At 37.2% G+C, this 72089-nt stretch overlaps 2 protein-coding genes and 1 long non-coding RNA gene across 3 annotated transcripts; 1 reads left to right on the top strand and 2 right to left on the bottom strand.

Annotated features, from left to right (window-relative positions):
- Window positions 1-8362: 8362 nt before the first annotated feature.
- On the bottom strand, window positions 8363-10502 carry hoxc6b (homeobox C6b). The gene is made up of 2 exons (XM_019107061.2): window positions 9716-10502; window positions 8363-9347 (listed from the first exon to the last, which is right to left on the bottom strand). Exons 1-2 carry the CDS (start codon window positions 10107-10109, stop codon window positions 9046-9048), a joined length of 696 nt encoding a protein of 231 aa, XP_018962606.1. The 5' UTR covers window positions 10110-10502; the 3' UTR covers window positions 8363-9045.
- A 35340-nt stretch (window positions 10503-45842) lies between these two features.
- Window positions 45843-46709, top strand: LOC109111322. The gene is made up of 3 exons (XR_006155808.1): window positions 45843-45985; window positions 46250-46343; window positions 46456-46709. It is a non-coding gene; the product is annotated as an uncharacterized LOC109111322 (long non-coding RNA).
- A 1363-nt stretch (window positions 46710-48072) lies between these two features.
- hoxc13b (homeobox C13b) lies at window positions 48073-51915 on the bottom strand. Its single transcript, XM_019091808.2, has 2 exons — window positions 51259-51915; window positions 48073-49264 (listed from the first exon to the last, which is right to left on the bottom strand). The coding sequence occupies exons 1-2, from the start codon at window positions 51818-51820 to the stop codon at window positions 49029-49031; spliced, it is 798 nt and encodes a 265-aa protein (XP_018947353.2). The 5' UTR covers window positions 51821-51915; the 3' UTR covers window positions 48073-49028.
- Between the last annotated feature and the right edge of the window lie 20174 nt (window positions 51916-72089).

Below are 72089 nucleotides of genomic sequence, written 5' to 3'. Positions count from 1 at the left end.
TTGCATATGGTATCATTGTAATCCTTGACCATAAAAACATGGGAGTAGATGTCACCTTTTCTGTGTTATTGTGTTTGGTTCAGGAGTTATGACACAAAATACATAATTTGGTTATGGCGGAAAGCAAAATGGTCGCCATGGCAGCCATGAGATGTTTTTGCAATGGTTTCATTTCTGAAAATCTTCAGAAATTCTGAAAAAGTGAACATATCATCTCATATTTTGCACATATCACCTGGACTATAAGGTCAGTGGCATAGGGAGTCAGCCCCGGGTTCATATGCAAATGTTATGGGCTCCAACTCGGTTAACTTAACTTAGGAGGCCCTATTGTTGATTTTTCTGAAGTAAATACCGTTACGTGAATCATGACTATTCACAAGCTGTTTTATGGTATAGGCTATAGGAAATTATGTTTAAAGTTTTCAAATCCATTCATTATTTGTAGCACGCAAGCCACTCAATAATCGCAGCTTTGTGCTTTGTTACAACAAAGTCTCAGTCTTCTGTCATTTTTATGATAAAATACAAACAATAAATGTCTTTTTACTATCTTTAATTTGTAGTGAAATAATTCGCCTCAGTTCAAGCTGCAAATTAATCAATGATATTTTTCTCTTTAATATTTTCAGCACAAAATAAACATGAATATTTGAATACATGGTGGAAAAAAGTCAGAACAATTTAATACAACTGAGTGTCTCATAAATTGAACAATAAATAAAAAAAGTCAAAAGAATGACTGATGCCAGACATTTTTTTTTTTTTTTTTTTGGAGTAGTAGGCCTGCAGATGGAATTTTCACATTAACTTCACACAGTATGACATAATCTTATTATAGTAATTTTGACTTTAGTTATTTTTCAACGTGGCACAAAAATGCTGCCATATAGGCTACTAAACGCAAACAGAATTTTGGCACAGCAGCCCAAAAAAAATAAATAAATAAAATAAATAAAATAAATAAATAAATAAATAAAACAGTGAGGGGATATTTTAATTATTTGTTAATAAAATAATGTTTCTGAGTCAATGTTGCAAAAATGAATTTGATGAATCTGACTCGCCATCTCCTCATTGGACGTGCCTTTAGAGAGAAATGCATCTTTATGGATTACATAATGCAAGAGTTTTTTTCAATTTAAATGATTTCATTTTAAAATAGTAATTTAAAGCAATCTATACTGGTGAAGTGCTCCTGCTCAAGACCAAGATGACAGAAAGTGCATCCTGTTTGTTTTCCTTATTTTACAAAAGCACAAGGTTTTGCTGATATTGTGAGTGCACACAAATACAAGTAGCACCTTGGCAGTTAATAATTAATAATACTACCACCATTATCAAAAAAGACAGCATATTTTTTAATTAATGCAAGTGATTGCGCAGGTGCCTCCATGTCCTGCAAAGCGTGCTTTAGCTTCCATTCTCCGCACAAACCATTGGATATGCACCTAACAGCACTCATTTATCTAGGTTAAATGTTTTAATTAATACTGTGAAATGCATGAAATGTTTTATGTCTGTTTATTTTAGGCAAGTTGTGTTGGTTTGAGAAGGCTAAATGGATCAAACATAATGCTCAACTCACTGTCTGCTGCTGCTGCTGCTTGGTTGTTCCTTTAAAAAACAAAAACTTGAATTTCTAAATGAACTTAATAAAGAAACAAAAAGAAATATGACCACTTTGCCATTAAAAAACAAAACTATTTTGAACTATTTTAATAGCTGTGTAATGGGGAAGAGAGAGAGAAAAAAAGACACGGGATGCAGTTGGACTCGGGCCAAGAATTCTCATAAGCTGTTGGACAAGGCCCGGGCCCATGCAGGGCTCTATTCGTTCCCTCGTTTCAATTAAAAGTTTCCCCCAGCTCGGCAGGCCCCCAAACTGCCCGGGCCCATATGCACCTGCATACCCTGCATAGACGCTATGCCACTGCATAAGGTACAATCTTTTCGACATCTTTTCGAAATTCATCACTTACCGTTATCTACTTCAGTTTTTTTCTCATTTCTCCTCTTCTCGTACCAGCGTCGCCTTTTCATTTTCAAGCATTATCTCACACAACTGACACAAACAAAGCTATTATTGCTGTCTGAATCCCTGGCATCTGGATATATACTGCCCGTCCAAAAAAAAAGTCACCACCTGGATTTAACTATGCAAATAGTTAAGATCCTCCCATTGGATAATTACTGCATGGATGATTATGTTATGTGCCCAAAGAATGAGGTCAGCTGATTACCTGAATATCCTGAATGACTGGGTTATTCCATCAATTAATCTTTTCTTCCCTAATGGCATGGCATATTCCAAGATGACAATGCCAGGATTCATCGGGCTCAAATTGTGAAAGAGTGGTTCAGTGAGCATGCAACATCATTTTCACACATGGATTGGCCACCACAGAGTCTTTGGGATGTGGTGGAGAAGACTTTGCCCAGCGGTCTGACTCTCCCATCATCAATACAAGATCCTGGCGAAAAAATAATGCAACTCTGGACGGGAATAAATGTTGTGACATTGCAGAAGCTTATCGAAATGATGCCATGGCGAATGCGTGACATAATCAAAGCTAAAGGCAGTCCAACGAAATATTGATTGTGTGACTTTTTTTTTAGACGGGCAGTGTATATAGGGGTTTGAATTGGGCACAACACCAGCACTGACTGTGCATTGTTCTTCATTTATCGACACATAAACAAACACAAAACTCCAAAGAGGATTTTGAATCTAACAGGTGGCTGTGACCTTGTGACCAGTTTCACCCCTGTGCAGGTGACCTGTGTGATGGATTGTATAGCATGAAAAAGCATTACCTGAAATCAATTATATTACCTGGTCTGGAGTGATTTCCGGTTCGCAAACAAATCATTCTTTTGAACCGGTTCTATTTTGGTGATCTATCTGAAGCAGGTCATCTGAAACTGGGTCGTCTGAAACAGTTCGCGGATTAAGCAGCATAGAAGTTACTTAATCCAAACTCCATTTACGACATCTGACAGTCACTTTGACTCAAAATAACAAAGTACCCCTTGCAAATAATTTGTCCTTTAAACAGAATGAGAGTGTCAGGTGTAAACATATTAGGAATTAATATTTTTGATTTTGATTTTTGATTTTCACTTCAAAGTGTTATCAGCTGAGCTGAAGGGATCTGCCCTTATGTTGTCGAAGTTTGGTTATTTAGTAAATTCATAATAAATATTAAAACTGCAAGATTACCTGTCTAAATTTGTCAGTTTTATGGTTTATTTAAACTGCAAAGGTAAGAGGGAATTAACGGTTAAAGGTAAATTAAAATGATTACATGGAGTAGAACAAGACCTTCTTATATTCAAACAAACTGTGAAGCTGTTATCCGTGGGATTGAAATGGTTTGAGAAAGCTTTATAAAAAAAAAAAAACACTTTCTCAAACGAGCATAAAATGTAAATATTAATTGGGGTCACTTGGATTGTAAATGGACAGATACATGTATCTATTTAAAGAAACAAGATTAGAAACTGTGGGGGAGCCATTTGCCAAATAGTTTGTTAAGCATTTAGAGCAACATATTGAATGCTAGGGGCTGGGAAATTGCCAGCTGTTAATTCTGAAAGGGAAATGTATTGAGGGTTATTGGTTAACTTGTCCTACTTGTTTTACGGAATTATTATTATTTTTTTTGTGTACTTTACAATGTCAATTGCGTCACGTGTTTCACAAGACCCACAGGGTTAGAGTCTGTTGAGCATAAGAAATTTCAGTAAAGCACACGTTAACATACATTACATAACATACATTAGCCTACATTTACATGAGCAATGAACATAAAAAGTCGCACAAGAATGATGTGGAATGATTGGTCCATGTTTTGTCAAAATCCTTTTAGGGAACCGATTGGAAGGCTTTGCCTGGGTGTTAATGCAGTTTGTTTCTTAAGTAAATGTCCCTTGTCTGTATCAATTTAACTCAACGGGAAGCAACTATAGTAACTGTAGATGTGAAAGGAAAGGAAATCCATAAAAATTTATGATGTTTTACAATTCTGTACTGTAAATGACTGAAACAGAAGTGGAGCCATGCAGACAATGAGCTCACATTACAGTGGATCTCTCCTTTTGAAAACACCTTTGTATTCTTGTAACGTAAACACTTGTACAAATTGCTCCCAAAAGGTAACTCGATGAATCCATGAGATGTATTTATGAGGACATGTATTCAAGACTCTTTACTGATTCCTAGTTTCAGGATTTTTTATTTATTTATTTCTAATTTAGTATTATAGGTTAACAGTGCTGCATAGATTATACTTAGAAATGGTAGTCTGTTACTGATTCCAAATAACATGGCACAAAATAGTAAAGTAATGTTACATTTCACATTTTAGGTAATATACTCAGACTACATTTAGATTACTTTTGACCTAACTGGTTTATCACATTGATTTAAATAGGATAATCATGTGCTCTATTGATATAAAAATATAAGGAGAAAGAAAATGCATTGTATTTGTTGTTATCAACAATTTGAAGAGCATTAAATATTGCTTTTCCAAACTGGGGTTCTTGAAGGAACTGCAGGGACTAGGGAGTTTAATGAAAAGCTAATAATTATTTAAATTCTAGAAATGTAACTTTAAAATAAACTATTTTAAAATAACAATAATCAAAATAAAGCTCTTTAAAGGTGAAAAAGTGAAATATTTTATTTGTTTATCTGAATGTGATGTGACCATTAATCAACTTCTGAGAACCTTGAACATGCCAATTTGCTATTTAATTATTAACTTATTAAAATCTACTAAATATATTAGTATATATATTAGGTTAAAAAAATCTGGGAATCTCTGCGTAGATAAGAAATAACATAACTTTGTGCATTGTAATGTGTTTGAAAGACATATAGTAATGGTAATAACCCACTGAGTCATAATTCAAACGAAAATTAATGTCAGTAGTTCAGTAGATCAGTAGTTGTTGCACTGCTGAAATGTTGAGAAAACACTTAAAATCTAGTGGTCAAATGCTGCGTGGCTTCTTAATTTTCTGTGCATTTATAGCCACCTTTGTGTGAATGTCCACAAAACACTTTCTGGATGTATATAAGCGGTAGGGTGTTTTAGAAAGGAAAACTTAAAAGACGGAAAAGAAAAATTATGGAGAATCAAACATTTTTAATAGTAATATGAAATCAATGTAAGGTAACGTAATGTAAAGTAACTCTGATTACGAGAGATTTAAAATGAGATATAGTGTAATTTCAAGTAGCCTACTTAATTTTTGGATTACGTTAACCTAATTAAATGGAATTACTTAATACCCAGCGGGTTTAATATATGAGTTTACGTGCGAGGTTAGGATCGTTCCTTACGTTATTTTAATGTTTAAATCCATACACCCACTCACCTGTAACACACACACACACACACACAATATATATATATATATATATATATATATATATATATATATATATATATATATATATATATATATATATATATATATATATATATAAGGCTAATGTATAAATCATTTAAATCAGCTTAAATGATCTTTAATTTCTTTGCAGAGTCAAGACTTGTCGTGATAACGTTCGTCTTATCAATAGGCGAAATTTACTCAAATAATCAGTGCAAGAGTTATGGTCTAACAAAACAAAGCATTCATTAGTGATTTATAACTACCAAGTAGAGTGAAATCACTCGTTGTAGCTAAAAGAACCTGTAGCTTGTTTGTTTCTGTTGCAAGCTGGAGTGGCCGCCTGTATTTGAGTTGTTGGCGGGCGTATGGTAGTTTTCATGACTAATCATAAATGAAGGTTATTATCCACGATTCTGCAATCGCTATTAATTACATTCGATTAGAATAAATTCATTGCATGCTGTATGCTACATCCTAAATTTAATTTGTTTTATGCATCAGTTAATGAAGACAGTGTTCGACCATCTTAACATTGCTCTCTTTCTGTTCAATTATTCATATTGGGATAAAACTATAGCAGGAAACATATGTAGATCAAATAGTTTTGTATGATAATGTAAACAGATTTTGGGGCATGATCTGGGAGAAAATGTCGAAAATTTAACTCGTAAAGGGCCATTTTTACACGTTCCTTGACAAAAGTCACGAAGAAAGTGTGTATACTGAATTAATATGAAGGAATTATTTTTTTACTTATTTTTATTTTTTAAACAGGTGTTTTACCCAACTTTGCACTGCACTGAGTTGTGTTTCAGATTTGACGGAAATTTGCGTAAAATTAATGGAGTATGAAAAGTGTGAACTAGATTATCTGCAGAAATATAACAAAACAAAATACAGTGACTGTGGACACTAAGTCTGTATTGCGAAATAAACAAGATTTTTTTTTTTTTTGACAGTGACAGTGGTGTTAAACGTCACAAGTACAAGTCACTGTTAATAGGCCTATTTCTTCCTGCTGTTTAACAAACAAAATCTATAGCCTTCAGATTTTAAAGGTCAATGAAGTAATAAATTCTTAAAATTTAGTCACTTTTAATAATGTTGGAGAAAGTGTTTAAAGTCTGGCAGTAATGAATATATATTATCATCTTAATAGCCTATTAAATATAAATATTATATAACAACGAATTGTGTCTTTGTTCCCTAACAGGTAAGTCAATCATCGCATGATGTTTTGAAAAGGTTGATTATTTAATTACACTGTCATAAATTTAGTCTTGACAGTGTTAACGGCTTTATGAGCAACTGATGGTTGTTATAAAATTTATTGCTACTAGTTTTAATATTTTCGAATAAGGTCTATAAAACACAAAACAATGAATGAACTAAAGAAGGTGGGAAGACAAAACGACAACGACATGTAGCAGAGAAAAGTGAAAAAGCAACACCTCGGTTAAACTGTAGATAACCTTAGATAAGGTTTACCGTGGCTCTTTTGTGAAGTTGTACATACACTGACATAATTGCTGCTTGTTTCAGTTGTTTTGGCCCACAACTCTGTCCCACGGGCTGGACAGGAATCGGAGTTCTAAATTTGTTTTCTGTATTGCTGGAATCATCATAATCCTCTTACATAGCTACGTCTATAAAAGTTATAATGAAATTATATGGCTATAGGGGGGTTTAACTGGAGGCTTCATTCCTATCGAGGGATAATCAGTGTTGACTTTCTTGCAGTTGCTGTTCACAGAAGAGCGCGACTGATCATCAAGCAAACTGAGGCAGTAATCCGATGTGAGCCTGAGCATACAGACGAGGCCCCCAGAAGATTGCAGTTGGACAACGAATGGACCACTCATGAATTTACAAACAAACTGAAATAGCCTACGGAGTTAATTTTCCGTAGACCGCATAAACATGTGCACCATTACGTAGCCTATTGTTGTTATTATTGTTATTATTATTAGCCTGTTATTATTTTCGTTTTCTTTGAGGTTTTTAATCCTGAATGATCTGAATATATTCGTGTCTATTAATTACGTGCAATTATAATCATAAAATCTTAATAATGGAAATTCGGTATTTAGTAAGATCGTGTTGGGAGTGAAGGGTGCGGTGAGGTTAAAGCGGCCGACAGCTTCATCAGCTGTTAAATATAATCATGGACAGGCAATAAATCGGCATAGCAACTCGAAACTGACCATGAGATGTTTTTTCCTTCATTTACAGACACTTTATGAGAGGAAATGAAAGAAAAAGAGAGTTATTTAAACAGCATTGGATAGCAAAGCAACTGCAGACCAAATCCACACAAAGACAGTATCAAATATTGCGTCTTACAGTAATTTCACAATTATTTCGTGGTACTTTAAGCATTATTTCGTTAAATACAGTGATGTCGTTTGTATAAGATAGCAAAAAAAAAAAAAAAAAAAAAAAAAAGTTTAATGTTTAAGGCAAAATGTAGGCCTAGTAGGTAAAATGAATTTGTTCTGTTTTATGTGTGTTTCTTTCTTTCTGACTTCTTTTTTTTTCTTTTTTTTTTTTTTTTTACTTTGCATGCTGTAACCTAAATAAAGTTTATTATTGTGTACATGTAACCTATTTTATTGAGACACAAAATGAAAATCTCTCCGTTCCGATTTAACGTTCTAAATTGTTCTTTTTTTGATGTTATTAATCAGCATCAGTTTTGTGATGAGTTATGAGTGGACAGAGTGTTACATCATCATCATCATCATTATTCATATTATTATTACAAGATTAAAAACAATGATATTCTCAGTACAATCTCATTGTGCAAAATGTTCTGAAGGTAGAGCAGTTGTCCATCTATATCGATTCCAACCTCACCTTGTAATTTTGAGGGGTTTCTGGTGTTGTCGTTTTTAAAGTTTCCTTAAAGAAATTATGCGACGTGATTCAAAAATTAACAGGAAATGAAGTACTGTTGTTATTTTCATCACAACTTTATTGACGATTTATTTGCGTTATTTTCAAACATTATGTATTCATTACGTTTGTTAGCTAATATTCCAAAATTTGAAAAATTATCTGAGAATACGTTTTTTGCACCGTGTGGTTTCTACAGAACGTATATAGCACAAAATAAAATAAATGCATAAAACAGTATTTTTTTTTTTCTTTTTCGCAAAGCTACACAAATGTTCATCAAAAGTATTTGGATGTCAGATATATTTACAAACATTTACAATGTACTCAATGTATCAACAGTTTATGATAATACACAATAAATTATTGTAGCGCAATATTTGAAATTTCCCGTTTCTTATTTGGTCAAATGCATCCACAGCCTCTTATATGCACTCCTCAGTATCCAGGATATCCGAATAAATAAGATGCTTTTTAGAATATCCCAAGAGCAAATCAAAATACACTGAAGAAAAAGATGTTGTAGCCGTCTGTTTTAACAGTCTGTATGTAACAATGTAATTTCTGGAAATAAACATGTTTCCACAATTTTGGGAAAAGGAGAGGCACGCATCGCATCTAATTGAAAGATAACAGTTTGTGGTGTTAATAAACTTGCAAATTATGAAAGTTCGATAGATAGCCTAGTTGTCATGTAGTAGAACATTATTTCAGAGTGAATGCTGACCCACGGTGTTAAGGCCGTCAGTTATGCTCTTTTTTTCTTCCAGTTTCCCCTTCTTCTTCTTTGTCCGTGTCCTGGCCAGCTCCTACCGAGCTACAGTCATTGAGGGTGGATGTGAGATTGCTCTCCTTCTTCCACTTCATGCGGCGGTTCTGAAACCAAATTTTAATCTGGCGTTCCGACAGACACAACGCATTGGCAATCTCTATTCGTCTGCGTCTTGTCAAATAACGATTGTAATGGAATTCCTTCTCTAGTTCTAAAGTTTGGTATCGCGAATAGATTTGGCGACCTCGCCGTCTGTCAGACCCATAGCCAACTCCTGTTAGGAAAGAGATGGTTTGGTTAAAATCAGGAAAAAGGCTCCAAAAATATTGTTCAGTTCAGGTTGTCTAATACAATTTTAAAGACAGATGACATAATCCCACATTGTATTCATCATGCTAAACGTTAGTTCTCTCGTCCCTTCCACTAAGTAGATATAAACTTCTCGGAGAATGATCTTCTACGTTTATGTATGCTCTATTGAATGGATTTGTTTGGCAAATGGGTTTTCTCTATCCACAAAGCGCTTTTAGAGCAGGTCAACAAGGCATTTCGTCAGTGCTTTATGGGGTGATAAAACGTGGGTTTCCCAGTCGTAAAAACAAAGTCCACCCCTTCCTAAAGACATTTTTTTTCTATACTCACCACTGTGCGAGTTCATCCGCTGCATCCACGGATATATTTGAATACTTCCTTTTGGTTCCTGAGACAGAGTCTTGCCTTGGTCTGAAGCGTAATCCTGGGTCAGTGAACCCTGTGTTTGCCCAAGGCTTTGTCTGCAACTTGGAAGCACATCCTTGTCCTGGTAGAACACATTTGATCCATACTCGTATGGTCCTCGGCTGGACCCGAACATAACGTTTTCTTGTGTTGAATAGAATGGATTGGAGTATATCCGGTTTGAGGCCACGGCAGCGCCATATGGCGAGAAGTGTCGCACCGGGTCATAGTTTGTCGAGCTGAGTGTAACATTGGGCAGAACCTCTTGACCGCCGTTTAAATGACACGACAGCGACGGGTTCGTAAAATAGGAATTCATACCTGCTTTCCTTAAAACACACACACATAGGCTATACACACCTTTTCTCTCACTCCTTCCCTTGATCTCTCCACGCACGCTTTCTTTTTTCTCACTTATACTTGTTCGTGTCTTTAATAATAAGTATTGTATAAACAGGCCTACTTTTTAATTTATTTCACGACAACCAGCAGAGAATATGTACGCAGCCTAATGTTTCCAAATCCTCGTTAAAAGATGGGAGAGATGACAATGTCAGTTGACCAGTTATCTTCCATTAAAAAAAAAATCAGGAAGCATCAATAAAATTGCGGAAATAAGAGTGTATTTTCTGTGCCCCGTTACAGCAACGTGAAGAACATAACGCATGCACACCCCCTTATATTGAGATATTAGATTATTGATTCTCTCTCTCTCTTCACACACAAACACACTCTCTCTCTCTCTCTTGCTCTCTCTCTCTCTCTCTCTCACACACACACACACACACACACACACACAAACACAGTTCGCTTAGAGTAAAAGTCGAGCGATATTTTATATATATATATATATATATATATATATATATATATATATATACATACATATATATATATATATATATATATATATATATATATATATATATATATATATATATATACACACACACATTTTATATATATACACACAAACATTAATAAATACACACACACACACACACACACACACACACACATATATATATATATCGCTCGACTGTTACTCTCGCTATATAAAGTAAAGCTAGGATATTTGATGGTTACTATAAGTAAAAATCACTGGTAGACAATTTATCTTTTTTTTCTGGCTTTTTTGGCTCGTCAGAGTAATGTCATGTAATACAGAATTATGTCCACAAGCCCCAGCCCCTATAGCATAAACGAGATTAAGGTTTACTAATACAATTACGTAATTAGTGAATAGCCCTAGCTTGGCTAGGTTAAAGAATCGATTCGCCTAACAAAGACGTCGTCTAATTAAGTAAGGAGTGCAAGCTTTGGTTGTTATACATTTTATTTGGTTTGTATTTAAACATAAAATGTCAAATAATGAAGGTAACCTAATAATAATGAACAGAGATAAAAAAAAAAGCCTCTTCACACGCTGCATGTGTAATATTGTTTTGGACCATATAGTGTTAATTTTGGCCAACTACTGTTGAGAAAGTGTTTTTAAAACTCTCAAAATTGGAGTGATCCGTTGGGACAATTAATAAACGACTGTATTTCTATTTCACGACTGTATTTCACAACCATACCAAGTAATAGGATGGATTATTAAATCGATTAAACTTAAAAAAAGCCTATATGAACAAACAAAAGTTTTATCGGTTTCTCAAGCCGTCTTGCATTTTGGCTAAATAACCAGTGTACATAGAAAATAAACGCGTTTCATTGATTAAAATGTATATTAAATTTGCATTTTTGTTATTTTAGCCAGTTTACTGACAACCAGTTTTTATCTGACAACTGTACATACACCAAAATGGTAAATCTTATAAATCAGTTAATCCACTAGGCTATATCAGGTGAAAACAAATGTAGGCTACATTTTAATTTTTCTACATTAAATTTTCGATTTGTAGGTTCGCTTAAATGAATGCTTCTTTCACCCTTTGCTTAGAAGGATGCTTACAGGGGGTGGTTTATGGTTTTACTGCAAAGAAATTCCTATGCGAACTGAAAGCCGTAAAAACAGACAAATGACAGCTTTTGTTGGACTGACTTTAGCAGCTGCAGGCCTATGTAACCTTAACACAAAATTGTTCTTTTTAGAACCACTTGGAAGTCTTGAATAAGTCATTGGAAGTCTTGTCCGAAGGGAAAGTCCTGTTTTTATACTGTGTAAAAAAAAACAAAAAAAAAAACCCTTCCTACGTTCAGCTACTTTGATGACAAAAAAATGGCACAGAATATATTGCTTTTTAAGTTGTTTATTTGTTTCAGCCTGCAGCCATTCTGCCGTTTCCACATCGCAGCAGTTACAATCGAATAGCTGTTCGATTAGCTGTTTTTCCAGAATAATTCTTATGACATGTTAAATGAACGTGAATTTCATAAAAGCCGTTGTTGAATGTTTATTGCAACATTTTCTCTTTGAGCTATAATCAAAGCTGTCTTCGATGATTTCGAGTGTACGATGCTTTTTGTAAAGGGGTTAATTTTGTTAAGCCTATCTGTGATCAAAACGGAATGTTGTTTTACACGACAACATGTAAACCAAGCAGCAATATTTCACAAAATTTGCCATTGGCTCTCAAACTGTAAAGTAAATTGGAATTAATGAAATAAAAACACGTGGAGTGCATTTGTGCAGAGAAGTGTTTTATTGCAGTTCTTTTCTGTGGCCTGTGAGTCTGGCCTTTACCACATTCCACTGACGGCAAATAACTGTCGTTATTAACACAGATTGCTTCGAATATACTATAAAGAACATTAATTCCAAAAATATTTGGTAAAAAAGTAGGTAAAGTGTATATAACACACACAATACACACACACACACACACACACACACATTATATATGTATATATATATATATATATATATATATATATATATATATATATATATATATATATATATATATATATATATATATATATATATATATATATATGTGTGTGTGTGTGTGTGTGTGTGTGTGTGTGTGTGTGTGTGTGTGTGTGTGTAACATGACACAAATTAGGTAAAAACAACAACAACAACAACAATAAGAATAAGAATTAGCTAAGAAAAAGAAGAATGGTTGATTTTAGTATAGTGGTTTGTACATTTCCATTATTTTTAAAAGGACAGGAAAATAAATGTTACATTATGCTTAAAATTATAACTAAGAATTACTAAAATAATAGCCTACGTGATCTTATTAAATTAATTTATAATAACCAATTATTACTTATTATACAAAGTAAAATAAAAAAGTAAAAAAAGCCAGGAAACATATTTTTTATTTATTATTATTATTATTATTATTAATATATTTATTTATTTATTGAGGTACCAATGACATTCCAAAAAGTGCATCTTCCGTCCTACTTCCTTCAGGTGACCCTCTGACTTTATTTCAGGCGCCTGCGCATTTATATATTGTTGTTTTCGTTCAACATGTGTACAGGTGTTGTCATTCACAGATGTTACTACAGATTACAGCAATCAATATATTTCTAATTCAAAATGTATTTGAGAAAATGAATCACTCTGCATACAAAGAATAAATTCTGATGTGGAAATGTGTGGAATTTTATGCATTTATTTATATGCAAGATTTCTGCATTTCCAAGCATGGCTGCAATAAAAAATATTGGAATTTGACGCCCAGAATGTCGTTTTTCCGATTTTATTTGCAGGATATGAACACTTCAGCTTTATTAAATTGCCCGATTTGTTTCGCCCCATTTTAAAACCACAGCATACCATGTAGAGTACGTAAGGACATGAATATAAGCCTCGTAAATGAATGTAGATAAACGCTAAAGACAGAGCATCCATTAATGAACACTAGATGGCAGTGTTGCCCTCCATAATGTCTGCAAAGAGTCTTTTCAATTTAGGTCCTACTTCTCATCCTCAAGTATTTTGGTATAGCCGGCTGAACTTTGATTTTGTATAAACTACATGTAGCTATGACTCAAATATACGTTTTCTCCTCAAATATTCTTTTCTTCATGTCGAACTAATGCAGTGAAAATGTGGTAATTTCTCTTACAAGTGTGTTTGCGAGTGTATTAAGTACACACTGACTGAAATCCAAACGTAAACAAATGAGAAGTGCGGAAGAACAAACTTACCCACGCTAAACACGCGCTCTCCTTGTGACGCACTATGACAGTCCCGGCTGCAAGGCTTCTAATGAGGGTGGGGATGATCGCAAGCATTTCATAATAAACACACAGTTTTTTTTTTTTTTTTTTTTTTAAATTAAGTAATCCACATTTGGAGATCGTCCATTCCCGTGCCCTTTAGTAAAAAGACAACGCACTCGACTAGTGTTGTCTGCTTTCAATGTCTTGAAGACCAAATGCAGTGAGCGCTCTAATTAAAGGAATTGATTGGTAGAAACTACTGTCAAGTGTAGTTGTTGCAGTTGCTAAAAACTGAATGTTCCGCGTTCAGCCCAATAGTAAACTCATATGAATGGGGTAGAACTACTATATAAAGTTCATGGACACGAAAATGACACCATGTGACATAGCACAGCCAATCCAGTCCTTGGCTTAGTCGTAAACTTTTATTACATAGCTGTATATTTCCACCAAACAACCAAGAATGTTGCGCCCTCTGTGTTGGACCACCACTTTTCTTACTAATCGACTTTTTCTTCTTATATGGATGCAATTAAATTATCCTACTTAGACTAGGATTCTTTAACATATGGTATTATGTAGGCTACCCATTAATTTATATGATATTTGATTCAGAGAACAGTTAAAATATAGCCTAGTAGCCTAAATCACTTTCAGCAAATGTAGCCTTACAAAATGACAGTAAACTGTGCAATTATTCACTAGTTTTAAATTCGACTTTGGTAGGCTATAGGTAAGGTGTGGCATAAATTTAAAATACTAACAGTTTCCTGTAACAAAATAAAAGGACACACACTGTTACATTTTGCAAAAGCTTCAACCATTTATTTAAGCTATTATTTTGGTTTGTTGACGAATACAGCATTTGTTGTTTGTTATACAATTGAATTATATGAAATCCAAAAATACTGGAATCAAATAGTAGGCCTAGTAGTAGTAGTAATAATATGAAATAAACAAAATGAAACAAAATGAATGAATGAATTAAATAAATAAATAGGCATACCTTTATTGTAATATATATATATATATATATATATATATATATATATATATATATATATATATATATATATATATATATATATATATATATATATATATATATATAAGTACACTTACATCATGTCTTATGTTAAAACGTATATTATATGTAAAGCTACTTAGGCCTAAATAACCATTCTATAGTTGTTTTAGTGTTTATGGTCTTGCGTTGTAAGTTGTCAAATTATCTTTACACAGAAAATATTAGTAGCGATTTTCCCCCACACCAGTAATGTTAAATAACCAATTGGGGAATAATTCCCAAACCCCTAATAACTGATACTTTTTCAAAATTTATATAGTAATTCATCAAAATTGCTTGCTTACAGTGGTGTGAAAAAGTGTTGGCCCCCTTCCTGATTTCTTATTTTTTTGCATGTTTGTCACACTTTAATGTTTCAGATCATCAAACAAATTTAAATATTAGTAAAAGAAAACACAAGTAAACAACATGCAGTTTTTAAATGAAGATTTTTATTATTAAGGGAAAACAGTAGTCTCGCTTGGACTACTGCAACTCTCTTTATCTGGGCATTTCTAAGTCTTCCATCGCTCGTCTCCATTTAGTACAAAACGCCGTTGCTAAATTCTTCAAAGGATAACGTAAATGTGATCACGTTACTCCAATTTTGAAATCGTTGCATTGGTTACCTGTGCATCTTAGAACTGAGTTCAACATTCTTCTCTATGTCTATGCAATCCTACATGAAATCTGAGGTCTGGTGATCAAAGACTTCTCTTTGTCCCCAGATCATGGTTAAAGCATAGAGGGGATAGAGCCTTTGGGGTTGCTGGCCCTAAGCTGTGGAACAGCCTTTCAGCCTATATCAGATCAGCACAGTCTTTAAATGTTTTTAAATCGTCTCTTAATACCTATTTTTTTTTTCTTTGGCTTTTAATGTATTGTGAGTTTATGGTATGAATCTGTGGGTTGTCATGTGTTCTAGTTCTTTGTTTCTGCAACACTTTGGTCAGCTGTGCTTTTTTTTTTTTTTTTTTTTAAATGTGCTATATAAATAAAACAAACTTGAAACTGGAAGGGAAAACAAAATCCAAAACTACATGGCCCTGTGTGAAAAACTGTTTGCCCCTAAACCTAATAACTGGTTGGGCCACCATTAGCAGCAACAACTGCAATCAAGTGTTTGCGATAACTTGCAATGAGTCTGTTACAGCGCTGTGGAGGAATTTTGGTCCACTCATCTATGCAGAATTGTTGTAATTCAGCCACATTGGAGGGTTTTCGAGCATAAACCCCCTTTTTTAAGGTCACGCCACAGCATCTCAATAGGATTCAGGTCAGGACTTTGACTAGGCCACTCCAAAGTCTTCATTTTGTTTTTCTTCAGCCATTCAGAGGTGGAGTTGCTGGTGTGTTTGGATCATTGTCCTGCTGCAGAACCCAAGTTCGCTTCAGCTTGAGGTCACGAACAGATGGCCAGACATTCTCCTTCAGGATTTTTTTGGTAAACAGCAGAATTCATGGTTCCATTTATCATAGCAAGTCTTCCAGGTCCTGAAGCAGCAAAACAGCCCCAGATCATCACACTACCACCACCATATTTTACTGTTGGTATAATGCTCTTTTTCTGTAATGCGGTGTTACTTTTACGTCAGACGTAATGGGACACACACCTTCCAAAATGTTCAACTTTTGACTCATCAGTCCACAGAGTATTTCCCCAAAAGTCTTGGCAAAACTGAGATGAGCCTTTATGTTCTTTTTGCTCAGCAGTGGTTTTCGTCTTGGAACTCTGCCATGCAGACCATTTTGGCCCAGTCTCTTTCTTATGGTGGAGTCATGAACACTGACCTTAACTGAGGCAAGTGTGGCCTGCAGTTCTTTGGATGTTGTTGTGCGGTCTTTTGTGACCTCTTGGATGAGTCTTCGCTGTGCTCTTTGGGTAATTTTGGTCGGCCGGCCACTCCTGGGAAGGTTCTTCACTGTTTCATGTTTTTGCCATTTGTGAATAATGGCTCTCACTGTGGTTCGCTGGAGTCCCAAAACTTTAGAAATGGCTTTATAACCTTTTCCAGACTGATAGATCTCAATTACTTTATTCTCATTTGTTTCTGAATTTCTTTGGATCTCGGCATGATGTCTAGATTTTGAGGATCTTTTGGTTTACTTCACTTTGTCAGGAAGGTCCCATTTAAGAGATTTCTTGATTGTGAACAGGTGTGGCAGTAATCAGGCCTGGGTGTGGATAGAGAAATTGAACAGAGGTGTGATAAACCACAGTTTTAACAGGGGGGCAAATACTTCTTCACACAGGGCCATGTAGTTTTGTATTTTGTTTTCCCTTAATAATAAAAACCTTCATTTAAAAACTGCATGTTGTGTTTACTTGTGTTATCTTTGACTAATATTTAAATTTGTTTAATAATCTGAAACATTAAAGGGACAAACATGCAAAAAAAAAAAAAAAAAAAAGAAAGAAATCAGCAAGAGGGCCAACACTTTTTCACACCACTGTATGCCCAATTACAAGAGTGTACAGGTACATCTAAAAAAATTAGAATATCATGGAAAAGTTCTATATTTTTTGTAATTTAATTAAAAAAATAAAACTTTCTTATAGTCTAGATTCATTGCACACAAACTGAAATATTTCAAGAGTTTTTGTTTTAATTCAGTTCAATTCAAGTTTATTTGTATAGCGCTTTTTACGATAAAAATAATTGCAAAGCAACTTCACAGAAAATTAAGTTTCTACAATATTTAGTAGTAGCTTATCAGTGATGACATGTCAGTTTATGTGCATACAGCAGAAATTTTCTGAAAAATCAATTAAAGACGTAAACAAAAAGACGATTAACACTATTAACAGCAATTATGCAATCAAACTTATAACAAAATGTGGTAGTTCTGTATGTTGCTCCAGCCAAGGAAAATTAATTAGTTTAACCCAAGCTAAAGAATAATAATGTGCATTTGATCAGATATAAGTGAAGTCCAAAATTATGAGATGCATTATTTGAATGCTTGGCCAAAGAGATGTGTTTTTAAACTAGATTTAAACAGAGAGAGTGTGTCTGAACCCCGAACATTATCAGGAAGGCTATTCCAGAGTTTGGGAGCCAAATGCGAAAAAGCTCTACCACCTTTAGTGGACTTTGCTATCCTAGGCACTACCAAAAGTCCAGCATTTTGTGACCTTAGGGAGCATGATGGATTGTAGCGTGATAGAAGACTAGTTAGGTACGCAGGAGCCAAACCATTAAGGGCCTTATAAGTAATAATATTTTGTAACTGATACGGAACTTAATAGGTAGCCAGTGCAAAGACTGTAGTATTGGGATAATATGATATATGATCATATTTTCTTGACCTGGTAAGGACTCAAGCCGCTGCATTTTGGACTATCTGTAGCTTGTTTATTGAAGATGCAGGACAACCACCTAGCAGTGCATTACAATAGTCCAGTCTAGAGGTCATGAATGCATGAACTAGCTTTTCTGGATAAGAAACAGGTAACGTGTTTCGTAGCTTGGCAATGTTTCTAAGATGAAAGAATGCTGTTTTTGTAACATGGGAAATATGATTTTCAAAAGACAAGTTGCTGTCTAATATAACACTCAGATTTTTGACTGTAGAGGAAGTAACAGTACATCCGTCTAGTTGCAAATTGTAATCTGCGAGATTCTGTGTAATGTTTTTTGGTCCAATAAGTAATATTGCTGTCTTATCTGAATTTAATTGGAAAAAAATTATTGGTCATCCAGTCTTTTACATTTTTAACACACTCTGTTAGCTTAGATAATTTAGAAGTTTCATCTGGTCTTGTTGAGATATATAGTTGAGTATCATCAGCATAACAGTGGAAACTTATCCCATATTTTCTAATAATATTACCAAGGGGCAACATGTATATTGAAAATAGCAGAGGACCTGAGACAGATCCTTGTGGCACTCCATGTTTTACTGGTGATAAATGAGATGACTCCCCATTTAAATAAAGTGGTAGCGATCGGACAGGTAGGATCTAAACCATCTTAAAGCCTGCCCTTGAATACCTGTATAGTTTTGTAATCGATCTATGAGTATGTCATGATCTATGGTGTCAAACGCAGCACTAAGATCAAGTTAAACTAGCAATGAGATGAAGCCTTGGTCTGACGCAAGAAGCAAGTCATTTGTAATTTTAACAAGTGCAGTTTCTGTGCTATGATGGGACCTGAAACCTGACTGAAATTCTTCATAGAGATCTTTTTTTTTTTTTTTTTTTGCAGGAGGGAGCACAATTGAGCAGACACAACTTTGTAAAAATTTTTAGACATAAATGGAAGATTTGAAATGGGTCTGTAATTTGCCAGTTCACTAGGATCTAGTTGTGGTTTCTTATTAAGAGGCTTAATAACCGCCAGCTTGAATGGTTTTGGGACGTGACCTAAAGATAATGATGAGTTAATAATATTGAGAAGCGGTTCTTCTGCTATAGGTAACCACTCTTTCAATAATTTAGTGGGTACAGGATCTAATAAACATGTTGTTGGATTAGATGCAGTGAGAAGTTTATTTAGCTCTTCTTGTCCTATTGTTGTAAAGCACTGCAGTTTACCTTTGGGTGCGATGGATAATACTAAAGTATTAGATGCTGTAGAATCTATATTTGTTATTGTATTTCTGATGTTATCTATTTTACCAGTGAAGAAATTCATAAAGTCATTACTATTTAACTGTGAGGGAATATTTAGATCGGGTGGCGTCTGGTTATTTGTTAATCTAGCCACTGTGCTAAATAAAAACCTTGGATACTGTTTTTCCATGCAATTCTAAAAACTTCCAAGTTTTTCTCCATTTGCGCTCAAGACTACGAGTTTCTTTCTTGAGAGAATGGGTATTACTGTTGTACCATGGCACAGCGTTTTTCTCTAACCTTTTTCAATTTGATGGGGGCAACAGCTTCTAATGTATTGGAGAAGATAGTGCCCATCTTGCCAGTCATTTTGTCTAGTTCATGTGTATTTATGGGTACACAAAGCAGTTGAGATAAATCAGGCAGGTTATTTGCAAATCTGTCTTTGGTGGCTGGAACAACAGTTCTGCCCAGGTGATAACGCGAAGTCATATAGTTAATATCATTAATACGCAGAATGCACGATACAAGGAAATGGTCAGTAACATCATCACTTTGAGGTACGATATCTATATCAGTAAGATCGATTCCATGCGATATAATTAAATCTAGCGTATGATTAAAACGATGAGTGTGCCTGGTGACGTTTTGCTTGACTCCAAAACAGTTTATTAAGTCAGTAAACGCAAGTCCTAATGCATCATTTGTATTATCAACGTTAATGTTAAAATCTCCGAAAATTTGCACTTTATCAACGGTAACCAACAGGTCTGAGAGGAAATCTCCAAATTATTTTAGGAATTCTGTATACGGCCCTGGTGGTCTATACACAGTAGCCAAAGCAAGAGATACGATAGATTTCTTTTGCATATCTGACAGTGTAACATTAAGCAGAAGTATTTTGAATGGTTTAAACCTGTATTCTGTTTTCTGGGTATCATTGAGAATATCACTATATATTGTTGCAACACCTCCCCCACGACCAGTCTGATGGGGCTCATGCTTATAACAGTAGTTTGGTCGAGTAGACTCATTTGGACCAATATAATAATCTGGTTTTAGCCAGGTTGCAGTCAAGAAATGTACATCAAAACTATTATCTATGATCATTTCATTTACAATAACTGCTTTGGGTGTGAGTGATCTAATGTTTATGAGCCCAAATTTTAAAAATAGTTTTTGTTAATTTACTTTACATTTTTCTGGTTTAATCACAATAAGATTTTTTCTAGATCCTACATTAAATTTATATTTTGACCTTACTATTCGTGGAACAGACACAGTCTTGTTAGATTGGACAGCGCAAGTACTTCTATCATTTAAGCGGGTAGAACAAAAGCCATCGTAGCAGTTATTTGAGAATTGGCTTATTAGTCATATGGAGTGTAGAGTCCAGGAAATGTTGTCCGAGAGGAGTTCTGCTCTGACTCTGCTGGAAAAAGCTTAGGACGCTCACAGAAAAGATTCAAATTATTAACAAAGAGCAATTTCTGTTCTTTACACCAGTGGTCCCCAACCCCCGGTCCGTGCATCATTTGGTACCGGGCCGCACAAGAAAGAACAAATAACTTACATTAAAGCAGCAGTCGGTAACTTTTGGCGCTCGCGTCTGGTGGAAGAACATTGTAGCCGGAGCAACTTCTCTCTGTTTACATCTATGGCGAGTCACGCAGGTACTGTGCTACTCTGCAGCGTTGCCGACCCCAACCAGACTAAAATAGTCCGAATATAAACACTTATTATAGGTGTACCCTAGTGATTCAGGATAAGACAAAAACACGGCTTGGAAAATGGATTCATGATGTACTCACTCATTAAATATATATTTTTATATACAAAAAAGCGTTATGGTTGGGGACAGAGAGAATGTTATTCATGTTATGTTGTTGCCGCGCGATGTTACGAGGACGCTGCTAATAAAGTTGCATACGAATACACAGTGGATTCATGTTTATTATTATAGTTACAATATACCACAGTTTTTATGCCAGTTGTATCATTTTATTTTGTTGTATTTATCCGTCACACCTTAAAGCCCGGTCCGTGAAAATATTGTCTGACATTAAACCGGTCCTTGGCGCTAAAAAGGTTGTGGACCGCTGCTTTACACCATGACAATAACCATCGTCGATACTTGGGGAGTGGTTCTGTCATGATGATTGTCGCCGTGGGCGTTGTGCTGTACACTGTCTCGATCAGGCTCCTGAAGTCCCTCTTCAGTGTCCCCGTCTGCCGCTGCGTAGTGTTGTTAGCCCCGGGCGTGAAGCACGACCGCACCGGGGCTCTCATCGGCCTTCAGGATTGCGGGTATCTGCGCAGAAACATCGAGAACACGAGCACCAGGGAAACAGTGAGTGTGCACTTTACCCTTCGGCTAACGCAGCACGGACGTGTCAGAAGATGGAGTCACCGACGATCACAGCGTCGCGTTCCGGGCCTGTGCAGAGAAACACACAGAGTAAAGGTGGTGGGACTGTTAGCAGCGCGCTGTATAAGGTAGACATACATCTGCCATTAAAGCAAGTAACAGTGAGTAAAGCAATGGTAATGTGTGTGAAAAGAGTATTAGCAATGCAGGCAGGTTCTGATGGTTCTGATGGTTACGACTTACAGCTTAGGAAAATTAAAAATGTAATATCTCAATTTGAATATTCTATTTTGAACTTGATTAGTTTGATTAATTTTGAGTATAAATACTGGGTACCTCCTGGGTTAGTTTAGAACATGCAACCACAATTATGAGAAAGACTACTGACAGTTGTCCAGAAGACGATCATCGACACCCTTCACAAGGAGGGTAAGCCACAGAATGTCATTGCTGAAAGGGCTGGCTGTTCACAGACTGCTGTATCAAAATATATTCATAGAAAGTTGACTGGAAGGAAAAAGTGTGGTAGGAAAAGGTGCAAAAGCAACAGAGATGACCACAGCCTTGGGAAAATTGTCAGGAAAAGCCGATTCACGAACTTGGGAGAGCTTCACAAGGAGTGGACTGAAGCCAGAGTCAACGCATCAAGAGTTACCACGCTCAGACGTCTTCAGGAAATGGGCTATAGCTGTCACATTCCTAGAACCAAGTCACTCCTGAACCAGAAAATAATTAAAAAGCATCTTACATGGGGTAAGCAGAAAAAGAACTGGACTGTTGCTCAGTGGTCCACAGTCCTCTTTTCAGATGAAAGTAAATTTTGCATTTCATTTGGAAATCAAGGTCTGGAGTCTGGAGGAAGACTGGAGAGGCACACAATCCAAAGTCCAGTGTGAAGTTTCCGAAGTCAGTGATGATTTGGGGTGCTGTGACGTCTGCTGGTGTTGGTCCATTGTGTTTTATCAAGTCCAAAGCCAATGATTTTGGAGCACTTTATGCTTCCATCTGCTGACAAGCTTTATGGAGATGCTGATTTCATTATGCACCAGGACTTTAGCACCTGCCAACAGACCAAAACCACTTCCAAGTGGTTTGCTGACCATGATATTACTGTGATTGATTGGCCAGCCAACTCACCTGACCTGAACCTCACAGAGAATCTATGGGGTATTGTGAAGAGGAAGATAAACAACATCTGAAAAACAATACAGAGGAGCTGAAGGCCACTATCAAAGCAACCTGGGCTTCAGTAACTCCTCAGCAGTGCCACAGGCCTATCACCTTCATGCCACGCCGCACTGAATCAGTAATTCATGCAAAAGAAGCCCCAACCAAGTATTGAGTGCATAATAAAAACCTACTTTGGAGATCTTGAACATTTCTGTTTTGTTAATCTTTTTTTGATTGATCTTTGAGAAAATTAAATTTTGAGATACTGAATTTTTAATTTTAAGCTGTAAGTCGTAACCATCAGAATTATGTAAGGACGCTGAGGCGGCGTTAGAATCCATGTGCAGCGTTTTAATGAAATCCACAGCAAACAAATCCAAAACAGCAGACAGTGAATCAGAAACTTAAGGCAGGCAGGGGTACATACACAGATAGGCAGTCCAATCCAGGCAACAAAACAGTGGGCAATCCAGAAGGCAGAAAACAGGGTAACCAGCCAAAGATCATACACAAGAAGGCAAACAATGGCAATGGGAATAACGCTCGGTAAGGCAGACAGGCTAGCAATACTTCGAAGTAACCGTGGCTAAGGCTGTGGCTCCCGGTTCCTGATGTTGGGGTCAGCCTCTGGGTGGAACAGTTTCAGGAGGGAAACATGGAAGGAGGGAGAGATACGATAGTTAACGGGAAGCTCAAGTTCATAAGTGACCACATTAATCTGTCTTAAGATCTTGAATGGGCCTACGTACCGTGGGCTGAGCTTCCTGCTAGGCAGCCGTAACTTGAGGTCCCGTGTGGAAAGCCAGACCCTTTGTCCAGGTTGGTAGGGAGGATGTGGGTGACGTCGTCGATTAGCTTGTATCTCCTGATTCCTGACAGCTCTTTGCAGACATACATGAGCGCTGTCCCACACCCTCTCGCTACGGCGAATCCAGTCGTTGACTGCAGGTACTAGTGACGGTTCTCCAGACCAGTGGATGAATGCCTCAATGAGTTTTGCGCGTACTCTGCCCATGGAAGGAACTCTGACCACCGATGCGGTTCACGTCCACAGTATGACCTGAGGTATCTGCCAATCTCCTGATTCAGCCTCTCCACTTGCCCATTCGATTGCGGGTGGTAACCTGAAGTTAAACTGACATTAATGTCCAATTGTTTATAGAATGCTTTCCATACCTGGGACGTGAACTGGGTTCCTCGGTCTGAAACAATGTCTTTGGGGATACCGTAAATCCTGAAGATGTTGTGGAACATCGCTTGAGCAGTATCCATAGCTGTGGGAAGACCTTTCAGAGGTATGAGTCTACAAGCCTTGGAGAAGCGGTCAATAATTACTAGAATTGTGGTAAATCCGTCAGATGGGGGTAGATCGGTGACAAAGTCTACTGATAGGTGTGACCAAGGTCTCTGAGGTATGGGCAATGATTGTAACAGACCAGATGGAAGTTCTTTGGGGGTTTTTGACTGTGCACACACAAAACATGACGTAATTTGTTACATCTTTAACCATAGCTGGCCACCAGAAGGAATTTTGCGTGAGATGTAGTGTGCAAGAGATACCTGGATGCCCGGAACAAATTGACGTATGGACCCACTGCATGACACGTAGTCGAAGCCTGGAAGGAACATATTGTTTATTAGCGGGACAACCCTGATGTGCAGGTTTGTTGCGTTGTTCGCTCTGAATTTCATCCATCAAGTCCCAAGTGACTGGCGCTATGATGATAGACGGTGCCAGGATAGATTCAGGTTGGTGATCTGTCAGTGGATGGTCATGTCTCCTGGAAAGAGCGTCTGCCTTGCTATATTTACTGCCAGGACGTAGGTCACGGTGAATTGGAACCTGGTTAAAAAACAAGGACCAGCAAGCCTGGCGAGGATTTAGTCTTAGCACTCTTGATGTATTCAAGGTTCTTATGATCAGTGATTACCTGGAAGGGGTGAGTGGAACCCTCCAACCAGTGCCTCCATTCTTCAATGGCCACCTTCATAGCCAGTAGCTCCTTGTTTCCGACATCATAATTATGCTCAGCATCCGTGAGTTTTCTTGAAAAGTAAGCACAGGGAAAAGCTTGCCTGGTTGTCCGTGGTTTTGGGAGAGCACTGCACCTATTCCGCAGTCAGAGGCATCAACTTCCAGCACGAATGGCAAGTTGGGGTCAGGGTGTTTTAGGATTGGTGCTGTGCTTGAGGTTAGTGAATGCTTGTATAGCTCGGTCAGTCCAATTCAACTTTGACGGTTTACCCTTCAATAGTGATGTCAGAGGTGCTGCTGTGATGCTGTAGTTCCGTATAAAGCTTCGGTAGAAATTGGCAAATCCCAGAAAGCGTTGAAGCTACTTGACTGTGGTGGGTTGTGGCCATTCGGTGACTGCCGTGATCTTAGATTTGTCCATCTCCACACCTTGATGGCTGACGTTGTAGCCTAGGAAAGATGTTCGTTGCACATGGAATTCACATATCTCCGCCTTGACAGAGTTGATTCTCTAACAGCCTGGTAAGTACCGTACTGACATGACCCTTGTGTTCCTCTTCTGACTTGGAATAGATCAAGATATCATCTATATAAGCCACCACAAATTTGTTCAAGACGTCTCTGAGAATTTTGTTAATGAAGGACTGGAATACCGCAGGTGCATTGGCCAGCCCATACGGCATAACCTGGTATTCATAGTGCCCCCTAGTGGCCAGAAATGCAGTCTTCCATTCATCACCCTCCTTGATTCTAATGAGGTTATAGGCACTTCTCAAATCTAGTTTGGTGTAAATCTTAGCTTCTCTGAGCTGTTCAGAGCTGAGAGCTTCCTCGATGTATGTTTCCATAGCTTGACTTTCTGGACGTGACAGTGGATAGACTTTACTTTTGGGTGGCATGGTGTCTGGTAAGAGATCAATGGCGCAATCCCAAGGATGATGAGGTGGCAGTTAAGTGGCTTTGGTTTTGCTGAATACTTCTTGAAGGTCTTGATAATGGGATGGTATGGTGACAGGCTTGCACTCTGGACTTTCGATGCTGGTAGTGAGACAGGGCTTAGAAATGACGTTATTTAGACACTTAGAAAAACTGAATTGTGACCAATGTTTGGTCTCACCCCTCTGCCAAGGGATGACTGGGTCGTGAACAGATAACCAGGGATATCCAAGGATGATTTCATGGCATGGAGAGTCAATGACATAGAATGTGATGGTTTCTCTGTGAAATAGGCCTACTTGCATCTTCATGGGTTGAGTCTGTTGAGTTATGCCACTTCCAGTGGGTTTGTTGTTCACAGCGTTCACCTTGATAGGAGGATCACATTGTAGTACGGGAATGTTGAATGTTGTAACGAGGTCTTGATGAATGAGGTTTAATGCTGAGCCAGAGTCAATCAGCGCTGTGAATTCGAACGAGTCATTTTAAGTAGTAATCTCGACAATGGTAGTGAGAAATTTAGCGTTGGTAATGGAGAAGTCTCTCCGGGCCTTGAGTGGACACACTGCATTGCGGTGGCCTGCACTACCGCAGTAGAAACATAAATTCTGAATGACTCATCTCGATCTCTCTTCAGATGACAGCCTTGTAACTCCTAGTTGCATGTGCTCGGGACTAGCATGATCATTGGCGTGGCTTGATTCAGACATCTGGGGAACTTGAGGGATATGCATGACGCTTGTTGACTTGCTTTGAGGGCGGTGAGTACGTATGAGATTATCGATCTTGATGGCTAATGTGACATAATCAGAAAAGGAATGATCCTCACCCTTACAAGCGAGCTCTGCCTGTAACTCCATATTCAAACTGTGACGAAACATGGCCTTGAGTGACACGTCGTTCCAACCACTCTGAGCAGCAATCGTTATAAACTCAATAGCATGTTCAGCGGCAGATTTGCGGCCTTGAGTTAGTTGCATCAAACGAGTGGAAACATCCTTACCCCCTGCCGGGTATTCAAACACATCTCTGAGTTGTTTTACGAAATATGGATAGGATATTTGAAACAGACGGTCAGTTTCCCAAACTGCTGCGGCCCACTCAATCGCTTTGCCCGTTAGCAATGACATGAGGAAAGCACACTTCTTATCATCAGAGCCAAAGCTACTCCCTTGATGCATGAAAAAGATCTCAACTTGGCAAATGAAACCTTTACATTGCTCAGCAGAACCATTGAATTTGTCAGGAAGTGCAAAGTTTACCTTCGTGGGCATAGGTGGTGGCAGCAATCGTAGATACTGAATGAGGTAGTCATTAGCCGCTTGAGATTTAGCCAGTTGATCACGGTACTCTTTGAGAACGTCGCTTTGATAAGCAAACACGGCCTGTAGATTCATAACTTCTGCTGGATTCTTCGGTGGCAAAGTATTATGTAAGGACGCTGAGGCGTTGTTAGAATCCATGTGCAGTGTTTTAATGAAATCCACAGCAAAGAATTCCAAAACAGCAGACAGTGAATCAGAAACGTGAGGCAGGCAGGGGTACATACACAGATAGGCAGTCCAATCCAGGCAACAAAACAGTGGGCAATCAAAAAGGCAGAAAACAGGGTAACCAGGCAAAGATCATACACAAGAAGGCAAACAATGGCAATGGGAATAATGATCGGTAAGGCAGACAGGCTAGCAATACTTTGCGAAGTAAGCGTGGCTAAGGCCATGCTTAAATGTCCACCAAACAGGAAATGACAGGTGAAGCAAAGGGAGTGGCACACAGTCAGTACTCGGGCGAGGGCTCCCTCTGCTGGCGTGGCGTTACAAATTAAAACAAAAAACTCTTGAAATATTTCAGTTTGTGTGCAATGAATGTAGAATATAAGAAAGTTTGCTTTTTTAAATGAAATTACAAAAAAATAAGGCATAAAATAAGGCAATAAGGCGATGGTCCCTTCTCTGAAGACAAGATTTAACTCATTCATATTTTGTTACATCACTGAACTATAACAAATGTTAACAAGCAATATTACTTATTAGCATGCTAAATGCTAAGTCAGCTCCTTAAGCAAAGCAGATCTTAATGTCACCATAAGAAAAAGCTAAGCTATGATATGAAAGTAGAATTTTCTCTTAAGTTAAAAATAAAACCTTTAGTTAGTTAATGTTTAGTTGCTAAAAATATTTCTTAATTCTTAAAATATTTTCAAAATATGCATTGTGTTTCAGGTATGAACTAACAACAAAAACAAAATAATAATAGAAATAATAATAATAATAAAAACAGTTTTTTTCCAAACAGAATGAAACAGGTCTAAACCAGAAATCATGATTTTCAATTAGAACAATATTTAATACTTTAAATATCAACCCAACTGAGGACAAGTAGTTTTTCATTAGGCCAGAACAAAATTTATATATTTAAATATTATGGTTAACATTAAAGCTGCATTAGTTACAACAATGGCATTTCAATAAATATTTTCAGTCATCGGAAAGGTTTATGTTTTTGGTGTTTTGTTGTTTGTTTAATGTTCAATCATGTAAGTCATGTAATAATAAAAGACCATCAAACCATAAAGCCATTTATATGTAGGTTAATAATCATGAAAATAATAAAAAAAAAATACTTATGTGTGTAATAATATAATAAATATAATATAATAAAAATATACAAAGTTTATAGGTGTGTCGCCATGCCGGAAAATTGGCCACAGAAGTAGAAGTGACCCAACAACAGTGTTTCTTTGAAAATGTAACAAGGTTTATTAGGCAATATTATAATAACATCGCTGAACAGACACATTATAGAAAATAAGCTAGCTTCTAACTGCTTGCTGGTTATAGCAGCAAGCAACACAGATACAGTAAAATAATCTCCAAGATAAACAAGCTAAATGTGTGCAATTAAATTAAACAGAACCAGATGCCCAACATTTGTCAAGGGACCCCAAATCACGAAATTTGGTTGGAACTTGAAAACACCAAATTGTTGAACTATGTTGTTGGTAATCCCTTCTTTACAATGCTCACACCCCAGATACTCTTACATCAGGCCAGGACACATTTTGGTTGACCCCTTTATCTGATAGCCATTTCAAGTCTTCAAGTTTCTACCTCTGAGCTCACAAGTTGAATCAAGCTTGATTAATACATGCAAAAAGTGAAGTTGTACTCTGTTTGAGTACAACACTTCTCATAGGTTTGGAAGAACTTGGCTACATGTTAACTAGTAAAGTTATTTAAAACTATAAAATAAAACCTACATATTAAGGTCTCATTGCTTGATATGTCGTAATCAGGCCTATTACCAAGCAGAATAAAGATATGGGCATGGGTATCACAGTATGAATAATACAGAAATAAAGAGAAGAGAGCAACCTAGGGCGCCACCACAATGGTCAGAAATTGCCCTGCAAATAATATAAAATGTCTACGTCATGGTACACAAAGTAGAATTCGGTATAGGCTAAATAAACCACTGCTATATACAACAGTCAGAATAAAAATGATACTATATTGACCATGGGAGTGTGTGTCTGGACACTTTATGTCTGTAATCTCATTCTTAATCTCACTGAACCTGTAGAATAACTGTGTATTGGCTATTGGTTTGAACGTAGTTCGTAACGAATCATTGTTTTGACATGGGAGGGTAGTGACATCTAGTGTTCATTTATGTGTTGATTTGAAATACTCTTAAAGGATGGGGTGTATTAATGACGACTTGGTTATAAGACAAATATATTTTTTAACTTCTGTCTTCTGGGATTTATTGTTTTCTGTTAATTTACATTATAAACATGACTTTGTATAGAAATATAGAAATATACAAGATAGAAATCCTCCACATCAACACACATCCCTATATTTTCTACTCCGTAAACTCACACGTTGAAACCAGCGCGGTACTGGGATTAAAATTTGGCCTTGGACAAATCCAGCCCAGCGGTCCACGAGTTCACTAAAGAAATAACAACAAATAATTATAGATATTATTGAATGTAGGCCTTACAGTTTATTAAATTAATATTGCATTTTTGTCACATAGAAATGCACTTGACAGTAAAGCAATGATTTTGAGTTAGGAAATAAATAATAATAAACTAATAATAAACTATAGAATTAAAAAAGTGTAAACAATTGAATCAACTATAAAAACAACCTTTATGAAAGGGATTTAATATAATATATTTATTTAATAGGATATAATAATATAACAACATTTAATAACAGCAACATTTTATGTAGAACACAAAACTGTAGACTATAACAAAACTCTGAGTCAATTCTGTATGGATCAAGCGACTTGCGCCGTTTATGACTTGACAGAGCTGCAGAAGCGCTGGCGGATTTACGGATAGCACCGTTTCATCACATATTTGGAGTATTTTCCTTTTGCAGATACCGATGTGCTGCATTTTAAAAACAGCGCTTTATAGAGGAGAGGGGGGAGATCACCCTTCGCCGACCTGCCCATATCAAACGACCCATCTGGAACGTCCCGGTGCTCCAGTACACACTCATATATATATATAGTATATGCCACATAGAAATTACTATGTGACGTGGTCACAAAGTTATGTTGTGCCACGAATTTCACTTGCCACAATTAACTTTATGTTGCCATGACGAAAGTTTGGTCACGTTGTTTTTGCTGTTAATATAATTTGTGTGTGTGTGTGTGTGTGTGTGTGTGTGTGTGTGTGTGTGTGTGTGTGTGTGTGTGTGTGTGTGTGTTTCTAGCCTAAATAAATGAATTAGGTTTGAGTTTGCATGTCTCTGTTGAAATAGCCTTTAAATTAGTTTGAGCAAATGAGAGCATAAATTAGGTTAAGTTATTAATTAACTGCTGCATGTCCAACCACAGAAATAACAAACTAAACAAACAAACAAATAACCAAATGAATGAATGAATGAAGGAAAATGACCAATTGATTACCTGATCACAACGAGATGCATGCCAGTAATGAGTACTAATGTGGTCCAAATAGATCTCATGTCATGCAGATGTATGCGGAAAAAAAAATAATAATAATAAATAAAAAAACACAATTGCAGGCGATTTGTAGGCCTAGTGATATAAACATATTGTAATATGTTTATACGATTATAAGTTTCTTTTGTAATTTATATTTTTAGCTATAATAAAAGTTTTATATATTTTATGAGTTTGAAGAAAGGTAGAATAGCCTACATAATATGTCCATTACCCACAATTCTTCACCAGTAGTAAAAAATCTTTTAGATGGCGTTTTCAATGCGTTTGAAGTAGACTATTTCTATTTAGTATAATTTTGCACTAGTTGAGAAGGTGGCAAACACAAAATAAAATTCTATTTACGTCCCTACTCTGCGGTTTTATGAATTGCTTTAAGCTTTTGCTGAATGTTCTAATGCGCTTTGTGTACAGTATTTTGATATAGTTACAATTATTCGAATCAAAACGACTTATTTCGCCTGAAATTCAGGGAACTAAGCCGTATTAGCTACATAATTGCAGTAATGTACCTTTTATTCCATACACCCTACAACCATGTTCGGCAAGTTTGTGGAAGTTCAGTTATATGAGCTGTTATTTCATGTTCCCCTATGTAAAATTCCACATAGTCACATTTAGCAGGCACATAATAACATTGAAGTTCTTAGTAGTGGCATTTCGGTGAACAAGCTGTGCATGAGCAATAGCCTACCTAAACGAAAGTAGGCCTAAATAAGGGAATTATTTGAAGAAGAAGAAGAAAAGAAGAAAAAAAAAAAAAAAAAAAAACCTGTACAGCACGAGTGCTTCAAAAAAGCTTATACTCTTAACTTAAGCATTGCTGAATAATTGTTAATTTTCTCGCATTTCTCCAATCTTGTAAATATGTTATTAAGCAAACGGAAAGATTGCTCAAGATTTTGATACACTGTTCTGCTGCACAATATTTTTGACAATACATGGCAAATATTCACTGCAAAAAATTCGAACATCCCCAAAATTACGTGTACTTTTTACATGTTCGTCAGTTTGCATGTTAAATGCTGAATTTGAATGAATTTGCTTTACTTTAAGGGAATTTGCTAAATATAAGGAAACATACCGCCTCCAAAACAAGTAAAATGAGCTATCACATGCATTAAATTTATATTTAAAACATGATATTTCAGTTCGAAACCACGAAATCCACCTTATCGCAGACAAGTTATGTCAATGCGTGTCTATCTCCTAACAAAGCTCTGGGTTTATTACCCCATTTCAAACACTGCAAGTCATAGATTTCTTCTTTTTTTTTACCGGCCACATAAACGTGACGAAGATGCTGAAAGTATAAAAACTAAACCGTGTATTGTATATAGCCGTCAGCGGTGGTTCATTTACAATGCCATTTGTGCAGTCTGCAAGGGTCATTTGACGGAAATGAACGGCCTTGGTGAAGGCAAACTGACCTAGTCAAGTTTCTTGTTGTCGAGCCAGTAAGTTTAACCCAACAACATAAAACTACATAAATCACGCATTAGCTGAACAGGCTATGCACTTCAAGACAATAACTATATCCAATATATGACTTTAAATGTTTTTTTTTTTTTTTTGTATATAATGCACTTTAAAAAAAAAAAAAAAAAAAAAAAAAAAAACAAAAAAACCTTTTAGACTTGCACTCTATTTATTTACTATACAGCTTGTTTTCTTAAAGGAAAAAGAAAGATAAAAAAAACTGTTTTCTTTTTAATTTATTATCCAATTAACAAAAGCAACAACAACAACAAAAATGCCTCTAATATTAGCTTGCTCTGTTCTTTTCCTATTCTATCTTTTTATTTTATTGGTTTCCGTTTTCTTTTTATTTATTATATGATTTAAAAATCCTTGCTACTTGTTATAGCACTTGCATATCATTGCTCTTTTGTTGATTTTGATTGCTTCCAACATTTTCCTTGACCTTTCCTGAACCATGAAAATGTAATCAGGGAACGTTCTGCCCAGTTCAGATCATAGCATTGTCAATGTCGTGTCTTACCTTATTTTCCTTCTCCCAGTTCGCTCTCCTGTTTTTCTTCGACGTCTTAATTCCCTCACGCGCTTAATTATTAACAATCCATAATGTAATAGCAACCTCTATTATGGGGTGAAAACTCTTTGTACATCAAGTCAAATGAGCTCCAGAGAGAGAGAAAAAAATCGTACACAAGCCCGTCCTCCTCTTCACATTAAAGTACATCTGGGTTGCGAGTGCTCTTTGTAATTTACATAAAATTTACATAAAATGATACAGTTCTAATCTGGCACTCTTTTGCAACCATAATGACACTTTTTTGTGGCCACCTGGGTGATATTTAATACAATAGCTATCAATAGCTTTCTATTTTCATCATTCAAGGGGATATGTATATTTTTGCTTTACTAAATTCATCAATAAATAACTTGCAACCATTGAACTAACAGACCATTTACAAAACAACTATAAACCACAAATACCTTACCTAGCTACAATATAATCATCAATTTATTATCTATGAGAATTCATACATGTAAGCACACTGTTATGTGTATGCATTCTCTCTCTCTCTCTCTCTCTCTCTCTCTCATAGAAAACAACATGTCTTTTTGTGTTTAAGATAACTTCTCTTATTTACCACTTTCCAGGTTGCAGAGGCACATACATTTTAGGATTTTAATGAGCTGTCAATATTTCAATTAGTTTTATAGACATTTTATTTTTCCACATTATCTTATCATGTAGCAGTATGGATCCCATTTCTGATACTTCCTTCTATATTCTCTATTCATAAGCACAGTCATGTAGGCCAACATAGTCATGGGGTCAGTCAGCCTAGAGGTCTTCAAAATGCATCCAGTTTCACATATGAGGTAAACTAACTTTCACAAACATGCAAAGTAACTTCTTCAATAGTTTTCCATAAGATAAATAAAAGATTTAATCATTGTCAGTTTCTAAGGTTCTCACCAAAATATATTATATGGATCCGGTTTAAGGTTAAAAAAACACACTATTTTCCACATACTGTATGTTATTGTTTCTCCTCTATGCCCCGTCTTCTGAAACTCGTCAATTTTTACAAGGCTCATCAGTCTGAAAAGCGAGGTGTGTTCTGATTGGCCAGCTATCCAGTGTGATGTGATTGGCCGAATACCTCATGCGTGTGACGGAAATGTTACACCCCTTAACATACTGTGATGCCCTGTCCGGTCAGAGCGATGAAACGTAAACATAAACCCCATTATAAACATGATATAAACATGATTTCTAGTCGTGTCCTCTTTTGGAACGCCAAACAAAGTAGTTTCGCTTTCTCAATGAAACTGCGTCACACACCTTGAGTGAGCAGAGACCAGAGGCCTAGAGTGAGCCGAGACTGGCTTGAGTGAGCAGAGGCAGGCAGGCTTGAATATGGCGTGGCCGGCGGATTCTACGAAGGAGCGTCTGTTGGGCTTACGGCTACCACGTGATGACCGTGGGCTGGACTCCACTTCGTCCACGGTGAAAGCCGATCCGGTGATCCACAGAGCAAAGTTGATGTATTTCCTCAGCAACCAGCACGGATCAGCTCCAGGCATGATGAAGCGGATATCGTCCTCTTTTGGAAGACCAAACAAAGTAGTTTCGCTTTCACAACCAAACACACAGTGTCTATACAACATGGCGGCAGTGGCAACAACAATACTACAATGAGAATAAAAGGTAACGTTACGCCTTCTTTCTATGTGTGAACATCTGGGTGGCATTATGCAAATCTTTCCACACAGTGATGTAGACATGTGGGGGCGTGTTAGAACGAGCAATTTTAGGGGGATGTGGAAGAGTCTTAACTTTTATAAAGAATATCTCTTTGGATTTATATTTACGCATTTAGCAGACACTTTTATCCAAAGCGACTTACAGTGCATTCAGGCTAACATTTTTTTTACCTAACGAGTTCCCTGGGAATCGAACCCACAACCTCTTGCGCTACTCTTAAAGGCTGGTTGCTAGACTACTGATTTTGTCAACAAAGCTTTTGGCTTCTTCTGTCATAGTGAAGCTTTGCAAACAGTCGTCGTCATGAAAGGACATCATGACAGAATGTCTGACATCTTCTCCAGGTTCTCTGTGATACAAGACATGATTTTAAGGGCATACACAGTGCAACGGGGACTACAGGTGGTCCCAAAGGGAAGGACCTGCCATTTGTAACCACTAGATTGTTTGTTTAAGTTGAGATCTCGCCAGAGAAAATGCAGCAATGGTCTGTCCTCTGCGAGCAACCTGACCTGGTGGAACATCCCACGTATGTCGCTGCTGACTTCAGTGGAGTTTTCCCAGAATCAGAGCAGAACAGCGAATAGAGATGGTCCCAGTACTGGTCCCGGGAGAAACAGATTGTTCAGATTTTGGCCCTGATAATGGAAGGTGCAATTAAAATCTGCTCAGTTTTTCCCACTGTGGTGTGGGATGTACCATAAGTTAGCCTGTTCTATTCAGCATGTTGATCCAGCTTAACAGCATAGCCTGCTTGTTCCAGTTTGTGAATTTCTGCTGTGTAAGCAGCTGCTTGTTCTGGATTCTTAATCAGTCACTTCTCAGTAGCTCATAACTGTGAGATCACTGCCTTTTTTGGAGCTTTCAGATGTGGAATGTTTTTGATATAGAGGAGTGGCATATCTCTTTACCCCATTTACTTCAACCCTGACTGTCTTGGCATCAAGGAGCTCAATTGCATTGTGGTCTTGTTTGGATCTTATGCTGGTCTTATCACTGCGCCAGGGTGGCACATCCATCTGCCACAGATTTTCAACATGCTTAAAGGGTTAGCTCACCCAAAAATGACCAAATAATCAAAAATTAGCCTGTGATGTACTCACCCTCAATAAATCCTTGGTGTATATGACTTTCTTCTTTCAGTCGAATCCAGTCGAAGTTATATTAAAAATTGTCCTTGTCCCTCCAAGCCTTAGAATGGGTGTAAGTTGGTGTTTTTTGTCAACAGTCCAGAAGACGTAAAATAAAGTGTGCGCATCCGTAATAATATGTGCCACACACGGCTCCCACGCTGCATCCGAAGCAGCCTCCAACAAGTGACGCCATGGAGCTGGGCATAGGCAGGCCGCCCCACCCATCTTTGCCCCCGTCAAACTTGGCGGTGAGCGGAAGAGCAAGAGGCCCGGGACGGGTGACCCAGAGATGGAGGAAGCTGCTCTTTGGGGGATGGTGAAGTCACCTCTCCCTCCCCTGGAGGAGGGCCAGGTGGAGAATCTGGAAAATCTCGACAAGAGAGCTGTTTTCTCTGTCCCTGGGTCCTGGGAGGGAACGGAGAGTCGCGGACGGACCAACAACGGAACACACTCATCCTCCTCCATAGCCAGCAGGCAGCAGTGGGCAGTTCGAGAGCATCAACAAAGGCCCTACTCACGCACCCTCTCCCAACCAGTGGAACCAGGTAAGCATTGCACCACATACTCAGACCCCTCTTCGGTCCACTCACTGCCCCACCCGAGCTGGGTCCCTGTGTTCCACCTCACTGCCCCACTCCGGGTACAGCGGTGGTTCCACTGGTGCCGCTTGCATGGTATCTGGGTGCCTGGTTAGCGCTACCCAGCCCGTCTTGCTGGCTTCTGTGGACAATCAGCCTCGGCTATGCAATTCAGTTCGCCCGGCGTTCCCCCAAGTTCAGTAGCATCCACTTTATGACACTGAAGGTGGCCAATGATCCTGTCTTGCGTGCGGAGATTGCAGTCTGTGATAATAAAAATGTAGGTTATCATCACGTAAATATCAGTTCACAGTGTTATTGTGTATATTGATTTACTGTTTGTTATGACTATGATTTGATGTGTATGGAGACAACATCATGTCTAGTGTTCAAATTGTATTTTGTAGTTGAGTACATGAATCGAACAGAGACTTTGAAGTTTTCATATTTATTTTATTGTGCATATGCTTTTTGTTTAATACATTTCATAGTTTAACTTACCTGTCTGGTCCTGTGTTTGGGAGGGGAGTGTTCTGATGATGTGGATATCCCAGATTACTCAGTTAATTAGAGGTTAGTCCATTTGCTAGGACAGAGATGGATGTAGATGCTTTGAAATTGTAATTGTATTATTGGGAATGTGTATTGTTTGCATTTGATCAATGATAATATTCATGAATATGATTGTGTGTTTAAATGTGTATGTGATTAGCACTGATGCAGAACTAAATGTGTATTCTTTGTAAGGAGGGTTAATTTACTCCTACAGTTGGTATGGTCTGTTGGTATGGTTAAATCCTCCCTGGCCCCTCTCCATACCCTCTTGGGACCTGTCTCTGGTGCTTAAAACACTACTGCAGGGCCCATTTGAGCCTTTGCAGTCAGCTGAGCTAAAGTTTTTTTCAATGAAAACTCTGCTCCTGCTTGCACTGGCCTCCATCAAGAGTGTAGGGGACCTGCACACATTTTGAGTTGACGATTCATGCCTAGAGTTTGGGCTGGCTGACTCCCAGGTAATCCTAAGGCCCTGGCCCAGCTATGTGCCCAAGGTTCACACTACTCCCTTCAGGGATCAGGTGGTGAGCCTGCAAGCGCTGGATGTGGATGCCATCACCCTGGCTTGTCAGGCACAGGGTGTGCCCTGCCCGCTTGAGTTGCGTGTTCCCTTTACTAGAAGTCTTGCATCCTCCTGGGCGCTGGCTCGTGGTGCCTCGCTGACAGATATTTGTAGAGCTTTGGGCTGGTCGACCCACAACACGTTCGCTAGTTTCTATAGCCTTCATGTGGAGCCGGTATCCTCCTGTGTTCTCACCTCATACGGGTAGAGGCACTGAGAGGCCCCGGATAGTGTCGTCTTGCTAAATCCGCTCCCGAGTGTCCATACTGTAGACCCTGTCGAGCTTCCTCCATCCCCTCGGCAGCCAGACATGACAGAACGTCCGGTGCATGGCCCTCACTCGCTGAATCCTTGAGAACCGGTAGAGGGCTGGGTTTCATATGTGAGACCTAAATGGATCCCATATGTGTAAAGTCCACAGTATAGCCTAAGAGCCAATGTTTCCCTGGCAGACTTCTGCATTTTCCAAGAGGGTTACAATAACCTCTAATCTGCCATATGCACCAAAATGGATGTTCATATGTGTAAGTGCTTCCTAAACCTCCTTCAGGAAGGATGGGGCTTTTGCAACATTCCTGTTCCAAGTGGAACGGGTACGTTTTCCCATTGTTATCCAATCTCACAGAGTGGGTAGTGCTATGACAACAGTGACTGGTCTTCTTGTTGCACAGGACACTGGAAAGGGCAGCATTCATGGCGCTTTGGTAGGGATCCCAATTCGTCAATCACTGACGTGACATCTCTGTTCCCTCCTTCAGGGAACGTCTCGGTTACGTATGTATCCCCCGTTCCCTGAAGGAGGGAACGGACTCGTCACGTCCGGTCGCCACGGCTGCTGTACCACCGCTGAGTGGCTGGGTCCCTGGCTCAGCTCCTCAGCGAAAACCTGGTATGTGTTGCACCGGCTGCCTTTTTATGCTAACGCTGTGATCAGCGGCAGCTGGATGCAATCATCGCATGCCAATGTGCATTTGGCTCATTTAGTTTATTCTAGAAGTGGGATTGGTCTCTCTAAGTAAGATCCCAATTCGGCAGTCACCGATGTGACGTCTCCATTCCCTCCTTCAGGGAATGAGGGTTACTTACGTAACCGAGACATTCAGTTCAATTCAAGTTTATTTGTATAGCGCTGTTCACGATACAAATGTTGCAAACCAGCTTTACAGAAAATTACGTTTCTAAAATATATTTAGTAGTAGCTTATCAGTGGTGACTATGTCAAATTGATGTACATATGGCAGAAATGTACAGTAAAATTCAGTTAATGGCGTATGACAATGACAGTGAATTTTATATAGCACAATTAATTACAACTTCTGTCGACCAATGTGCTTTCCATTAGGTCATTAAAACAGAAAAACACACAACAAACAAACAGAAAAATTATAAAATGATACAAATATCCCTTCAGCCATACGCTTTAAAAAATAAAAATATCTTTAGCCTGGACTTAAAAATATTAAGAGAAGAGACTTGTATAAAGGGATAGTGGCAAAGCGTTTCAAAGCCTGGGGGCAGCAATACAGAAAGCACGATCTTCCCTGCACTTAAGCCTCGACTTAGGGGTAAACAATAGATCCTGGTTGGAAGACTGAAAGGATCTAGTGGGTTGATACTCAGTCAATAACTCACAGAGATAGGAAGAGGCCAACCCATTTAAAAATTTTAAAATCCACTCTAAAACAAACAGGCAACCAATGTAGTAAGCATAAAATAGGAGTAATATGCTCCCTCTTTTTAACTTAAAGAGTCGAGCTGTAGCATTTTGAACAAGCTGCAAATGGGATAAAGCTGTCTTGCTAATCCCAAAATAATGTGAGTTACAGTAGTCCAGCCTAGTTGAAATAAAAACGTGAAATACTTTTTCAAAATCTTTAAAAGAAAGAAAAGGCTTAGCTTTAGAAAGCAGACACAGCTGAAAAAAGCAAGCTTTGACAACTGAATTCATTTGAGGGATCAAACTTTAAAACATCATCAAAAATGAAACCAAGGTTTTTTAACCATGATTTCAAACTCAGAGACATCCCTTCCAAATCCAGATTTGAAAATTCAGATGAACTGTCAGTACACTGATTGAAGAACATTTGTGAAAATGCTGGAGCTAGTTTTAGTCCTGCCAGCATGGGGTGAACATTCCCTGGCTTGAATGGGTGCAAAAGTCCTAATGTAATGACGGGGACTTTAGACTGTGAAAAGGAGCATCCTGCAGATGAGGCATTAAACTGGCCTCCTGACATTCTGTTGTCATTAATTCTCCACCTTAATCATGAATTTGACACCTTTGTTTAAGCTGATAGTGCATCGATGCTCAGAAGAACAGCATTTTATCTGAAATATAACTTTTTTGTAACCTTATAAATGTCTTTATTGTCACTTTTGATCAATTTAAATTTGTAGTGATTTGCTGGCCTTCTGGAAAGTACGTTAATTTACTGTACTTGTACTCAATACTTGGTAGGGGCTCCTTTTGAAATCCAGGTTTCTTTGACAGTGGCCTTCAGCTCATCTGTATTTTTTGGTCTCTTGATTCTCATTTTCCTCTTGACAATACTCCATAGATTCTCTCTGGGGTTCAGGTCTGGTGAGTTTGCTGGTCAGACAAGCACACCAACACCATGGTCATTTAACCAACTTTTGGTGCTTTTGGCAGTGTGGGCAGGTGCCAAATCCTGCTGGAAAGTGAAATCAGCATCTTAAAAAAACTGGTTAGCAGAAGGAAGCATGAAGTGCTCCAAAATTTCTTGGTAAACGGGTGCAGTGACTTTTCAAAAAAACACAATGGACCAAAACCAGCAGATGACATTGCACCCCAAATCATCACAGACTATGGAAACTTAACACTGGACTTCAAGCAACTTGGGCTATGAGCTTCTCCACCCTTCCTCCAGACTCCAGGACCTTGGTTTCCAAATGAAAAGAAGACTTTGGACCACTGGGCATCAGTCCAGTTCTTCTTCTCCTTAGCCCAGGTAAGACGGCTCTGACGTTTTCTGTGGTTCAGGAGTGGCTTAACAAGAGGAATACGTCAACTGTAGCCAAAAACCTTGACACATCTGTGTGTGGTGGCTCTTGATGCCTTGACCCCAGCCTCAATCCATTCCTTGTGAAGTTCACTTAAATTCTTGAATCAATTTTGCTTGACAATCCTCATAAGGTTGTGGTTCTCTCGGTTGGTTGTGCATCTTTTTCTTCCACACTTTTTCCTTCCACTCACATTCTGTTAACATGCTTGGATACAGCACTCTGTGAACAGCTAGCTTCTTTGGCAATGAATGTTTGTGGCTAACCCTCCTTGTGAAGGGTGTCAATGATTGTCTTCTGGACAACTGTCAGATCAGCAGTCTTCCCCATGATTGTGTAACCTAGTGGACCAAACTGAAAGACCATTTTGAAGGCTCAGGAAACCTTTGCAGGTGTTTTGAGTTGATTAGCTGATCGGCATGCCACCATATTCTAATTTGTTGAGATGAATTGGTGGGTTTTGTTAAATGTGAGCCAAAATCATCACAATTAAAAGAACCAAAGTCTTGAACTACTTCAGTCTGTGTGCATTGAATTTATTTAATACATGAGTTTCACAATTTGAGTTGAATTACTGAAATAAATGAACTTTCCCACAACATTCTAATTTATTGAGATTCACCTGTATATATATGTAATGTAAACCTCTCTCTGGCCTTGTTCGAGTTCTTAAAGCCAGAGATGTTTTGTTTTTAAGGGCTATGTGGCAATAGAAGCACAATGCTCCATCAATACCAGGCTTGTAATGAAGCCATGTGAATTCTTGGTACTAGTGAGACTGAAATTTTAGAGCTCTGTCCCGAAGCACCTGACATACAATAGTCTTAGGATCTGGCTGGTGGGGTTTTAATACAGTTACAGAAGACCTGCCTACTTCTACAGCAGCCAACCCTATTCCTGATGCCCCTGTTCTGGTTATAAAAAAGTATGAATTATTCTGATTAGTCTGAGTTAAAAGGTATAAGAAATATCTTATCATAGACAATGCTGTAAATAATCTGTCCTTACCTCTGAAGCCTTATTGAAACTTTCTGCCTCATTCACTCTCAACTCTGAATTCACTTCTGCCCCTGTCTATTGAAAATAAAGTAGTGTTTGAAACTTACATACAGGGAATAGTGACATACAGAAGAAAATAACAAATTAAATACACTGTTGGACAATAACCAATAATTTGTATCCTAAAATATTTTTTAACACTTTAGTATGGGGAACACATATTTACTATAACCTATGACTTTTGCCTCAATAAACTCATTTACTGCTTATGAATAGTTTGTAAGGTAGTCGTTGTAGTTGTTTAGGTATTAGGTAGGATTATGGGATGCAGAATATAGTCATGAAGAATAAGGAATTAATATGTGCTTTATAAGTACTAATAAACAGCTAGTACGCAAGCTAATAAGTACCTACTGTAGTTAAAAAAATTATAGCTGAGTTGTTTATCATACTAATGTGTTTAATATTTTTTCTGTATTTTACTGTTTTTTATTTAGTATTTTTTTATGATTGGTACATATATAATCCTACAAACACTTGTGTATTGATAGATTTTAAACAATGCAATAGCAGCCAGGTGTTAAAAGCCACTCTATTTGTTCTCACCTGTGAAGTTTCTTTTTCTTGTGTGTCATCCTGATTCTGCCCTGACAAACCTAAGCTGTCTGTTTCTTGATCATTCTTGACAACACATAAAAACGTAAAATTAGTGCAATAATGAAAGTGCACCCCATAAATTAAAAACATTCATATAATCACACATTAATTACAATCAAAACATGCAAAATACGTTACAAAAGAGTTACAGAAAGTACACTGAAAATAACTGCACGTTTGTCCGGGCAGCTATTTTTCCCCGTATGATTTCCATCAAAACTTGCTAATTATTCCACAAGAGGAATAGGCAGAGTTACTCAGCATTGTGCAACACAATTCGGATACCACATGCCAACTTACACTGCTTGACTTTTCCGTAAAATAGAGCCAAACGCGCTTTATACGAGCCCTTTCAGCTCCGTGCGCTTCTCTCTCTCCGGGGCTAAGTTTAAAGAGCTGCGGATGACGCAGTTATTTTAACAACAACAGAAACAACAAAACAGCAGAAAACAACAATGCCGCAAATATAGTTATTTTTCATACTATTTATTTATTTATCTATAACCTGACTGACTGTTCGAACCAGATGTGACAAGACGTTTTTGATCTATATTTAGCATTATTAATCAGGGCCCGGTTTCCCGATAACGCTCACTCTTAGCGCGGTAAGAAGACTCGAAAGATATATCTTACCAAAATTGTTTATGTTCCTAAGTGTGTTCCCCGAAGTGTCCCTTAGGAAGCTTCTTAACACGCTGCCTCTTACTTTCGACGTTACAAAGGCGCTGTCCCAAGTGAAGGTGCTGAATAAGTTGGCATCGATTGCTCAGGAATCGATTTTCCACTTCACGCGAAGGTGCATTACGGCGTTAAGAAAGACAACACGTTCTATGCAAATGAAACATTCCTCAAATTATTCCAGTAACATTTATTTTAACATAGTTATCCGTAAAATATAGACTATTAATTAAATTATCAAATCGTCAGGTAATATGTTCACATGATATGTTGTGACGGGTAGACGAACCGGGTATCCCTCGCTAATCATCCACCCTCCTTATCCCGTTGTGCGACTTGTGCCGCTTCTGGACATGGGTTTAACGACTTCTAAAAATTATGTAATACACTTTTATATTAATGGTAAGGTACTTTACAATCAGAATTCCCCTGCATGACGCAGAAGGGCGTTGGTGACAGTGTGGACGCACCTCCACACCGAGGTCTTGCTTAGGCCGTAGCCCTCTCCCACGACCTCGATGAAGCTCCCTGTAGCAAAAAAACTTAGCGCTGCAAGCAGCTGGACTTCAGAGCTTAAAGCGAAATTCCGCCGCGTTACCCTGGCAAGCACAGGTCTGAGAAGGTCCAGCAGCTCCATAATGAGTTGTCTTGGGAGGCGATTTTTTTTAATATAGCATGTCAGGCAAAATGTCAAAAGGGCTTAAGTTTTTTTGCCGAATAAAAAAATTGACATGGACTAAACAGCTCCGCTGCCGGCGCCGTCTTTGATTCAATACAAGGACACGTTGGATCACTGTCATAGTTGGTCGCTTACTGAACACCACCATGCTTACCCATTTATAGATCTTAGCCATTTAGAGCCAAATTGTTTGCCAGATTTTAATTATCAAAAGGGATTGCCAATTTAAACGCTTTAATGACATTACGAAATAGCGTAGGCTAATTACCACCATATTAGTTCTCATACCAAATAAAGTAAACTTCATAAATAGGCCTGTACAGAGGCGTGTCTACGTGGTGGCCAGGGGGGGCACCGGCCCCCCCCTGAAATTTGGCTGGCCAGCCCATGTGACCAACCCATCCACCCCCCCCCCCCCCCCCCCCCACCCACCACCACCACCAGATAGACTTGTTTTAAGTAAATTTCTAACTGCATCAGGCAGTGGCGGATCCTGCCATGTGTAGCTGCCTACGGCCGCTTTCTTCTCCTCTGTATACTTAATTTTAGGCGGTTTCTATAGCGTGATATTTGACATATCGAGAGCGCATAATGTTACGTGATCCATGTAATGCGCGAGCACGAATCTCCACTCGCAAGTGGATTTCCTTCACTCACACAAAAACTGGATGTGTGCTTTTAAATATACATTGTTCTTTTATGAATTGGCTCTGCTGTGCTCAAAGATTACGTGTATGCTCAAACGTTCTTGCATCACTGAAGACTAGAAGCGACTTTTTTTCTAATTCAGATGAGGAGTAGGCTTATCTCATTAAATGGAAGCAAGCTGATTAAAGTCAGCCTTAGTTATTTATTTTATTAATATCCTTCTTATTTTAGTTAAGTGCTTAACTTATAAATATGCATTTATTCAGTTGTTTTATTAAGTGGCATTTGTATTTTGTTGTTTTTGTATAGTTTTGCAATTAAAAGCGTATTAACCAGGTTCCAGAAATAATTACTGATGGTGCTTCTAAAATTAGTGAGGGTGCTCTAGTCTTAATGCCCATTTTCACATATTTTCTCCCGTCTATTTCTTTGGTCATCATTGTGTCAATCACTGCTACTTCGAGAGTGAATCCCACATAAATATGCAGATGTCCCCACCGCCAACCTCTTTTGAGCCAGTGCCCCAGACTGGCCACCCCATTTAAAATGCTCTAGACACGCCCCTGGGCCAGTATCCATTGCGAACATATTTTATTATTAGTCTTAAAATGTCCATAAAATAAAATCATTTTTGAGCCACAACATTGTCAACATACCATAGTTGGACTTGTACTGCGCTGCGCTGATTTCTAAAGACAAAGTGGCGGCGACTAGCGTCTCGAGCTCAAAACAACGCTAAGAGAGAGCTTACGAATGGTCCATCCAGACCAACCTTACTAAAGTGTGACTTACAGAAGATATACTTAGCGTACGAACGTGTCGGGAATCGTGCCATAACTTTAAGAGAGAGGTTAAGGAATAGGTTAAGAACTACTTAGCGATAAGAACGTTTTTGGGGAACCGGGCCCATAACGTTTCAAAAGAATTATGTAATTATTATTGGGAAAATTGCTGTTTGATAACTTGGATAGAAGTTGAACTTTGAAATTGCTAGTTATCTTTCTTTTTTGCTCAAGATGAGAAGGTTTTAATTATTGCAGGTAGCTATACATTGTTTTTAGATAATGCTTTTAAGTAGGCTAAAATATTAAAATAGTACACTGTAAAAAATTACTGATGCAAAAAGTTGTACAAATGAGGAAATAAATGTTGGCTCAACATAATGGTTGTGTCAAAAAAAGAAAAATATGTTTGGTCAATGATTGCAATGATTTCCATGACTGTACTACAAAATGTTCATCAAGAGAAAAATAAATAATTGTGTTGACAGAACTTTTAACATTGCACAAAAAATATTATGTTGGCCGAGCAAGAGGGAACAGCATCAATCGTCTGAGCATGCGCAAAGGAGTTCTATCAGGCGCCTCCTGGAATTTCCCCCACCACGAGTCACGACATTGCAGTGGTGAGTGCTTTGTGCTGCGAGGTAATGAGCAAATTTAGGTTAAGAATATATCTATTGTCTGTCAACAAAGTTTGAAATAGCTTTATTGTGAGTACCTACAGTGATTAGCAGTGCTGTAGCAGTAGCAGTAAATCACGTTTAACTCATAAAGCTTAGCATTCCTTTCCAACTGGCATGTGATTTTAACGTTGACCCTAACGGTTAAGCATGACATGTTCCAGTTTAATATTTTTAATGGTCAATATTTTCAAATTCCATTTGCATTTTGTACTGACATTCTTCTAAATATCTTCCTTTCTGTTCAGCAGAAGAAAGAAATGCATACAGGTTTGAAACAACATGAGGGTGAGTATATGATGACAGAACTTTCATTTTTCTGTGGAGTATCTCTTTAAGGGATCTGCAGACTTGCTGCACTTGTTAATCATGATGGAAATAATTATACAGGCTTATTCGTAAAATTATTTTTGATGTCATAGAGAGAACCCAGTAAGGAAATGATGGTGAAAAAGAGTAGTTGATCCTAAACTGTCGGTAGAGTAGATGTGTAACCTCTTTGTTAATTAAGTGACTTAATAATGTCTTATTGATGACCTGTCTTTTTGGCAGACCACAGATCTAACTACGTATAGAAGGTCTGCTGTTCTTCGTGGTCTTCCCCTGTACTTGAGAGAGCCAGCTTCAATTTCAAAAGACTATTAAGGTAATAAATTTGAATATCTTTATTATGGTATTACTGTTTGTGATGCAGTAGTGATTGCATAAGACATTATGCTTTCAGTCTGACACTAAAAGTCATTTATTGTGTTTCACAGGATACTGAGGCACTGGGGCCACACACAAAGGCCATGAAAATGGGGATCCTGGAAGGGACTGACAGTTCTACCAACTCAGGACCATATCCCACAGTGGTCAATGTGGCTGTAGTACTGGAGGAGGAAGTTTTACTGAATTTCATTTTGTAAAGCAGATATTTGTTTTTCCACTGGTTGAATACTTGTGTAATATTTTACTTGCGCCTAACAGGCAAGTTCATATGTACTTAAATAAATACATAAAATGTTCTTTATCAAAGCATAGTGTGTAATTTATTTGAAATAATGAAAAATAGACTATTTTGGTCAACATTAATGAAAAATAGACTTATTGGCCAACATTAAATATTTAATACAACATTTTATTTCAATTTGAGTCTGCTTGTTGGCCCAACAAGCTATGTTTAGTCAACAGAAATATTTAATTGACACAACATTCTATTTCAAGTTCAGTCTACATGCAGGGGTAGTCAGCACAACACAAAAAAGTGGTGGTTTCCGCAACTTCAAATCGGGCAAAACTAAAAATTTTAGGTGCAACGGGTCACTAGAAATTTTTATGTTGGAGAGGCATATATTTTTTTACAGTGTATTGACAAATTACAGAAAAGTTACAAGCACTTTGTGGGCCACCCAATACAGGCATTCGAGCAGTCACAGCCCTTGACTTTATTACTCCTGTTAAGCCAGTAGGACCCCCAGGAGGATTAGCAGCCCTGAAAACACAATTAGGGTGGATGTTACAGGGTCCCACTAGACTTGTCGAGTAGTCCATTCAGCCACAGTGCTTATCGAACTCAACCATTATCCAAGTGGCAGAGCTCTTTAAGAACACAGAGAAACTGTGACAAGTGGATGTACTTCCTTTCAGAAATGAGAAAGAGGTCATCAGGTCACAACAAGACCAAGAGACCAATAATATACTCAAATTAAAAACCACCCGAGTTGAAGTGGATGTAGTTTATATTATTCCACTCTGCTACTTAGGCACAAAGATATGCCCCTTTTCCACGCCCCAAAGGAAAGGGTAATGCCTAGTCTCTGCAACACTGAACAGTGCCTTGTTAAAGACCCAGATCTAGTGAAGGCATGCAATGCTGAAATTCAGAAACTAACTCAGGCCGGAGTTATTAAGAAGCAATTAAAAATAGCAGTATTTTCTTTGCAATCGTATAAATAGTAGTTATACTTAGTGCTAATAGTGGCAGATATCTGCACCTCGGTATTGCAGTACATTATAAAACAGTATGCAGTAGTAATAAATTGAAAGTAAATTATAAATTAAAATTATTCATTAACATCATTTACAGAAGACCTGCCTACAACATCATTTACTATTTTTAATATTTTTTTATTTTTATTAAAAAGGCCTGGTTAAAAAAAAATAAAAAAATCTGGTTTTACCATCCTTGTAGGGTACACACACACACACACACACACACACACACACACACACACACACACAGTAAAGACAACAATGTAGACAGATTATGGTTATTATAAAAACTATACATTTAATGTACAGAAACAAAAACAGATGACATGACAAGTAAACATAAAGACAATATATGGATATTTTTTAAAAAGTACAATGACAATAAAACAAAATATTTTACATATAGTGGAACTTATGATCGAGGTTCTCATTCCAGTAATTGGTACATAATAAATATGGATTCACTGTTCTCATGTTAGAGGCAGTGATATGCATCCGTGCCCTGCCATTTTATAACGTAACATTTCTGCCAAGAAAAGCAAAATATAGTGCAGACGGCAGACCTCTGGAAATTGACGTGTGCCAAAATTTGACCCATATAAAAACTTACTGCTTTGTCATTGAACTTATTTTCTGTACAGTATTGTCACTTATGTGCAGTGTGTTCCATGGACCATGACATAATAAAAGTTTCGATTTGATGGCCAATGTTACCAAGAAACACTGTGAACTCATACATGGTAGGTCCATGTAGGTTGCAATTTGGGGAACAAAAAGGAGAAAGGTAGCCTACTTCAGTATCGACTACACATCCCCAATTCAATATGTTTCTAAAAAGCACGAGAATACCGACATGTATGCACTTGCAATAAATTGAATAAAAACGCTAGTAAGAAAATAACACAGAAAGCTTATTAAACAATTAACAATTCTGGGATGACATTATGTTTGGATAGACAGTTTTTTTTTTTCAAAGTCAAAACCTTCTGTGTTAGAACAAAAACTAAACCAAATGAGACAAGAACAATTGTTTACACCATATCAATATACATCGCAGACCAAACTAAACCGATGAGCTAATTGACACTTTCCTCAGCATAAATTAATCACCAGACCGCTTAAGCATTCCAGAATACGTAAAACCACCTGATTCTTTAATTAAAATGATGTCTAACTGTCCTAAACCTCTATTACTGCGCAACTGCAAGACAGCTTTTTGAGAAATTAGTGTGGATAATTTTTTTTTTTTTTTTATACAAACAAGAAAGTGTCCCACTTTAGGGCAATTCACTCTAAATAAAGAACGTGTTGGCGCTAACAACACCACTTGTGATCAATTTACATGCACGCGGGAACTTTACTTTGATTTACAAACTAACTTTTTCTCCTTAACACGACGGTTCTGGAACCAGATGGTTACCTGGCGTTCCGAGAGACTGGTTGCGGCGGAGATACGCCTTCTTTTGTCTTTGGTGATGAACTTGCTGGCGGCGTACTCTTTTTCCAGTTCCTTTAATTGCATCTTATTATAAGGTACTCTCTTCTTAGGACCGCGACGGAACCCATTAATCTCGGTCTGGTGTGGCACCACATCTGCAAAAATGGTTAAACACGGGAAGAACATATCTTAGAAATCACATGATTTACTTAAGACTATTTTTCAAGTCACTGGTAATAATGTCTTGTGACTCTCAAATAGACATTTGGTGAATTAGACTGCTACTACAGTTCTGACCAATGCTTTATTTTACTACACTTATACACAGATTTTTAGAGTTAAGGGAAAGATTTCATTAACTTTCAGTATATGAGATTCTGTATATTATTTATATATATATATATATTATATATATATATATATATATATATAGATATATATATATATATATATATTATATATATATATATATATATATATATTAATTTTATTTTATGTATTTATTTATTTTTTGTCGTTGGTACAAGTTAATTATTTGTTCTGAAGGAATATTTTCACATTTGGAACGTATTGGTCAATGCCAGGAAATTATTTCCAGAACAAACTTCGTTCTTTTTTGCTTACCATGAGGACTAAAGTTTTATTTTTAGAAATAAAACCGAAATAGGTTTATATGATAGATTTCAAAGAGCATCTCAAATCATGTTTACTTGTATTAATTTTAACTATTTTATTCTGTTTCCTCACTATATTGTATTTATAATACTAAACACACGTTTCTAGGATTTACATGATTTAATACATCGATTCAGCGTGAATTAATTATGTAGGCTAACAATTATTTCTTCGCTTAACTTCAACATCATAAAACAGTAAATTTATAAGTGACCCAATTAAGCAGCCTAGTCTCATTTAATAATATATATATATTTTTCGTACTACTAGGCAACGAACTTGTACATATTAACAGGATCAGTTAATGTTTACAGCTTAACTAAAAAAAACATTCACATTTGTACGTAGCCTACCGGTCCTCAGTATAAGCAAAAGCTGAACCGTGTAACTGGTTTAAATAGTACATTAAACATAGGCTATTAAATAGCATTGAGTGCCAAGTAAAAGTTCCTATCTTGCTCAAACCAGTGGGTGGGGGGAGTGAATTAACATCACTCTACCCACCCACAAAAACAATACTTAAAACCACATTATTATTATTATTATTATTATTATTATTTTACTCACCCATGCAAAGCATACTGGAAACTACACCTTTGTTAACCCCACCAAAAAAAAAAAAAAAAAAAAAAGTCAGTGCGGATTCTACATTCCATATCCAAATACATTAAGGCAAAGAAATCATTTTAGAAGAGAAACACAATTTTGTTATGTGGCTCACAATAATAAGAATATCTGTTAAGGTATTTAAAAGAAGCGAGATATGCCTATATGAAATGTTAGCTTCCAAATATTGTCAATTTTCAGACAAACTAATTTGTTTTTGTTTTTAACAAAAACATGCCCAATAGGGTCAGTCAGTGCGGATTCTATTTTCTATTTCTAAATTGCTGCAATTACTGAATTACTATTATTTAAATGAATACATACTGTATATTGCACTTATACGACGTGTATAAGTGCCCAAAGCACATATTTATTTATTACGTGTATAAGTGCCCAAAGCACATATTTATAAAAATTTTCAAACTCCTAAGTTTAAAAACCTGAAGTTTAACTGACACCTGCCACCCAACGTTTCTGTCACAGGAAATCACTATTGTATAACACAATCAGGGCAACAATAACACAATCATAACCCGATCTCATGAAAGTGAGTATCAGTAGCACGAGTTTATGTTTCGATTTGGCGTACTGTTTATACGCAAAAAATTACTTTGGCGTGCATATGATGCGCAATGGGTAGGATTAGGATTGTGTTTTTATTTAGCGTAGATCGGGCTCCACAATAAGGCCAAAGTGAACATGAAATTTGAGACTGAGTGACGATAAAGTAAATGACAGATCTGCGCGGTCTCCCTCGCACATTTGAAGAAGGTGACTTTACTACTACACTTCAACTCCAATACTGGAAGTAGGCATGAATAACACAGTATTTCAATCATTAAATATTCGCTAATGCATGTCATTTTACCCGAAAACTGAGACTTCCACAGGTTGTTAAAATGTGTTTGTTCCTTAGAACAATATCGTTGCTCTTCCCAGCCGTTCGACATTGCCCAGTGCTGATACCTGTCCATAGGAATGAAAGATTCATGCCGTGACTCTGGGTGCGCACTAATTCCTGGTACAACCGGGACGTCCAAACCGGGAACTGTCTGATAAGAGCTGGCAAAACTTGGGTAAACACCTAATTCTTTGGAACGGCTGGAAAGTTCCTCAGCTGGCAGCGCACTGCTTGACTCCATGCATTTTTCGGCAGGATGATAGGAATATGCCTTCTGTTGCAAATTTACGTTGCGAGGATACGAAAGACGACATCCATAATATGGACTTCCAAATGGGTATCCATAGCTCAGTGATGTGCCCGAGGAGGCCTGGTGCGCAGGGCACTGCCGGCCGATATCTTGTGCAGTGATATCTGGGTACACTGTACCCTGGTGATTCACGAGATTCCCAGAGTGGCGTCCCAGTGCAGGGTGAGAGATGAAATCCTTGCAATGAGAGGCAAAGCAATTCCCGCTCAGTCCCTCCATGGTTTTGTTTTTATGAGAACTACTTTCATTTGAGCTTTTTATATACGTGTAACGTGTCCGCCCAGTATTCACGCAGGATTAACAAAATCGCCGTGGGTTGTCGATGCTTTTTAAAACTCGACTACTCCTAAACTGACACCTCACTTCCAAGCATTACCCCCCCCCCCCCCCCCCCACACCACACACCCACCCCCAATTATATATTATAGGCATACATATTATAGCAATATATTCCCCCCTTTTAAATTTTCCACATAGCGCTGGAAAAATAGTTGTTTGCTAATTTGGAAAATATAAATAGATTTTAAAAGATTCGTTAGACGTTTCTCTTACAGAAAATACATCATAGTTACATAAAATTTTGGATCAAGTGGATCAAGATTCTTTATTATTCTATTTTAAGTTCATTTGCAAATTAGAATAATTATTATTATTTATTTATTTTTTATAAATAGACACCTAATTTGTATCGAACCTTTAGTTGTTTCTTCCTTTTGTCTAATTTTACATTACTATAATCATAATTAAATCTGCCAGAGAGATCTTCAAAGGAAAATATTCAATAGGCCAAAATGTACAGTATTTAGTCTTTATAGGCTACCCCAACAGATCTCTAAATTCATACAGCATTTACGTAAAGTGTCCAAACAGGATGTAACACTTTATGTTTAACCTTTATGTCTGTATGAGTGTATGTTAATGTTATGGTAACCTAAAATGTATAATGATTTTTAAAATGTAGTGTGTAGAAATTATAAAATGAATCTAAAAAAAGCTATAAAGGTGTATATATATATATATATATATATATATATATATATATACTATATATATATATATATATATATATATATATATATATATATTACATACACCTTTACAGCTTTTTTAGAATAGACTGGTTAGCATAATGTAATATTTTTATTATATTATATTATACGTATAATAATATACTATAATATAATAATAATTATTAATATAATAATAATAATAATAATATATGCACAATAATAATATTCAGAGGAAAATAAATAATAACTTGTTGTACAATAATAATGATTATAATATTTTCTATTAATGTATGTGTTAAATATAAAGCATAACGATTAAAAAGAATAATAATACAGATACCATAGATATATTATATATATAATCTAGATGGATATAATACATGGGACACCTAACTCGTAAGTGTTAATAATATATAAAATTGTCCTCATACCACGCAGCTGACCGTTATCTAAAGAATCAGCTATAAAGGCGGGATCACTAGATAATACAATTAATATTCCGCACTCATGTATATATAGAATATTTGATAAGTCAGATTTGTAATTCCAAATTAGTTATAGATATTATACTTGTTATATAATATGATAATATAATAATAATATAGTATAACATAATAATAATAATAATAATAATAATAATATATGGACAGGGGCGTAGCAAGCTTTTCAAAAGTGTGGGGGATGGATGTGGTTTGTTTATTAACAATAAAAACGATGAATACAGTGACAGAGGGGTACAAAATGTATAACATACAAGATATAAAAAAGCTTCCCATTTAAATGAGTGAAACTAGATAAGTATAAAAACACACTCGGAACACACGGAAAATAAGTCAAAACTCTGTTGTGCAAATACACAGCAGTAGACTTGCTAAAGAATCAGAATCAGAAATACTTTAATATTCCCAGGGGGAAATTATTTTTGTTAAAAACCTCCAGATATACGCATAGACAGTAAAAGATATACGCCTCCTCAGCACGAGCTGACCGATAAATCTAACACACCAGGAGAGGCGGGACTTAAGGCAGAACAGCCAATCATCAGCCGGTCACACTCATGTTTGAGAGGGAGGGGGAGAGGAGGCAGCCGCAGCGAGCGCAGACACAGAGCGGCCATAGAGGAGTGACTGTAGTTAGGCGTTTGTACAAAACTGCCGAAAAACTGCAGAAAAAGTGCGGGTGTTGAACCCTCTCACCGGGAAAAGTGTGGGTGTTAAAACACCCACATCCCCCACGGGTGCGACGGAGATGTTCCGGTTCCCATACAAATCAGCAAGCACCCCAAACAAGCAATCAACCCCCCCAAGTCTTTGGAGTATATTTTCAACAACAACAACAACAACAACAACAATAAAAAACGAGTAATAAAATGTACAATGAAGTACAGTCAATCCTTATATTATAATCACAGCACTTGAATAAAGTTAAAGGTGCAGTTGTTCTGCAGTTCACCGCATAAATCTTCTTACGATGCAGGGCTTTAGGATTACTACAGAGCACTCGTAGATCTACAATCATTTTCAAGTGTATTAAGACAAACCGTAATATTAAGAGCTTTGGGATCAGTCGTACTATCGTTTTTAAACAAACTCCTTAGGCTTACGAAGCTTTTGGGAAACGTATTGTGAACAACTTATTACTATTGTGTAAATAAAATGTAATCATGTAATCCATAAAAAAGTAAGTAGTCTGATTAGGAGATTTTAAAAAGTAATATAATCTAATTACAAGTACTTGAGTTTTGGAATCTGATACGTAATCCAGATTAGATGTAATCCGTTACTACCCAGCTCTGTATATATATATATATATATATATATAGAGAGAGAGAGAGAGAGAGAGAGAGAGAGAGAGAGAGAGAGAGAGAGAGAGAGAGAGAGAGAGACGTTATTTCCGGGTCTAATACATAGCTGGTTTTCGCGCTCTTCAGCAAGTCATTGACAGATTTTTTCCACCCAGTCTTTGAAGCATTTCCTACATTACTTCTTTATTCGAATTTTTTTCAGTCATTTAATTTAGATGTGTATTTCTATTTTTTCTGCCCCTTTTAATTATTTCATTTATAAATTAATAATAAAAACAAAAGAAAGAAAGAAAACGAGTCATAAAGTGTACAATAAAGCACAATCAAATCCTTATTAATAACCACATACAGGTCCTTCTCAAAAAATTAGCATATTGTGAAAAAAGTTCATTATTTTCCATAATGTAATGATAAAAATTAAACTTTCATATATTTTAGATTCATTGCACACCAACTGAAATATTTCAGGTCTTTTATTGTTTTAATACGGATGATTTTGGCATACAGCTCATGAAAACCCAAAATTTCTATCTCAAAAAATTAGCATATCATGAAAAGGTCCTCTAAACGAGCTATTAACCTAATCATCTGAATCAACTAATTAACTCTAAACACCTGCAAAAAGATTCCTGAGGCTTTTAAAAACTCCCAGCCTGGTTCATTACTCAAAACCGCAATCATGGGTAGAGACTGCCGACCTGACTGCTGTCCAGAAGGCCATCATTGACACCCTCAAGCGAGAGGGTAAGACACAGAAAGAAATTTCTGAACGAATAGGCTGTTCCCCGAGTGCTGTATCAAGGCACCTCAGTGGGAAGTCTGTGGGAAGGAAAAAGTGTGGCAAAAAACGCTGCACAACGAGAAGAGGTGACCGGACCCTGAGGAAGATTGTGGAGAAGGACCGATTCCAGACCTTGGGGGACCTGCGGAAGCAGTGGACTGAGTCTGGAGTAGAAACATCCAGAGCCACCGTGCACAGGCGTGTGCTTTTGAACCAGAAACAGCGGCAGAAGCGCCTGACCTGGGCTACAGAGAAGCAGCACTGGACTGTTGCTCAGTGTTCCAAAGTACTTTTTTTGGATGAAAGCAAATTTTGCATGTCATTCGGAAATCAAGGTGCCAGAGTCTGGAGGAAGACTGGGGAGAAGGAAATGCCAAAATGCCTGAAGTCCAGTGTCAAGTACCCACAGTCAGTGATGGTCTGGCATGCCATGTCAGCTGCTGGTGTTGGTCCACTGTGTTTTTATCAAGGGCAGGGTCAATGCAGCTAGCTATCAGGAGATTTTGGAGCACTTCATGTTTCCATCTGCTGAAAAGCTTTATGGAGATGAAGATTTCGTTTTTCAGCACGACCTGGCACCTGCTCACAGTGCCAAAACCCACTGTAAATGGTTTACTGACCATGGTATTACTGTGCTCAATTGGCCTGCCAACTCTCCTGACCTGAACCCCATAGAGAATCTGTGGGATATTGTGAAGAGAAAGTTGAGAGACGCAAGACCCAACACTCTGGATGAGCTTAAGGCCGCTATCGAAGCATCCTGGGCCTCCATAACACCTCAGCAGTGCCACAGGCTGATTGCCTCCATGCCACGCCGCATTGAAGCAGTCATTTCTGCAAAAGGATTCCCGACCAAGTATTGAGTGCATAACTGAACATAATTATTTGAAGGTTGACTTTTTTTGTATTAAAAAACACTTTTCTTTTATTGGTCGGATGAAATATGCGAATTTTTTGAGATAGGAATTTTGGGTTTTTCATGAGCTGTATGCCAAAAATCATCAGTATTAAAACAATAAAAGACCTGAAATATTTCATTGAATCTAAAATATATGAAAGTTTAATTTTTATCATTACATTATGGAAAATAATGAACTTTTTCACAATATGCTAATTTTTTGAGAAGGACCTGTATTAGTTGAATCAAGTTAAAGGTGCATCTGCCGATTACTCCACAGCAGACCGCGTAAATCTGTCTTCTTACGATGCACTTGGGGCTTTACGATTACTCCAGAGCACTCGTAGATCTACGATGCTTTTGGGAAACAGACCGTAATATTAAGATCAGTCGTGCGATCATTTTTATGAACATCTTAGGCTTACGAAGCTTTTGGGAAACCCAGCCCTGTTCATCTTCGCAACACAATTTAAGATATTTTGGATGAAAACCTGGAGGTTTGAGACTGTCCCATAGCCTGCCAAATAAATAACAGTGTCAAGGTCCATAAAAGTATGAAAGTCATCGTCACAAACGCCAACAGACGTGCAATCTGGGAACACTTTTTGTAAGCGAAGAAAACAAAAATAACGACTTTATTCAATAATTCCTTTGTCAACGGTCTCCTCTGTGTCTTTCCATATCACTGTATGCTGTGTATGCTCTTCTGTATCATCCGCGCCACAAGGATGCTGTGTTTTATTTCAAATCAAAGCTAAATACACGTAGAAACATCGCATCCTTGTGGCGCGGATGACACAAAAAAGCATACACAGCATACGGCATCAGATCTCGTAACTTAGATCTCCGTCTCTCATATGCTTAATGTTTGTTATTTAGGCTAATGGTTACACTTTAGTAACATTTCAGCTGTTAAAATGCGTTGATTCATTTCCGCGTTATACATTAATGCTATCAGAATAGCGTGTCTTTTTTTGGTGTGTGTCATCATAACGTAGCTTCTAGTAATACATATTATGGATCAAAAATTAAGTTTTGATATATTTGCAGTAGGACATTTACAAAATATCTTCATGGAACATGATCTTTACTTAATATCCTAATATTTTTGGCATAAAAATCGTTCATTTTGACCCATAGAATGTAATGTTGGCTATTGCTGCAAATATACAGTACCTGTGCTGCTTACGACTGCTTTTGTGCTCCAGGGTCACATATGTTATATCTGCATTTTACCTCTGCTCTAGCTTGTTTCCTTCTACTAAAACTCTACTAAAACTTTCTAAAAAACTGGAACTGCAAACTAAATATTGTTGGCTCTGTGTCAAATTGCTTGTTTTGTTCCTAGATCCTTCAGTGCTGATCTCCAAGATGCTATAAGCCAGAGAAGAGGTAAGAAAAATCTCAAACATACACTACTGTTTCATAAGTTTGGGGTTGGGAAGGTTTTTTTTTATGTTTTTGAAAGTCTCTTATGATGTGTGATGTGTGAAATTAAATTGGTAAATCTGAATTTTCAGCATCATTACTCCAGCCTTCAGTGTCACGTGATCTTCAGAAATCATTCTAATATACTGATATGCTGCTCAAGAAACATTTCTGATTATTATCAATGTTAAAAACAGCTGTGGTGCTTCATTTGTTATGGTTCTTTGATGAATAAACATTTTTTAAAAAGTACAGCATTTATTTAAAACAAATGTTTGTTCTAACTTTTGATAATTGATAAGACATTGATAATAATCAGAAATGTTTCTTGAGCAGCAAATCAGCATATTAGAATGATTCTGAAGGATCATGTGACTGGAGTTATTAAAATTCAGCTTAGATCACAGAAATAAATTACATTTTACAATATATTCACATATAACTGGTGTTAAATTGTAATACTGTTGTAATACTATTGTAATACTAAATATTACTGTTTTTACTTCATTCTGATCAAGTAAATGCAGCCTTGGTGAGAAAAATATACCAAATACAAAAACAAAAACAACCTAACCCAAACCAAAAAACTAAAAAATATAAATAACAATTATGATGTTCCACACACTTAAATGATCCTTTGGCACGTGTAGTACATTCTAAACAATGAGGACAAAAAATACATTTACAAATAATAAATAACACATTTAAGGGATAACATGTAACACTTAATCAAAACATTGATTTTTGAGAGCATTAGTGGCAGTGTGCCGATTTTTGTACAAACGGGGGCAGCAGCAGCTATGGTGCTTGGCCTGTAATGAGGTCACAAAATCCTGGACTATTGATAATACCAAGGATTTATCAGAGTCCACTAAAGGAAGTAGAGCTTTTTGCTATTTTACTTTGAAATGGCCTTCCTGATAAAGTTTGGGGCTCAAACACAATCTTTTAATTTTAAATTAGATTAAAATACATATTTTTATGCCAATTATCCACACAACACATCTGATAACCTTACACTCCACTTATACGTCATGAAATAAAAAATCTTTTATCTGAAATAATATGAACAGCAGCTATGCTAAACTTTCTCTTTTTGATTTCTTGTTTCTATCTCAGGATGCCCATCCCAATGTTACTACAAACCCGATTCCAAAAAAGTTGGGACACTGTACACATTGTGAATAAAAACAGAATGCAATGATGTGGAAGTTTCAAATTTCAATATTTTATTCAGAATACAACATAGATGTCATATCAAATGTTTAAACTGAGAAAATGTATCATTTTAAAGGAAAAATACATTTTTTTTTTAAGATTTTAAATTTCATGGCATCAACACATCTCAAAAAAGTTGGGACAAGGCCATGTTTACCATCCCCTCTTCTTTTTATAACAGTCTCCAAACGTCTGGGGACTGAGGAGACAAGTTGCTCAAGTTTACGAATAGGAATGTTGTCCCATTCTTGTCTAATATAGGCTTCTAGTTGCTCAACTGTCTTAGGTCTTCTTTGTCGGATCTTCCTCTTTATGATGCGCCAAATGTTTTCTATGGGTGAAAGATCTGGACAGCAGGCTGGCCATGTCAGTACCCGGATCCTTCTTCTAAGCAGCCATGATGTTGTAATTTGATGCAGTATGTGGTCTGGCATTCTCATGTTGGAAAATGCAAGGTCTTCCCTGAAAGAGAAGACATCTGGATGGGAGCATATATTGTTCTAGAACTTGGATATACCTTTCAGCATTGATGGTGCCTTTCCAGATGTGTAAGCTGCCCATGCAACACGCACTCATGCAACCCCAATACCATCAGAGATGCAGGCTTCTGAACTGAGCGCTGACAACAACTTGGGTTGTCCTTGTCCTCTTTAGTCCGGATGACATGGCGTCCCAGTTTTCCAAAAAAGAACTTAAAATTTTGATTCCTCTGACCACAGAACAGTTTTCCACTTTGCCACAGTCCATTTTAAATGAGCCTTGGCCAGAGAAAAACACCTGCGCTTCTGGATCATGTTTAGATATGGCTTCTTTTTTGACCGGCAACGGCTAATGACACGGTGGATTGTGTTCACCGACAATATTTTCTGGAAGATTTCCTGAGCCCATGTTGTGATTTCCATTACAGTAGCATTCCTGTATGTGATGCAGTGCCGTCTAGGGGCCCGAAGATCATGGACATCCAGTATGGTTTTCCTGCCTTGACCCTTACAAACAGAGATTGTTCCAGATTCTCTGAATCTTTGGATGATATTATGCACTGTAGATGATGATAACTTCAAAATCTTTGCAATTCTTCTCTGAGAAACTCCTTTCGGATATTGCTTCACTATTTTTCGCCGCAGCATTGGGGGAATTGGAGATCCTCTGCCCATCTTGACTTCTGAGAGACACTGCCACTCTGAGAGGCTCTTTTTATACCCAATTATGTTGCCAATTGACCTAATAAGTTGCAAATTGGTCCTCCAGCTGTTCCTTATATGTACATTTAACTTTTCCAGCCTTTTGTTGCTACCTGTCCCCAACTTTTTTGGAAAGTGTAGCTCTAATGAAATCCAAAATGAGCCAATATTTGGCATGACATTTCAAAATGTCTCACTTTCAACATTTGATATGTTATCTATATTCTATTGTGAATAAAATATAAGTTTATGAAATTATTCCATTCCTTTTTTTACTCACAATTTGTACAGTGTCCCAATTTTTGGGAATCGGGTTTGTATTTTTTTTTTTTTTGTATTTTTCTTTTTTTTATTTTGTTATTAGTTTAGATCACGGTCATAGCCATTATTTCAGAAGTTAGGGGGACAGAAAGGTCAAATGTAATACCTTTGTGTGTGTGTGTGTGTGTGTGTGTATGTATGTATGTATGTATGTATGTATGTTTTTTTAATGTATTTTACAGGTTTTATTTTTTCTTATCTCTTACCTCCCACTAGCTAAGTAATCAAATACACTGCTGGACAATAACCAATAATAATTATATTAAATTTATCCCATATTTTCCTAAAGGACAATTTTATGATGATTTATATACTACAAACTCTTTTTTCACGATTTTTATTACAGAATAAGACATATTTATAGAATAAAATATTTTATAGTTTCAATACTGTACTTATAATGTAATTATGTGTCAATTAGCACTGCGTTATTCATGTGTTATGTATTTATTAGCATGAGATGACTTGAAAAACACACATAAACCATATATTCAATCATATATTGTCACAATTATGTATTTGACTTCATGTTTCATTAGTCAAAATGTTGACTTCATCAGTCAAAATGTTCACTAAACATTACATTTGGTTTTTATTTACATCCCCTTTTTTCCCTGAGGTATGGAGTACCACAGGGCTTAGAACTAGGACCATATCTTTTCACCCTTTTCTGCTTTTTGTTCAGCTTAGCTAGTGATAGCTGGATGCTGGATGATTTCCTGGAATGTTTGAGAATGAATGAAATATACACTTAATGAGAGTGTTTTAGCACTCCATAATGTTCACATCAACTCATTTTTGACACAAATAAAAAGCCAGGTCATGCATCTGTTCTCTTTGAATTGGAATCTAAATTTATTTACACTGGTCCTTGAAAATCTCTATGTAAACACACTTGACAATTGCTCAAAGAAAGTGTGGGGACATATTTTATTTACGTTTTATTAAAAGTGGGTGTACAGGCCCCCAGTCAGCCTATTGTTTATATTTACATCATTTTTTTCCTTGGCCTGCCATGGCCTTATTTTGTCTGCTCTTAGATTAGGTTTACATATTGTTTGTGTTTTTTTTTTTCCATTTTCCTGGCCCTGCTGGTTCTTCCCTACTCTCAGTGCTCCTGGGATCAAGCTTGGCCCACTGTTGCCTCCTGAACTGCATTGGCATGGTTGAAATCTGACTGTTATACATTTTTGTCAGTAAATGGAGAGATATCATGTCAATCATGAGTTTCTAAGCAGCCATGATGTTGTAATTGATGCAGTATGTGGTCTGGCATTCTCATGTTGGAAAATGCAAGGTCTTCCCTGAAAGAGAAGACATCTGGATTGGAGCATATGTTGTTCTAGAACTTGGATATACCTTTCAGCATTGATGGTGCCTTTCCAGATGTGTAAGCTGCCCATGCCACACGCACTCATGCAACCCCATACCATCAGAGATGCAGGCTTCTTAAATGAGCGCTGACAACAACTTGGGTTGTCCTTGTCCTCTTTAGTCCGGATGACATGGCGTCCCAGTTTTCCAAAAAGAACTTAAAATTTTGATTCCTCTGACCACAGAACAGTTTTCCACTTTGCCACAGTCCATTTTAAATGAGCCTTGGCCCAGAGAAAACACCTGCGCTTCTGGATCATGTTTAGATATGGCTTCTTTTTTGACCGGCAACGGCTAATGACACGGTGGATTGTGTTCACCGACAATATTTTCTGGAAGATTTCCTGAGCCCATGTTGTGATTTCCATTACAGTAGCATTCCTGTATGTGATGCAGTGCCGTCTAGGGGCCCGAAGATCATAGGCATCCAGTATGGTTTTCCTGCCTTGGCCCTTACAAACAGAGATTGTTCCAGATTCTCTGAATCTTTGGATGATATTATGCACTGTAGATGATGATAACTTCAAAATCTTTGCAATTCTTCTCTGAGAAACTCCTTTCGGATATTGCTTCACTATTTTTCGCCCGCAGCATTGGGGGAATTGGAGATCCTCTGCCCATCTTGACTTCTGAGAGACACTGCCACTCTGAGAGGATCTTTTTATACCCAATTATGTTGCCAATTGACCTAATAAGTTGCAAATTGGTCCTCCAGCTGTTCCTTATATGTACATTTAACTTTTCCAGCCTTTTGTTGCTACCTGTCCCAACTTTTTTGGAAAGTGTAGCTCTAATGAAATCCAAAATGAGCCAATATTTGGCATGACATTTCAAAATGTCTCACTTTCAACATTTGATATGTTATCTATATTCTATTGTGAATAAAATATAAGTTTATGAAATTATTCCATTCCTTTTTTACTCACAATTTGTACAGTGTCCCAACTTTTTGGGAATCGGGTTTGTATTTTTTTTTTTTTTGTATTTTTCTTTTTTTTATTTTGTTATTAGTTTAGATCACGGTCATAGCCATTATTTCAGAAGTTAGGGGGACAGAAATGTCAAATGTAATACCTTTGTGTGTGTGTGTGTGTGTGTGTGTGTGTATGTATGTATGTATGTATGTATGTATGTTTTTTTAATGTATTTTACAGGTTTTATTTTTTCTTATCTCTTACCTCCCACTAGCTAAGTAATCAAATACACTGCTGGACAATAACCAATAATAATTATATTAAATTTATCCCATATTTTCCTAAAGGACAATTTTATGATGATTTATATACTACAAACTCTCTTTTTCACGATTTTTATTACAGAATAAGACATATTTATAGAATAAAATATTTTATAGTTTCAATACTGTACTTATAATGTAATTATGTGTCAATTAGCACTGCGTTATTCATATGTGTTATGTATTTATTAGCATGAGATGACTTGAAAAACACACATAAACCATATATTCAATCATATATTGTCACAATTATGTATTTGACTTCATGTTTCATTAGTCAAAATGTTGACTTCATCAGTCAAAATGTTCACTAAACATTAAATTTGTTTTTTATTTACATCCCTTTTTTTCCTGAGGTATGGAGTACCACAGGGCTTAGAACTAGGACCATATCTTTTCACCCTTTTCTGCTTTTTGTTCAGCTTAGCTAGTGATAGCTGGATGCTGGATGATTTCCTGGCATGTTTGAGAATGAATGAAACATACACTTAATGAGAGTGTTTAGCACTCCATAATGTTCACATCAACTCATTTTTGACACAAATAAAAAGCCAGGTCATGCATCTGTTCTCTTTGAATTGGAATCTAAATTTATTTACACTGGTCCTTGAAAATCTCTATGTAAACACACTTGACAATTGCTCAAAGAAAGTGTGGGGACATATTTTATTTACGTTTTATTAAAAGTGGGTGTACAGGCCCCCAGTCAGCCTATTGTTTATATTTACGTCATTTTTTTTCCTTGGCCTGCCATGGCCTTATTTTGTCTGCTCTTAGATTAGGTTTACATATTGTTTGTGTTTTTTTTTTTTTTCATTTTCCTGGCCCTGCTGGTTCTTCCCTACTCTCAGTGCTCCTGGTATCAAGCTTGGCCCACTGTTGCCTCCTGAACTGCATTGGCATGGTTGAAATCTAACTGTTATAAATTTTTGTCAGTAAATGGAGAGATATCATGTCAATCATGAGTTTCTAAGCAGCCATGATGTTGTAATTGATGCAGTATGTGGTCTGGCATTCTCATGTTGGAAAATGCAAGGTCTTCCCTGAAAGAGAAGACATCTGGATGGGAGCATATGTTGTTCTAGAACTTGGATATACCTTTCAGCATTGATGGTGCCTTTCCAGATGTGTAAGCTGCCCATGCCACACGCACTCATGCAACCCCATACCATCAGAGATGCAGGCTTCTTAACTGAGCGCTGACAACAACTTGGGTTGTCCTTGTCCTCTTTAGTCCGGATGACATGGCGTCCGAGTTTTCCAAAAAGAACTTAAAATTTTAATTCCTTTGACCACAGAACAGTTTTCCACTTTGCCACAGTCCATTTTAAATGAGCCTTGGCCGAGAAGAAAACACCTGGGCTTCTGGATCATGTTTAGATATGGCTCCTTTTTTGACCGGGCAACGGCTAATGACACGGTGGATTGTGTTCACCGACAATATTTTCTGGAAGATTTCCTGAGCCCATGTTGTGATTTCCATTACAGTAGCATTCCTGTATGTGATGCAGTGCCGTCTAGGGGCCGAAGATAATGGACATCCAGTATGGTTTTCCTGCCTTGGCCCTTACAAACAGAGATTGTTCCAGATTCTCTGAATCTTTGGATGATATTATGCACTGTAGATGTTGATAACTTCAAACTCTTTGCAATTCTTCTCTGAGAAACTCCTTTCGGATATTGCTTCACTATTTTTCGCCGCAGCATTGGGGGAATTGGAGATCCTCTGCCCATCTTGACTTCTGAGAGACACTGCCACTCTGAGAGGCTCTTTTTATACCCAATTATGTTGCCAATTGACCTAATAAGTTGCAAATTGGTCCTCCAGCTGTTCCTTATATGTACATTTAACTTTTCCAGCCTTTTGTTGCTACCTGTCCCAACTTTTTTTGGAAAGTGTAGCTCTAATGAAATCCAAAATGAGCCAATATTTGGAATGACATTTCAAAATGTCTCACTTTCAACATTTGATATGTTATCTATATTCTATTGTGAATAAAATATAAGTTTATGAAATTATTCCATTCCTTTTTTACTCACAATTTGTACAGTGTCCCAAACTTTTTGGGAATCGGGTTTGTATTTTTTTTTTTTTTTGTATTTTTCTTTCTTTTTTATTTTTTTTTATTAGTTTAGATCATGGTCATTGCCATTATTTCAGAAGTTAGGGGGACAGAAATGTCAAATGTAATACCTTTGTGTGTGTGTGTGTGTGTGTGTGTGTATGTATGTATGTATGTATGTATGTATGTTTTATTTTATGTATTTTACAGGTTTTATTTTTTCTTATCTCTTACCTTCTAGCTAAGTAATCAAATACACTGCTGGACAATAACCAATAATAATTATATTAAATGTATCCCATATTTTCCTAAAGAGCAATTTTATGATGATTTATATACTACAAACTCTTTTTTTTTTTACGATTTTTATTACAGAATAAGACATATTTATAGAATTTTTTTTTTATAGTTTCAATACTATAAATTATGTACTGTAATTATGTGTCAATTAGCACTGCGTTATTCATATGTGTTATGTATTTATTAGCATGAGATGACTTGAAAAACACACATAAACCATATATTCAATCATATATTGTCACAATTATGTATTTGACTTCATGTTTCATTAGTCAAAATGTTGACTTCATCAGTCAAAATGTTCACTAAACATTAAATTTGTTTTTTATTTACATCCCTTTTTTTCCTGAGGTATGGAGTACCACAGGGCTTAGAACTAGGACCATATCTTTTCACCCTTTTCTGCTTTTTGTTCAGCTTAGCTAGTGATAGCTGGATGCTGGATGATTTCCTGGAATGTTTGAGAATGAATGAAATATACACTTAATGAGAGTGTTTAGCACTCCATAATGTTCACATCAACTCATTTTTGACACAAATAAAAAAGCCAGGTCATGCATCTGTTCTCTTTGAATTGGAATCTAAATTTATTTACACTGGTCCTTGAAAATCTCTATGTAAACACACTTGACAATTGCTCAAAGAAAGTGTGGGGACATATTTTATTTACGTTTTATTAAAAGTGGGTGTACAGGCCCCCAGTCAGCCTATTGTTTATATTTACGTCATTTTTTTTCCTTGGCCTGCCATGGCCTTATTTTGTCTGCTCTTAGATTAGGTTTACATATTGTTTGTTTTTTTTTTTTTCCTGGCCCTGCTGGTTCTTCCCTACTCTCAGTGCTCCTGGGATCAAGCTTGGCCCACTGTTGCCTCCTGAACTGCATTGGCATGGTTGAAATCTAACTGTTATACATTTTTGTCAGTAAATGGAGAGATATCATGTCAATCATGAGTTTGGTATTGATAACCACAGGGCTCAGTACTTAGGACCATTACTTTTCACCCTATACATGCTACTCTTGGGAGATATCTTTAAGCAACATGAAGTTAATTAATTAGTGTAACCAATCTCTCATACAGGGCTTTCCAAAACACTCAAATAAAAAAATAATAAACAATAGCTGACACGTTACCATAACTGAACTACATTTGAAATTCCTACTGCCAGATGTATCATGTGATAAAGCCTCAAGAGCAAACATGCAGTCTGACTTATGAAATAAGTTTGTAAAAGAAATACCCCTGCTGAATCAGTAACATTAGAGGAACAGGGAACATCAGTATTTGGTTGATTTGAACTCAACACATTCACTTCCAACACACTTTTAACACCAGGCTCCATATCACTTAGGCCAGGCATCTCAGGGCAACAATAGGTGCATCTGCATTCTTGTGGCAATATCCTTCTTTATGCAGTCCAGTAATTCAATCTCTATCCTGGGCAAGCATCATCCGACAGCCAAGTTGGAGGCATCAGTGTAAATTTCAAAGGGCACAATGAAGTCAGGCAATAACACTACAGGATCAGATGACAACACACCTTTCAAATGGCTAAATGATGCATTACATTCATCAGTCCACACAAAAGGTACATTCTTTTCCACAAGATTTTTTTTTTTTTTTTTTTTTTTTTTAAGTGGAGCAGCATATTTAAAAAAGTCCTTGACAAATCGGCTTAAATATGAACATAGTCCCACAAATGCTCTGACCTCAGAAGGAGGCTGGGGAACTGCCCAGTTCCAAACTTTCTCTGTTTGGCATCACGCCATCCTTGTTTTTCAGGCAGAACGTTAATGAGTGCGACACACGTCTCCCGGAAATCCTGTATAATAATCTGATGAAGTTTGCAATTTTGTGTGCCATATGCATCATAAAGTAAAACACAATTCAATCAAGGTAAAGCTTTAAGCATAAAAGGCTACATGACTTCACAAACATTTGACATTAAATATCATTCCGTGGCTATTTCAATGGGCAGTAGCTTTTTCCACAGTCTAATGCTCTTTTCACAAAATTAAACGTACTCTAATCCAACCTGTTCCATTTGTTAATTAGAGTAATGAAATTAACATCTTACTTGCAGTTACTCAACAGCAAGAGGGCAAAGGCTTGCAAAATGGGGGGAGAACCACTGACAGATGAAGAGGGGTTGGTCAGGTATGGGAAGAATTTTAAAATCCAAAAGGAAAAAGAATAACTGTTTCTTTTGTGTTTGTAGGAAATAAAGATGACCAAATATATTGTGAATAATTTTTGTTTATTTAACGGCAGCGGTGGTGGTTACAGCATATATCTCGTACTACCCATTCATCTGACAACCACAGAAAATTCTCATAAAGATAGTGTGGCCATATGTGCCGTTCACACGGGACACACCCTGGCCAGGATTTTTATATTGCCTAAAACATCCAAAGTACTTTGACCAATGACATGCAGGTATTGTATATAATCGACCAATCATGGCACGTGAGAAGGTGAGATCTACAGAAAACGATCAAAGTGATGCAAATACGCGCACACGTTTGTTCGTTCAACTTGAAGCGTCGCTGCGCACCAATCATTGAATAACACAAAAGTACAGCGAGAGCGATTTGAAAACATAAGGAGCCATCTGCTCTGCTCTCTATAGATCTCATGAATGTCATACGACTATCGATCTGCACAGTGCAAACAGCCAAAACCTGGATATTTTAGGCAATATAGAAATCCTGGCAAGGACGCGTCCCGTAAAAATGGCCCGTATGCAGAAAGAGCATGAGAGCGACACACACTTTCCTTACCGCACTGTATACAGCAGCCTTACTAATCTGCCAATGGGGTAAGAAATAAAAAATAATCATGTTTCCATTTGCATTAAGATTATTTTTCTTACCCTATGGCAGACAATTCTACATGTTTTACGTAAAATGCCCTTAAATGCTCTTGTTTCCACTAGGAAACAAGGCTAAATATCTCAGATCAGTTTTCACATATAGAAACTGCATCTTGATTTAAGAATTTTAGATATTTGTACTTGAAATAAGACAAAAACATTCACTGAGAAACACATTTTTGCAGTGTGAATGAATGAATGAGGTCATCACTTACACTTTAGAATCTAAGAATACCAGCTCCTGGCCAGGGGTGCATTTCCAAAAAGCATCGTTAGCCAACTTATGTGGTTGGAACTACAGCCTTCGACCTGTGGTTAGAAGCATAGTTTCTTGTTAGTAAAATTTGTGGGCTTAAATAAATTATGCTCTTGGGCACAACAGCCAAGCTAACATGCAGTACAATCTATATCTTCCATCCTATCTAAATATAAATGCATTTTAATGTATGTATTTTTGTGCATCCTCAATAAGCACCATTTTTGAAGAGTCCACATGTGCAGAAATGCGAACACCTGACCAAAATTGAAAACAAAAAACAAACAAACAAACAAACAAAAAAACCGTAAATATGAATCAAATGTCAATCACGTGTGTGAAAAAAAATATATATTCACAAAAAGCAATTCACATGCGCAAAATAAAATTATATATTCATAAAATACATTTCACAAATGCAAAACACAATTCGTAGATATACAACTGTGCACAAACCGTGAAAGTGAAAGTGACGTGACATTCAGCCAAGTATGGTGACCCATACTCAGAATTCGTGCTCTGCATTTAACCCATCCGAAGTGCACACACACAGAGCAGTGAACACACACACACACTGTGAACTCACACCCGGAGCAGTGGGCAGCCATTTTATGCTGCGGCGCCCGGGGAGCAGTTGGGGTTCGATGCCTTGCTCAAGGGCACCTAAGTCATGGTATTGAAGGTGGAGAGAGAACTGTACATGCACTCCCCCCCACCCACAATTCCTGCCAACCCTAGACAACAACTCACAACCCTACCAAACATATTCCCACTCTCTAAAAATTAAGCCAAGACTTCCCACAAAACCTTTGAATGTTTAAAATGTACGAGTGTCTGGATGTACAAATCGTCATTTACTACGAATCCACTCGGATTTGTATGTGTGTGTTTTTGAGACTTTCCTGGCAGAGCTCTCTTCCCACGTTGGTCTGTCGTACTCTTTAGCCAATCAGATGCGACCTTACCATTCAACCAATCATATCATAAGCCACTGAGAGTGCATTCAAGGAGAGTAAAAAATCCACAAAAACAGACTAAACCACAATAAATTCAGAACCAACCTTTTCTCTATTCCCATCTTCAGAAATGGAAGTGCTAAAAATCGCTAAAAATGGGCTTCACTTGTCTCAATTGAGTTCCAATTGGGTCGCTGTGTCCATTTCTTTTACTGTCTATGGGATTACTGATGTAAAGGCTTAATTTCCGTTCTAATTAATCCATATTGCGCAAAAGGTGCGCAGAATCGTGCTCCTTGAATGCACTCTCAGTGGCTTATGATATGATTGGTTGAATGGTAAGCTCGCATCTGATGGGCTAAAGAGTACGACAGACCCACGTGGGAAGAGAGCTCTGCCAGGAAAGTCTCAAAAAACACACACACACAACTCCGAGTGGATTCGTAGTAAATGACGATTTGTACATTCAGACACTCGTACATTTTAAACATTCAAAGGTTTTTTGTGCACAGTTGTATATCTACGAATTGTGTTTTGCATTTGTGAAATGTATTTTATGAATATATAATTTTATTTTGCGCATGTGAATTGCTTTTTGTGAATATATTTTTTTTTTTCACGCACGTGAATTTTTATTGTGTGTACGTGAATTAGGTTTCATGCATGTGAAATTGTCTACGCATGTGTGAATCGTGTTTTTTGCGTGAATTATATTTGAGACTAATCTGCTTCCATATAAGGTGCCATTTTCAATACAGCAGAATTTTAGAGATGTCTAATCAGTAACAGAAGTTATTTCTCCACCACATGCATGTGACGTCATAAACAATGGCCCTATATTGCTGAAATAATGTGGTTCAAGTGGCGAAGATGCAACCCTGTTCAACAAAACAGTCGTGACTAGTTAGTTTGTTTCTACAACAATGCATCTTACTTTGGTGGTTAATCGGCGAGTTATGTTTTTGTATGGGAAACGCACACCAGGTTCACAGAGCAAGTTACCATGGTAAATGACTCTGAGTATAAGTTACCTCTCTTACAGAAATGTGCTTGACTTACCCTGCTTTCTTGGGTTTGACATATCTCCCATTCTGAAATGAAAAACCCAGAGTTTCCCTCATTTCAGGGTTAACATAAACCGTGTAAACACTTAACCTCCTTTTTGAAACAGGCCTCAGATGCCTCTTTTCAGCTCATTTGGCAGCATGGTGACTTCTGTGAATCTGTATTCAAACCTTCAAACTTAAAAGCATATGCTATTCAGTTTTGGGGCTGCCTGTCTAAATCATAATTTCAGTTGAAGGGATGGGAGATTTTATGACATAAAATGTATTCCCTGTTGAAAAAAAGGAGCTTTCAAGAAACCACCATTCCAGCTGGTACTTTCAGGTGTTCTTCTGAAGTGTGTTTTTCAGGGTCTCTGGTAAGAATAACTTTTATACCCCTGATAATGTGTGACCTGTGGATCACATGATCCTGTCTGACCAAATTTATAATTTGGAATTTATGGTTCTTTGTGCTGGTGTAGGTAAGAGAAAACAGTAAAACATATTTTGTAACCAGAAAAACATTGCAGTGTCGAGTGAGCTTCCTGAGTGGCACACTTGGAATACTCACATGCTGCTGTGTGTCTGTGCTGTCAGGTATGCATCTCTCACTCTTAGATTCATCTTTGAGCAACTGATGTTATGTATTTATCATTTATTGATTTTCTTTGTTGTTTAATTGTGTGATTGGTGTAATGCATTTTATATGACAAATAAAATGTTACATTGGATTTATTCTGTATTCTTCTAAAATTGTTTAACAAAAACATTTAATCAAATCAAGAATTAAATAGAAACATGGAATCAGAGGTAGAATTACATTGAAACAGTTTTAATTCATTAAGTGAAAGTTAAAAGAACTGCTCATAGTATACCTTAGCCCACTTTTTTTGATTCCCTTGGGCCAATGGTTGGTTCTTGCAAGGCATATGCACAAATGCTGTTAGACCTTGGTACAATGGAAACAACCACATTTTTTGATGACTGCAATATACAATTTAGTTTTCAAAGGTCATCCATCCTATAGAGACTGGATGGCAATCATCTCACTTGGCACATAAACTGTCTGAAGTAATGGGTGAGGACATCAACAGTGGGTATGCACATTGTAAACAAAGTATGATGGCTTCTCTCCATGTCAACTTTCTCATATCTGATAAATCAAGAAAGCCATAATGGTTTGTTTCAAACAAACAAACAAACAAACAAACAAACAAATAAATAAATAAATAAATAAATCTCTCTAAATATATATATATATTTGTGTGACCCTGGACCACAAAACCAGTCATAAGAGTCAATTTTGTGAAATTGAGATTTATACATCATCTGAAAGCTGAATAGAAAAACAGCTGGTCCAACCTTCTCCACAGGGTATCTCTGTGGACATATGCATCCAGTGCTCGCACTGGACACAGTTAAGATACAGTTAAGCTTCTGCTGGTTGGGCTCCCTGAAGAGAAGAGGACAGAAGGCCTGGAGTACGACAGGCCGTGGTGTCAAAGAGGGGACCTTATGGATGTACCCTGCACCAGGGTAGAGAAACGCTCTGGCCAGACCGGGCGCAAAGTCGAGATAGGAAGGGGCCACTGTGAGGGCCTGAAGATCTCCAACTCTCTTTAGAGATGATATCGCCAAAAGAAAAGCAGTCTTTATCGTAAGAAGATGATCAGATATATCCTCAATAGGCTCCAATGGAGGCCTACAGAGAGCTTTTAGCACCACAACCAGGTCCCACGGAGG

The sequence above is a fragment of the Cyprinus carpio genome, chromosome B11 (assembly GCF_018340385.1).
Source record: "Cyprinus carpio isolate SPL01 chromosome B11, ASM1834038v1, whole genome shotgun sequence".
Lineage (NCBI taxonomy): Eukaryota > Metazoa > Chordata > Actinopteri > Cypriniformes > Cyprinidae > Cyprinus > Cyprinus carpio.
This window is presented reverse-complemented; position numbering and strand designations above follow the sequence as displayed.

What these genes read in the sequence shown, in the direction of transcription:
- hoxc6b (XM_019107061.2), bottom strand. Translation starts at nt 10,109, where the DNA reads ATGAATTCCTATTTTACGAACCCGTCGCTGTCGTGTCATTTAAACGGC. An exon ending in GCGGATGAACTCGCACAGTG is followed by an intron (nt 9,348 to 9,715) that starts GTGAGTATAGAA and finishes CTTTCCTAACAG; the next exon opens with GAGTTGGCTATGGGTCTGAC.
- hoxc13b (XM_019091808.2), bottom strand. Translation starts at nt 51,820, where the DNA reads ATGGAGGGACTGAGCGGGAATTGCTTTGCCTCTCATTGCAAGGATTTC. An exon ending in GTGGAAGTCTCAGTTTTCGG is followed by an intron (nt 49,265 to 51,258) that starts GTAAAATGACAT and finishes CCATTTTTGCAG; the next exon opens with ATGTGGTGCCACACCAGACC.